Consider the following 60,948-nt stretch of genomic DNA (forward strand, 5'->3'; position numbering starts at 1 on the left):
ATTTCTGGTGGGCGTCTGAAGGGGTAGGCATCTATAAACTCAGGAGTCCAAAGAATCCTGGACCCAACCACCTCATCCTAACCAATGCCATCCAGAGCTCCCTGAGGCTTCTCCACACCCTCAGGCATCTCTCATTCTCCACATCCAGGTCTGGTATTGAACTCTCTGAGCAAGGTACAGCTCTGACTGCTAACAATTCCCCACTCACCAACAAAAGGACAAACCATGGTACCTTAAAGATACAACTGTTAGCCTCTGTCCCCCTTCCACATTCCCTAAGACATGACAGTGAGGATTGCTGCACAGCAGAATGGCTCCAGACACTGATTATGGTTCACTACAAACCCTGCATGCCAGACTTGTGTACAGCCATGAGCAGGGGGGTCCTAAAGAGAAGGGCTGCCCCAGGTTTCTTCTGCATTCTTAATGCTGCAGACGGATGGTACTCACAGTGACCTGAGACCTGTTTGCACAGGGTCACCAGTTCTCAACCCTGGAAATATGGGACCAGGGCCAAGTAGGGGCTTATGATTGACATTCATGTATTTCTCTCCTGCTTCTGGCACAGTTTTCTGGACTGTAAAATCACATTGTGCTTCCTGTCTGTCCAGGGGAAGAAGCTGGAAATCCAGCTAGAAGGGCTGTTGGCAACACAGAAGCTGCTGTTCTACACAGGCCATACCTGGCACTCCCGTTTCCTGCTGCAACTGCCCTGCTTCGCCCTACCCATTGGCTTCACCTCAGCTTGGAGCCTGTGCTGCAGTGGCTACAAAAGCTGGAGGAGGCAGAAAGTGTGCATTAGATCCACTTGGGACTGCGCACCCAGCTGATGGCTGCACACACCCTCTCTAGGGTCTGAGGAAATAGCATATCATCTCCTGGAGACCACTCAAGGAGTTGTCTGACTGTGTTGAAAGGGGAATCTGTTGAAAATCATCATTGCTGATGGTCATCAGTCCTATTCCTCCTTTTATGGGTTAGTATGAAATGTGGCAGTGATCTTTCCTTCACTCCAAGATGCCTATGATTCCTCAGTGTAATTTTCCTTACATCCTTAGCCTTGCAAAGAGCCAGAGATGTAGCCTGGAAGTGGGAGAGCCTTGGTGTTGCCTAAAGACCCACTGTTCTCTCCACTTTTCTCTTCTCTCCTCTTTTCTTTTCTCTTCTCTTCTCTTCTCTTCTCTTCTCTTCTCTTCTCTTCTCTTCTCTTCTCTTCTCTTCTTTCTTTCTTTTTTTTGGGGGGGAGTAGGGGGCTTTAAGACAGGGTTTCTCTGTTTAGCCCTGGCTGTTCAGGAACTCACTTTGTAGACCAGGCTGGCCTCAAACTCAGAAATCTGTGTTCCTCTGCCTCCTGAGTCCTGGGTTACAGGTGTGTGCCACCATGCCCGGCTTCCCTCCACTTTTCAAAGTCTCCACTGAGAGAGGACTTGACTTGCTGCACACTGAAGCCACAGTGCACTGGCAGAAGTGTATGCCTCTGTGCATGTATGTGTGTACATGCATATGTGTGTGTGTGTGTGTGTGCATATGTGGGTGTGGGCACATGTGTGCATGCCTGTGGCTATGCATGCATGTGTGTGCATGTGTCTTTGTGCACATAGTACTTGTATGTGTGTGTGCACTACCAGTGTGCTTTGTGTGTTCATGAATGTGTTTGTGTGTGTGTGTGTGTGTGTGTGAGAAAGACAGAGAGACAGACAGATGACCAGAGAGGGAAAGAGAGGGAGAGAGAAAGGGGGTACCCTCAGAAGAAACTGATAGGCTCTGCTTTTTACCTGCTCCTACCTGCATGACAGACCACCAGGGCTGCTGAGGATGGCTCTGTAGCTAACAGAAAAAGGGTCACAGCCAGAAGAGCCATAACAAGGGGATGCTAGGAGCCTGCTGGGGAGTAAGTGTATTCATGGTTGCCTAGCTGTCATGGGAATGCAGAGCTCATTCTCCAAGGATGCAGCTTTGCTCTATGCACCTAGGCTCCAATGTATCTCAAGGGTGGCAGGACACTGATCACCACTGGCTCCCGGAACGCAGGGGTACTTCATGTTCCTCCAACACTAGCTCTTGTGCTGCTTTTCACACAGAGAAGAAGAGGTATCAGGAATCCTATACAGTGACCTGCTGGAGCTAAACCTGGACCTGGAAGCAAGCAGCAGGAACTCCTTGGGTGATGAGGATAATAAGAACAGCACACAGCATCTCCTCCACTGCCTCTCATTCTGCTCCAAAAGCTATGGCAGCTCCCACACAGCAGGCATCAAGCCTAACTCCCAGCAGGGATAATGTGAGAAGTCTGTGATTGAACCCACAGGGACCTCAAGGTTCTGTGGGAGGACATCTAGTGTTTCCTGGAGCAGCTGCACCAGCCAGGACACATGGAACTACAGTGGAGGTGAGCTATAGGACTAGGTAGCAAATAGCCTGACCTGGCCAGTGCTAATCTGAATCCCTAGGCTCAGGCTGGAACGACCACTCAGGGCTACACTGAAGGCCACTCAGGGGCACGCAGTGTGTCACTAACACTGTGGGTGGCCTCCTAATCAGAGTCTTGTCCAGACAAAATCAGCTGGCCTTGGCCACTGAAGTTGAATCCAGACTCTGTGGGTGACAGTATAGTATATCTGCCAGAGTATGAAATCACATGAGTGTGGCCACTGGGTGCTCCCTGGACTCACTATAGATGGGCACAGAGAAGGCACCATTTCTGTGTCTGCAGGGGTAGGGAGAGCTCAGCTTTCAAGAGCAGGCAAACTCTGCCTCTCCTAACCTTGTCTCTGGGGAGGAAATGGCCTCACTAGGGAGATAGGCTCATCTGGGACCCTGCACACTGGTGTATGTCACAGACAGCTCATGTCTTTCTGGCTGACAATTCAGACCCCCAGCTGTCCTCATCTCAGACAGTTCTATGAGGAGGGATATTTGTTTCTAATTCAGAGTTATGGCAGGAGAGGGCCCAGGACAGGATGTGCCCACAGCAGTGTGTATGGGCAGTGATGCTGTCTTGGCCCTGCTTACTTGTCTCCACTTCATCCTCTACATTCTCCTCCCTTTTTTAGCAGCCACCCAGAGACTTTCGCAGAATTGTGGTTCATGCTAATCAGAATGACGGGACAGAGGTTACATCCCATGTAAGGATTCCATTCAGTCCTTTTGGCTCCCACCCTGCTCACTTAAGATTTCCAAATTGGGTCCTCAGCGTCCTGGAGAATCCTTTACAGGCAGTCCTGCAGGGACAGCCAGGTTCTTGGGAACACTGGGTTTAGCAGTACTTCTCTGCTTCAGGTTCAGAGCCTTAGTGAGTGGACTTGTTGAGTGGCTCACCAGGTGCATAGCAGTGTTGCACCCTCCAGTGGTGGACATGCAAATCGGCAGGATATTATTTCCACCTTTCTTTTACCTCTTATTATAAAGGGCTGCTACCAGACCCCTCAGAACCTATGAAACTTGAGTTCCCACCATCATAGGGTACCAAAGAAACTACACTAGAGGCCCTGTGAAACCCAGGTAGAGAACAATGTGGGTGACTCTACTACCTGTAGTACGTGTAGGGTCTTCAGAGGAGAACCTAAAGCCTGTAATGGCTAAGTCTGTCATGGCCGAAAAGCATAAGTTTGCCCATCAATGTGGAACAACTGTCATCTGATGGAACCCAGACAGTCAGTGGAGAAGTTTAAGTGAAAGGTGGCCCTCCTTAAATTCTCAGATGCTTCCAGGGTAGTGTATGGTGATCACATCCAGAGCCATTTCAGAAAGATATAAGTGCAAATAGATGACATTGGGGAGAGAATTCTTAATTCTTTGGGTCTAGTGGGGACCCAAAGAGGTCATATACCAAGGCATGAAGGCTGCATAGAACATCTAGGATGTTTCAGAGGTACTCAAGAGCCCTTGGACCAACCTGGAAAAAACCCTAAAATATCAGGGATTATCAGAAATTCTAAGGTAGGGTGGGATATGGAGCTGATGAATGCTGGGATAGTTGAAGGAAACAGCATGAGGTAAACTTGAGGGAAGTGTGTTGTGAGACCTAAAACAGGGCAAACTAACAGGATGGACTATCAGGCCCAGGATAGATAGCCTATGCAAGAATTAGAAATGTCTGGGTAGAGCTGGCTTCTGTGGCTGTAGGAACACTGAAAGCACATATGCAGGAGGACTACCAGCACACTCTTATATCTCTCTGCAGGTTGGGGAGGCAGAGGACAACCACATCGGTGACCAGTATGTCTGCCTAGTCATCCAGACAGCTCATGACTAGCTCACACAGCAACCCCTGAGGCTGCACACTGGTGGAGCTGCTGGTTTTCAAGAAGTTAACTCCTCTCGATGGAATGAAGTTCCTAGCTTCCTTTCCCTGTACTGGCCAAGTGAAGACCCACCCCTGCAGGTCATTGTGGTGTAGAGAAGATCTGTACAGCTGTCCTCTCTGTGTCAGCCAGCTTTGAAGGTGGCTTGCTAGCATTCTAGCACCACCAGCCTTTGTCCATGTCTGGGCAAGGCAGTTCTTGGCCCTCAACCCATCTTCCCACCATATCATTCTGTTATGTCTGCCCACTGGTAGGAGATGAGGAACCAGCTCTGACACTAGTCTGGGCATGGGGAAGGTCCAATTCTTCCTTTCCGGGCTCCCAGCTCCTGGGGTTTTAAGGAGCAAAACAGAATCAAGAGTCAATGTTAGTCCTGAAGTCACTTGGACTCCTGTCTTATTTTCTAGAGAATGTGTCATGGTGGTTCTTGGGCATTAGAGGGAGCCCTATGACTGCAAAGCCATCCTAGGCTCCACAGATCCAGAGCAGGCTACTGCAGGATCTCCAAATCACAAGTCTCTAGTTCGTCTTCCCATGTCTAGCTTATAAGTACTGTAAACAACACAGAGGTCTCCCTAGCAGCATGGCTCAGTTCCATAGGAGATACTGCCACTGGCTATGCAAACAAGACCACATTGGATGTAATGGGAAAGAACACTTAGCCCACTCCTCAGGCTTGTAGAGGCTGCCTCCACCTGGCAGGACAGTGTTGCTGGTGCAGAGGATAGGGCTGTTTGGGGTCTCCTCTCCTCACCATAGTCAAGAAGGTCCAGGAGTCATTAAGCAGGTACAGATCATGAGCTCTGGGAAGGTATAGGATCGGTTATCTTTCCATGGAGCCCTCAGGATTCCTTACTGCCTAAAATACAAAGAAGTACTTGATGTCAGTTAACTTGGACACGAGGAGGCTTGCATGCCACTGCTTGTCACAGATTCTTGGTAGTTGTGACAAACTTGTACCCATTGGTAGGAGGGCCACAGCTGGACACCCTTTAACATTTGTGAGAGTGGAGCTCAAGACTGGCTGGCTGGGTGTGGAAGCACCTTCTCATCTAGGGCTTCTGTGTTATACTCATTTCAATCAGAACAGGTGGTTTTGGGATTGTCAGCCAGGATTTCAGCTAGTGCAAGGATTCACATGGGGGTGCTGGTTGAGTTGAGGGTTCTTTTCCCCAGACAGTGTGATACAGAACAGACTGGGAACTGTAGGAAGGCTAAGGCACCAACCCCCCAATGCCTGGCTCAACCTGCAATCCCAAAAGATCAGTGTTCCTCATTGGTACAAAATGATGTTAACCTGCCCTGACCAAGAGGTATAATATATTCCATTAGAAAACCTTTGTAAAAAAAAAAAAAACCCTGGTGTTAAGTGTGGTCTGTACCAATTGTGGTGGACCTGCATGTGTCAGGACTGGTGCCAGGACATGTCCCACCCACACAGGCAAACATGCTGTTGCATATACAGACAACCCGCACACCCACCTACACTAAAACACACACAATCACACTCACACACACAAACACTCACACCACATTCATACACAAATGTAGACATACACTGATTAGTATGTTGGAAGGTTACCATGTGTCCAGCATGCCTACCCTTACCACATATGTTCCTGAAGAGTGTGAGCCAGGGCTAGTCCCTCCCTTCACTGGGACCCCTATCCCACAATCTCAGGTAAGGTCACTCTGCTCCTCCTTATCCTTGTCTGGCCTCAAGCATGTCACCTGGCCCTGGGTTTCACAGGTGATCCCAAGGAATAAAGTCATCCATGTCCCCAGTTTTCCATGGCTGCACATAGTGCTGACACCCAGCAGGAGTCAAGTGTGGACAGGTACTTGGCAAGGGTCTAGGTCCTTGGCTTTGTCAGTGTCTTCACCACCACAGAGCTCCTTTGGGACCAAAGCACTCCAGACAGAACTGGGTAAGTGCTGGGTATAATAGCTAAGTATGCCTGTGAGGAACAGATAGGCCCAACAAGCCACAGAACATCCTTCTCTTGTCCTGGAAATGCCTGTCTGCCCTTGCTACCAGAGCATGGCTGGCTGTTACAGCTGCTCTTCACTTTCTTTGGGAATAGAGCAGTAAGAACCCAGCTGGTGCCTCTGGTCTTCAGGGAGCAGGCAGGGGTCTTGTACTTAATTGTTCCGAACTAGATCCAGGAACTGCCTAGAATTATGGTTTTCAACACTCTCCGGAGCACAGAGGCCAGCTCAGGTCATCCTTAGTGTGTGTGCATCAGCTAAGGCTGCATGGAGGTCAGGACCTGTGTCCTGTGTCTTCACAGACTAGAAGGAACCAAGACCATTGGCTGACCCTGAGAAGTCATGTGGGTCCTCCAAAAATTCCTATTTCTGTCCTTCCTCTGGGCCTGTGGAGAGGCATGGGAACTATGCCAAGTTTCTCTGGCCGTGAGACTTTGGAGAGCTGCAGACTGTGGTCATGATCCTTAGGGAATGTAGAGGAATATTAGAGATCAGGCTCTCCTCAAGCCTCTTCTCAAGAGGGTGAAATGGGGGCACGGTGTGGGCATAAGATGGGCACAGGCAGAATCCCAGAGTCTCCTTACTATATTTGTCTATGAAACAGGTGAGAGAAAGCCACCACTCACAGGCCCTCTGTTCCCTGAACAGAGGCTTGAACTCTGTTAATATGTCTCTCATACAGACTGGCCTGCTGGTCCTATGATAAAATCAGGCTGAAGGTACAGTTAGGTGTCCAGCAAAGAGACACCGCCTGGGAGCACAATTGTCCAGCTACAGCCATGGAGTATTTCTGCAGGATTCACAGGGTCTGGAGCCCCAAAGCCTGCTGTTAGGCCCTGGCACCCACTGGGTAAGGGGGATGAGAAACTCTGAATGGGGTGTGCAGGCAATGGTAGCTGTTTTTGTGATATAGTCATCAGAGAAGAGTGACTACACAGAAGAGATGACCCCTCCCCCCCATTAGTCAGTGGAAGCCAGAACCCTGCTCCACTTTACACTTCTTATGGGAGTTCCTTTGCCTTATGTATGTCTCTGACCTGAGGTTTCAGAGAGGTGGCCACCCAAAAGCCATGAGGCTGGGGACAGGCAGGACAACTATTCCAGCACCAATGGAGATGAAGGTTTGGGGTTCCAATAGTGCATTGACATGGTTGCAGTTTTGAAAACATGCTGACGAAGATTTTTGCCATGTGTCATTGAGATCTTCTCCCCTTTCACTTTATAGCATCACATATCTGGAGATCAGTGGCACTATGGGACCGCCACAGATAGGATCCATCCCAGAACCTGTAATGGAGATGTCTTTAGCTCAGGGATATGAGAGATTGTCATCAGCTGGATGTGTTCTGGCTCAGTGACAGCAGCAAGCTTGCTGGAACTTGGCACCTTGGCTCATTCCACTCTGGAATGGATAGACGAGTGTAGACCTAATGTCATGATGGCAATGTGTCAACTGCCCCTAAGCCAGAACATAGGGTATTGGGGCCATATAGGGTCTGGACACAAAAGAACCAGCCTCCAAATCAACAAGATTTGGGGAAAAGGAAACTTTTAAAACTTTCTAGAAAGAAACTACATTGGCCACACCAGGAGGAAACTAGGACCAGAAGGCAGCACAGAAATGATCAATAAATTAAGTGCTTGCTTATGATCTGCTGACCATCATAAGGGTGCTGTCAGGCTTGGCAAGTAGCTCAGTGACACTACTTGCTCAGTACAGGTATGGTCCAGCATTTGATCCCCAGCACCATGAAACAGAAGACATGGTCACTCTGAGTCTGGTGCCGGTTTACCCACATTTTAGAGGCTGGGGCTTGGTGGTGTTTAATCTTGGCCTTCATTTATCTTCAAAAAGACAGCATTTGTCCTATTAATTCTTTCTTGCAAAAAGAGCACTACCCTGGGACTATCTGTGAAGGGTTCAGGCCTCAAAATCAGGTTGAAGATGAGCACTAATCTTGGAGCCTCAAGTGCTATGTGGAGAAGCTGACTTTCAGGGACATGTGACCAAGTCCCCTGAATCATTTGTCTGCACAAAGCCCCAACCAGCATATAGAAAAAGATTAGAGCTACCAGGTACAAGGCTGTGGGCTATTGGCTCTTCTTTGATCCTCACCTGCTCACCCTCCATGTGGCTCTCTGCAACATTCTTGGCCTTGGCTCCAAGTCTCTGTCCTGACCTACTCTTGTGTCTATACCTATGGAACCCTAGGTATAGTGTCCTGTGTAGCTGGGTTTAGTTGCATCCCATTGGTCCCTTTCTGGAGTCAGCAGCAGACACTCGGGTAGGGTTGGACAATGGTTCAGGCCTCTAAGCAGAACCCAGAAGTCAAGGTTCCAGAGTACTGAAGGCCTGCTCAACAGACTTTGTTCCAATGTAATTCCCTGAGGCGGGGACCTTTGTTTTTTAGGCATCTGGGCTTTCAAGTCCCAGCCTGTGGGCAGGGTGGGGGGCTGTGAACAGGGCCTAAGGCAGTAACCGTAAGGTAGGAGAAGGAAGACACCCCTTTTGTAGCATGTGAATGTCAGTGGGCAGTGGGGCCAGCTGCTCGCCAGCTAAACCTCTACATCTTTTCCAAGAGGATCAAGCCTGGGGGCCACTGAAGGCAACATGACTCCTCTGATACAGCTGTGTCTTGGGAAAGGCCCTGGAGGGTCGTGGGAAGGGGATGGGAGGGCAGGAGAGGTGTGCAAATTTAAGGCCACTCAGCTTGGGATTGGAAGTTTAGGGCCTAGGGCATGCTGGTCATCCTGTTCAGGGAGGTGTGGACAATTCCAGAGTGGCACACCTACAATCCACCTCTCCTCTCAGTCTACTCTGGCTGTTGAGCACCTGCCCTGTGGGTGTGAGGGCTGTGGGTGTAAGGGCTGTGTCTGAGTGTGGTGGGTGTGAGGAATGTGTGTGTGGGTGTGGTAGGTGTGGTGGGTATGAGTGCTGTGTGTGAGTGTGGTGGGTGTGATGGCACACTGATGCAGAAGACCTCACAGAATGAGCACAAAGTGTCTGTTTTATATTTTTTTTATCTGTTGATTGACTATTGAAACTATAATGTTTTGATATATGAGTTTGGATCAGATCCACTTATTGATCAGCCTATTAGCTGTGTAAGAACAATAATGTAGAAACTACAGAACCAATGGGCTGTCATCTGTTATCTGTCTATGATCCAGCTGCTTATTATAACTTACCAACTGACTTATTGGTTGTTTATCTCTCCATATCTACCATCTGCTATTTTGACTCTGCCTCCTGCAGACACCAGGGAGGGGTAGAGATCCCATGTCACACACCTCCCTTCATCCACACACAGGAGACAGACTTGAATTAATTCCTAGAAAACATACCTCCCCTCTCTGGAACAGGTTAGGGAACCAGAAGCATTTACCCAAGATTCAAACCAAGTATTCCCTAAAGCTAGCATCTGGGACTCCTCTCAGAAAACTGCTCCTCTCAATTTCCCAAACTCTCTCCTTTCCTCAATCCCTCAATTCCCTTTTCCTGTGACCTAACTTTGAAGTTCAGGAAAGACACAGCAATGAAAGCAAGGAGCAGTCTGGCCTTGCTCTAGCCTGAGGGCATTGTAACTTGCCATTACCCAGCACATCCATGCATGCAGACTCATTGATAGGTTTGCGATTAGGGTTTAGGCCCTGTCTGGTTTAGAGCCCAATAGGGCCAGTTGCTAGTTATCTAAGCTTCTGCCACCTAGCCAAGGATCTTCCTCCAGTCACAGGAACATGTACCACTCTGTTCTCAGACCACCACTTGAATGCTGCTTGCTTTCCTGGTGATGTGGAAGAATACAGCTGTGTCACACATTGGGAGTAGAACTGGGAGACAAAGTCATAATGTAGTGTGCTTTGCTGTTCAGGACACTGTGGCTCTGCTCTGGACATAAGGCACCATGGCAGAGACCCAAGCTCTACCTTACTGCCCTGTGGTCAGTGTCTGATGAAGGAAGGCTAAATTAACACATGGATCTTTTCACAGATCCAGTCCCTGGGGGCTTCATCTTGGCCATGGTCAGGGCCCATCAGGAAAAGAGACAATAAAGGAGCAGGGAGCCACCCTGTCTCTAGTCTTACCTTCCTCTTACCACTTCTCCTGCATCCCACTGATGTGTTGTTAAGCCACTACCACTGGTCAGACACAGGGGTCAGCATCTGGTGATGTCCACCGGTACCCTGGTTCCATCCATGAGAGTACTTGGGGTCCTAAGCAAAATCTCTCGGCCTGATCGTTTAATAGCTCCTAATGTCCCTGCCAGGGAAGGTATTCATGATCATGTGGGAGACTTCCTGAAAGTTCTGGTTGTCCTACCATTTCTCATTCAGGTCGTCCCACTCCAGATTCCCCTTTTGTCTCAGGCTCAATGCTGCTGGTTTGCATCTCTTTGAAATCATCCTGAGTGATAGGATACAGGGAAATTCAAACCCTCAGCTAATGATAGGCAGCCAGGTCACTGCTGTCCCCACGGGTCTGGAGGATGTGTTTCTGGGCTTCTGTGCCAGCTTGGTAAAGCTAAGGTACAACCTAGACCATCTGAGAACCAGAATTGGAGTTAGGATGCCAAAACTGTTTCCTGTCAATGTGGTCTCTTCAAATATACACAATACCAACAGCAGGAAGATCTAGTGGACCTCTTCCAGGCCTGTCACAATGAAGCTGGCCTTAATGGCCCTGGCATCCATGTTGAAAATGCACACAGGCTGGACTCTGAGACAGGTGAAATAGATTGCCTTCTTTATTGTCTAGGCTCACTTAGCTGTAACAGCTACTTGTAGTTCTACAGAGAGGAGTCTGAGGGCTGGCTACCCTTTCTCTGGGATATGAGGGTTCTTGTCACTTAAGCACAGCTTGGAACACCTGCTTCCTAAAGAGGATTAGTACTATAAACACATCTTTTGTCCTGTGGGCCTGGCACCATGCTGACTCTTGCAAGCCACTCATGGACCTGTGTTAACCCTATGGCCTCTATCCCCATCACAGTTGGAAGAATGGGAATGGAGCTTTAACCTGACTGGGACATAGAGCTGGGAACAGACAGGGCTTATGTATGGCTCTGCAATAGATGTGCAGATCCTGGACCTCACTATGTCTCCTGAGGTGACAAGTTCAGCCTTGTTCTCCCTGTTCTGTGACCAACAGTCCAGCTATTCTTCCAGGAGTGGGCTCAGTCAAGCTCCTGATCCAGGAGGAGTCTTCCGACCAGGCAACTGCCTCCCCTATCAGCTTAGATTCAAGATATCTGGGGAAAAGCTGTGCTAAGGCCCCATCCAGGCTCACCACCAACCTCAGAGAGCAAAAAGCTTACTCAGGGAGAAAGAAACCTGGTTATGTCTGTAGTGTTGCTGAGCACACACATACACACACACACACACACACACACACACACACACACACACATTAAAGCAATGACAATAAGCATATTTCACTGAAGATCCAGTTCCCATACCAGGCCCATCCCTGGCTTCCCAATCTGAGAGCTGAGGTTGCTTTTTAGATGATCTTCTCTCAAGTTGCAGAGCTCTTGATCAAATTTTAGGCCTCATAGGCATGTGTGAGCCCAGGGGATACATACAGAGTAATTAGGAACTTTGCATCACTGGCATTTAAAAGAAAAATAAAAAATGCAGGTATAAAGCATGAAAATGACATTTGTGAGAGCCAGACAGCTGTTGGCATGGAGAGAGTCTGCCCACACTCCAAGATGGGACTACAGGGATGGAGAGTGTCTGCTTACACTTTGAGCAGATACTACATGCTACCAAACAAGTGGCATAGGTCCTGGATTCTAAAAAGGACTCAAAGCCACTAATTCCTCAGTGGGTTCCCCTCTCCAATAGCTTAGAGACTCATCCACAGACTGTGCCTGCCCGAATGAAGACATCCATGACAGTCTCCCCAAAAGAACTTCATAGTGTGGCTGGAAAGGCTAAAGGAAAGCCCACCATATGCACCAACCTGCAGCACCGTTAATACATAGTGTAAGCTGCACTGACTCACACTGACCCTGTGGACAGAACATGACAGGGGCCTGGCAGAGCTCTAGCTTTGACAAATTTGTATGGTCTGGGCAAGAGGACAAACTTGGTTGTGATAGCTCCCTAAAGTCTGGCTGTCTGTCCCCTCTGCTTGGGGTCTCCTAGGGAGACAAACTGATGCAATCCTGGAGCAGGTGAGTAAGCTTGTTGTTCCTGTATGGGATGTGGTCCCAGTGCTCTAACAATGTCCTGAGACTTCTGCTAGTGCAGCCACAGTAACTTCATAAATATACACAGCATTCATAAGTATAGAAATGTCCACTTAGCACTAATATTTTGAGTTTTCTTATTAAAAAATATCAAAAATACCAAAGTCTTCCACAGTGTTTATTTGGAGACTAAGATATTAAGCTTAATATATAACTATTAAGATTAAATACAATATTATGCCTTTTGTTTATATTTCATTTCTTCATAACTAATCCTCCATGATCAAGGAAAAATCCAGACCCAATGTGTGAGCCAATATGAGTTTGCTATCTGGACAGCATTTCCTGTCACATTATATGCATTTCTGCTTCATCAAAAGCACTTCCTCTGTATTAATGACATTCTGGGCTATCAGATAGATACATACTCCCTTGGCCTGTTTGTCCCTCAAAAGCTTGTCTGAGCTGTGTCCTCTCACCACATATGAATATGTCACAGTGCTCCCTGGGCAACATCCATTTTTCACAGGAATGAGCTTCTCCATGGGGTGATACACATGGAAAGATGTTTCCAAAGACTCCAGGGGCTCTTTTACATTGTCAGAACACAGTTAGGCCTCCCTCACAGCTACACATCTGTCTTGTACTTAGTCAGAACACTGTTAAGCCTCCCTCAAGGCTACACTGCTGTCTTGATCTTTGTGCAGGAAGTGCCTGCTCAGGCATAACACTTTGAGTCTCCAAAGTGAAGAAGGGTTGAATCAAGAGCTGTCTTAAGTACCTCCAGCCTAATTAGAGTATTAGTCCTCAGAGAAAGGATTCAGATGTGTGTTGAACCTCTTAGTCGTTCTGCCTTGTTGGGGCCCCTGTTTTAGGATTTGAGCTTAGAATTTAAATTTCCTTAACAAAACTGTTATGAAGAATTACCGTGTGCTGTTGTTCCTTTTTTTTAACATGTCCTTTGGCACCTTTAGAGGGATCATTGTTTTCTAATGAGCTCTGATGCTACACATAGAGCTTTTTCCTTAGACAGGAATAGCTGGTCCTTTGCAGATCTAGGCTCTAAACCCAGGTCTTAGAGTACTAGAAGACTGACTGCAAACAGTTCAAAACATCTCCCTTAATAATCTAATGCTTTCAAGGCTTTTATACCTTTGTCTTAAAATTGGGATTGTATTGTAGAACGAAATACCTATATTGGAAAACTATTTTGAAAAATCCTGTAGACTCTAGCAGAGTTCAGATGTCAAAAAGTAAAGGCTGTCGTGATTTTGTTTTGCATGGCTGATAATTTAATAACAATAGCATCCTTCGTATGCTTTTGTGAAGCTACATACACACAAATCTCAACCTGCAGTACTTGTTTGACCTGAAAGCACCTTTGAGAAATACAGACTAGTACAGAGTCTGCCAGGCTTTTCTGCTGGCCTTGATTAGATGACAGATGTCAGATACTCAGTTTCACTGCATTAGGCAGCTTGTCACTGCACTACAGAACAGTGAGACTGATGTCAAGGTTGACAACCACTTCACCAGCTAGGAGAATGTAGGACCATGTTTTTGAGAGAAAATATGTCTTGCCGTATTTGTGAGCATGCACTTAAAATTTGAGTTCTGTGATTGAACTTGTTAGCTAAATCATTGTGCAGTGCTTCTCCTGTTGGGTAACAGGAGGAGCTCAGTTGTGGAGAAGGGCAAGTGTAGCTTTGGTTTTGCTCCCACATTGCTGCCTTGGTCAGTGTTTCTCTTCCTGCACAAACATCAAGACCAAGAAGCAAGTTGGGGTGGAATGGGTTTATTCAGCTAACACTTCCATGTTGCTGTTCATCACCAAAGGAAGTCAGGACTGGAACTCAAGCAGGTCAGGAAGCAGGACCTGATGCAGAATCCATAGAAGGGTGTTCCTTACTGGCTTGCTTCCCCTGCCTTGCTTAGCTTGCTCTCTTACAGAATCCAAGACTACCAGCCCAGGGATGGCACCACCCACAATGGGCCCTCCCTGCTTGATCACCAGTTGAGCAAATGCCTTACAGCTGGATCTCATGAAGGCATTTTCTCACCTGAAGCTCCTTTCTCTGTCATAACTCCAGCCTGTGTCATGTTGACAAAAGCAGCCAATATAGTTGACTTCTCTGAATATTTGATGGTCCCTGGGCTGTTGGATTTTGTTGCTCTTGTGGGGTTTTGTTTCTCCCAGTTTTTCCTAACCACCAAACTCTTTTGTTTTGACATTGGCTCCTCTGGGGTGTGCAAAGTTTGCTGTAGCCCCCTCATTGAAGTTCTCAGTGAAGACCTTGGTTTTCCTGTCTCTTTGAACCTTGGTTTGTCATAACCAGTGTCTATGCCTGCTATAAAATCCACTCGAAATCCCAACTTTTCTTTGGACTTGCACCTACTTTTTTTTTTTTTTTAAAGTTAACTTCATTTGTGTTTTTGAGAAGACAATATTTTTCTGGGATGTTTTATTATTTGCTGACACCAATAACCCCAAAATCACAGGCTAATTTATTCTTCTCTACTTGATAAAGTAGAGTTTCTAATTTTTTATTTTATTTGTTGGAAAATTTTGCCAGCATATATGACTGTTCCTGTTGTCCCCTGCGGCTGGAAGAGGGCATCAGATCCCCTTAGACTGGAGTTAAAGTTGATCTCGAGTTCTGTGAGAATCAACCTTGGACCCTTTAGAAGAGCAGCCAAGGCTCTTAACTGCTGAGCTAGCGTTTTATTCCATTGAAAATAAGGAATAAAATTTTAGATTTAGTGTGTGTGATTTTTTTTTAATGCATACACATACAATCTAAGTTCAGAATTTTAATAGTTTTTCTATAAACACTGTGTAGGAAAACTGGTGATTTTATGGAACTTGAACTGTATCTCACAAGAATCTCTTTATTATAAAGAGTTTCTATAGTAGCTAGACTTTAGCAGTATAATTTCAGGATTCAAATTATGGAGAGTTTGAGTCAGTCCTCACGGTGACATATGAGAGTGCTGGTGTTTTTCTGCCCAGAACAGCCCTAGTGCAGCATTTCAGAGTCACCACAGTCTGGGACAAAACCAAAGACATATCTGCAGGCCAGCATGGATAAAGGGGAGTCTTTATCCTACCCTCAACTCATGATGCTGAGGAATATGGTCAGAAGGTTCAAGGAGTCACAACAAACAAGGAGAAGCATGTCACTGGCAGTTGAAGGTGGCTGGTAGTGTTGGGCACTGGAAAGGGAAGGTGTTGGATCTTTTGTTGTTTCAGAAAGGTAGAACTTAATGATCAGAAATAGACAAGCATCAACTGATGGATTTGGGACCTGCATATAAACTTTTAAACCAGCTGTCACATACAGCAGTGTGTCCTGTGTAGGGGAGTTAGCAGTGGTCCCCATGTGTGATAATCAGAAATGGGCCATAATGAGTCCCAACTCTAAACTGCAAGTCTGAGGTCATGTCCGGCTAGAAAGAGATTCCCTGAGTCCACTGACATATTGAGGGAACAAAATTGCTAAAAGAGGAGGAGCCTCAGACTTTTAAACCACTCCCAAGTAAAAGTAGGCTGTTTATAACAGCTCCCAACTGAGACTGGACTCAGGATAGGCAGATGTGCAAGTCCCACCCACATCTGGGGAGAAAGTGGAATTTCTTAACATTTTGGGTGGTTATCATATTACATAATTGTTAAAGTGGAACCTATTGGTGATTTGTAGGAAGTGGCTAACAAAATTATTTTAGCAAAAGAATCTTTCTCTATTAATGCATGAATGTATGAAATAACTTGTTTCTTTGAGTCATGATTAATGGAAGAATAACATTGGGACTGTGGAGACAAAGCTTTTAGGTGACTGACATGGACATGGTAAGAGCTAATTAATACATGAACTTTACCACCCTACAACAGTGATAAAGCCTGATGTGTTCTACTTGACTTTCTGTGTCTGTGTGTCTGTGTCTGCTTGTCTCAGGTTGTGTTTTTTGTGTCTGTGTTGGTGGGGTTGACTGGGTGAAAAATAAATTCTTTTTATTGCTAGTTGCAGAATGAGGAACACTGGTGCCCATAATAGTTGGACAAGATTCACAAACTAAAAGCAGAGGATGGAGGAAGATAAGAGGAAAATGGATGCCATCAGGAGGAGGAGCAATTAAAGAGAGGTGCTGAAGAAAAGTTTATGATTCTCTAAATAAAGTCACCATGGTTATTCCATTGTACTGGCTCTTGGTGTAACTGAGCAAGTTTCGTTTGGTTTCTCCCTAAAGTGTTATATAAGCAATTGTCCTTCATGTAATTTTAACATTCTTGATAGTGCCACTGAAAATCCACCCATGTCATTGTAGTTTAATTACCCAACCTAAGATGGTGCTGATTTTCAGGAGAATTAATGAGGAGGAGGACTGCGGGTCAGGATAAGTACTGATATTGCATAGTTAAGAAGAAACAAATTCTTTCCTTTAGGATTTTACAACATAAAAGAAGTAAAGCAGAAATTGGAGCCAGTGTAATAAGCAGGGCAGCCTTTAGTCTTACCCTTTTTCTCTCAGAATATGAAGCAGGGAGCACTGTGTGTTCACTGGGTGTGCTTGTGTGTAGCTCTAGAGGGGTCATGGAAGGAATGTGGTATAGTAGAGACCTAGAACTACAAGCCAGCATGGCCACTGGCGTTATTTCCCTATGGATGGATGAATTCAATCCTGGAGGCTCTTGAATGTTTGCTTCAGTCAAGAGAGATTGTCATGCTTGCTATTTCATCCCTTTTCATATTTACTTCCTTCTTGTGCTCTAAAACTCTTGTCAATCATTAACAAAACTGTGTTGTTGCCTTTTTAAATGTAAAGAAGACACTGTCAACTGTAGTTTGCCTGAATGAAAATGTACAGTGTGTGTCAGAATATATCTGCTAAGACTATTAATGCTTGCCTCCCATTTTCTGTTCCTTAGAGAGTTTATTAAGATTTGAAACATACATTATGTGTGGAAAGCATACTTGTTAGAGGTTGTGAAAATTAGTGATATTTGTCATTGTTTTATGGTTTGTTCTTGAAACACAGCAGAAAAAGGTAAGTCAATACCCTATCCTAACAGAAGACGAGAGAAAAAGTTCTAGGAAAAGGGGAGGACTAAGAAATTAGGGAAACAACACCCTTCTCAATAGTCACAAATAATATAAAATACCTTAGTGTGACTCTAACTAAGCAAGTGATCTGTATGATAAGAACTAAAAGTCTCTGAAGAAAGAAATCGGAAAAGGTCTCAGTGGATGGAAAGATCTTCCATGCTCATGGATTGGCGGGATTAATATAGTAAAAATGGCTATCTTGCTGAAAGCAATCTACAGATTCAATTCAATCCCCATCAAAATTCCAACTCAATTCTTCATAGAGTTAGAAAGGGCAATTTGCAAATTCATCTGGAATAACATAAAACCTAGGACAGCAAAAACTATTCTCAATAATAAAAGCACCACTGGTGGAATCACCATGCCTGACCTCAAGTTGTATTACAGAGCAATATTGATGACAACTGCGTGGTACCTGTACAAGGACAGAAAGGTAGATCAACGGAATAGAATTGAAGACTAAAAAATGAACCCACACACCTATGTTCACTTGCTCTTTGACAAAGGAGCTAAAACCATCCAGTGGAAAAAAGTATTTTCAACAAATGGTGCGTGCTCAACTTGCAGCTATCATGTAGAAGAATGCAAATTGATCCATTCTTATCTCCTTGTACAAAGCTCAAGTCTAAGTTGATAAAAGACCTCCACGTAAAACCAGAGACACTGAAAGTTATAGAGGAGAAAGTGGGGAAGAGCCTCAGAGATATGGGAACTGGAAAAATTCGTGAACAGAACACCAATGGCTTGTACTGTAAGATCAAGAATTGACAAATGGGACCTCATAAAACTGCAAAGATTCTGTAAGATAAAGGTCACTCTCAATAAGACAAAACAGCCACCAACAGATTGAGAAAAGATCTTTACCAATCCTAAATCTGATAGGGGACTAATATCCAATATATACAAAGAACTCAAGAAGCTGGACTCTAGAATACCAAATAGCCTTAATAAAAAAGCAAGTAGAGGGCTAAACAAAGAATTCTTAACTGGGGAATACTGAATAGCTGTGAAGCACCTAAAAAAACTGTTCAATATCTTTAATCATCAGAGAAATGCAAATCAAAACAATTCTGGCATTCCACCTCATACCAGTGAGAATGGCTAAGATGAAAAATTCAGGTGACAGAAGATGCTGTTGAGGACATGGAGAAAGAGAAACACTCCTCCATTGCTGGTGGGATTGCAAGCTGGTAAAAACACTCTGGAAATCAGTCTGGCGGTTACTCACAAAATTGGACACAATACTACCGGATGATCCAGCAATACCTCTCCTGGGCATATACCCAGAAGATGTTCCAAATTGTAATAAGGACACATGTTCCACTATGTTCAAGCAGGCTTATTTATAATAGCCACAATCTAGAAAGGACCAAGATTTCCCTTAACAGAGGAATGAATTAATGAAACTCAAGAAAGAAGACGAAATCGTGGAAACTTCTGCCTTTCTTAGAATGGGGAACAAAATAACCATGGAAGGAGTTACAGAGACAAAGTTTGGGGCAGAGTCTGAAGGAATGACCACACAGAGACTGTCCCACATGGGGATCCATCCCATAAACAACTACCAACACTGGACACTATTGTGTGTGGATACCAACAAGAGCTTGTTGACAGGAGCCTGACATAGCTGTCTCTGAAGAGGCTTTGCCAGTGCCTGACAAATACAGAAGTGGATGCTCACAGTCATCCATTGGATGGAGCACAGGGTCCCCAATGAAGGAGCTAGAGAAAGTACCTAGAGAGCTGAAGGGGTTTGCAGCCCTATAAGAGGAACAACAATATGAACTAACCAGCAACCCAGAGCTCCCTGGGACTTAAGCCACCAATCAAAGAAAACTCAAGGTGGGACTCGTGTCTCTAGGTGCATATGTAGCAGAGGATGGCCTAGGTAGCCAACAAAAGGAGGAGTGGCCCTTGGTCTTGTGAAGATTCTATGCCCCAGTATAGGGGAAAGCCAGGTCCAGGGAGCTGGACTCGGTGGGTTGGGGAGCAGGAGGAGTGGAGAGGGGATAGAGGATAGGGAATTTTCAGAGAAGAAACTAGGAAAGGGAATAATATTTGAAATGTAAATAAAGAAAATATCTAATTAAAAAAAGAAGAGAAAACAAAGGAGCACCAAAATCCTTGGAAAATGAAAAAATATAAAAAGTCCAAACATGTGACTTATCCCATGCTTCTGAGCAGTTCCTGTCAGAATGGGCACTGTGTTGTTCTCAAAAGTCCTGAGACAAGAGGCTCTCAGGATTGGACTGTCTCTTCTCTTGCAGTAATTGTAGCACTGAAACATGTGCTGTGGACATGTCCTTTTAGTGATGCATAGTGACAGTCAGGGTACCCTTCATTCTCTGTGAACACACAAAGAGTCCACTGATACCCCCTGCTTCTTGATCTTTTGCACTCTGGTCTATACCCGCATGCAGAGGTCACCAGTAGGAGGACAATACAGTCTCCTAGAAACTGAGAGGCACAGACAGCAGAAAGAGGAAGCATGCAGGTTGCTGAAGTCCAAAGAGCCTGGGATGAGCAGCCCTTCACTTCCACTGGACTACGAGCCCCAATTCCTGTCCTCAGCACTCAATGCTGCTCCTCCCCTACCTCAGAGAAATGCCTCCTACCTCAAAATACAGGTCCTCTCCCCAGACTCTCACAGCTCACTGCCAAGTTGCTTGCACATGATGATATTGAGGAGGACGACTACAGCAGGTCAGGATAAGTAACCCAGCACAAGGGAGTCTCATTAGGATCTTCCTCTTTCCCTCTGCAGCCACAGCAGGCCACCCTGCCAGCCATGCCCAGTCTCAGATGGCATCTCTCTCTGCAACTCCTTTCTGCAACCCTTGCCCAAAGACGACAGTACTGCTTACAAAGCAGGCCAGTCCCTGCCCCTGCCAGGCAAACCAACCCTGTACCATCCTGGCCACTGGAAGGGTTGAGGTAAATGAGGGATTGGTGAATCAGCCCTTCCTGTCCTTGATGACTGAGCCTGGAATCTCTGTACTCCTGCCACTTGTGAAGGTGCCTGGAGACCATGCCTGACTTGGGGCTGAGGGTTGTTTTGTTTTGTGTTGTTTTGAGACAGGGTTTCTCTATATAGGCCTGGCTGTCCTGGAACTCACTTTGTAGACCAGGCTGGCCTAGAACTCAGAAATCAGCCTGCCTCTGCCGAGCGCCAGGCTAGGGCTGAGTTTTCTGATCACTCTCAGCATGTGACTTCCCTCTGCCTCAGATGGTGGTGTTTGTGCTAATCTTCTCTTAAGTTAGCCTTTCTTTTTAAAATTTCATTTATACTTAAAGGTATTCATTCCATCTCATTCATCCATTGACAACAGTCAGTCCTCCACTGTCACCAAATTATTTTAAGTACTGTCAGTCTTGGAGTTTTTTCTGTACCTGAAAAAGTAATTCTTTGGTCAAACAAGTGTCTTCTCAAACATGATCTTTAAAGGCAGAGTGTCAGGTCCCAGATGCATTTTAAATTTATATAATTTCATGTGAGTAGGACATGTGGTTCTGCTCCTGAGGCTTCTGCAGTGACTCAAACCTATAATAGAAGCTTGGTTGCATAATGGAGCAAACACTGAAGTGTTCAGTGTTCAGTGAAGTAAGGCTTCACTGCAAGCCCCCTACAAAGATCCTCTTCATGAAGTTCTCCCTCTGTCACACTCACTTAGTCCTGTCCATATTATTAGTCTTGTCTTGGACTCATAGGGCAAAATGAAGGGCAGTAGGCCAAGTCATTACCTTTCTGTTCTTTCTCCAAGTTCCATTTGGTTACCAGACAGTGACAGCTGAGCAGGTTAGAGCACTACTGTGTCATAGTGGACCCTGACTGCAGGTGACAGGCTTCTCAGCCCAGGGCAGATGCTGCCTTTATCTTCTGAAATTGGCATGAGGCCAATCCCTGAATTTTGTACTGTCATTCCTCAGCTGAGTTGTGGGAGGCAGACCTCAGTTTGCTTATTTCATGTGAAAGCTGACTTTATGATTTCAAGCACACTTTCTATATGAGAAACCCTGAATGTGTGTCCAGATGATCTTTCTGTACCATTCTATCTATTCTCTTACAAATGTATGCATCAGGAAAGTGTGCATACTTTCAAATAGAACAGAGGTGTTTTCAACCCCAAAGAACCACTTTTAATAAGAGCTGTATGATAAATTGTTGAAATAAAAGCACAGCTATTTTTTATGTTAATCCAGTATTTTATCTGAAAGTGTCCCTGTAACCGGGCATGGTGGCACACACATTTAATCTCAGCACTTGGGAGGCAGAGGCAGGGGGATTTCTGAGTTCAAGGCCAGCCTGGTCTACAGAGTGAGTTCCAGGAAGCCAGGGCTATACATAGAAACCCTGTCTCCAAAAACCAAAAATAAATAAATAAATAAATAAATAAAATAAAAAAGAAAAAGTGTCTCTTTGCTGTTTCCCCTGTAAGAGAATAGAATGGCCATGAGAGTTTATAAAGGATTTGCAAACTTATCTTACCTAGGAGTGCAATCCCCTTGTGACTGGAGCACACTGGCAGCCTTGGGCTGTCATAATCATACATCTTAAAGAAGGGCAGGTACCTGCTGTCACTAGTGCATGGGAAGACAGATGCACAGAAGAGCCAGCTAGCACCGGAAAGTGCTGCATGTGTGTTTGTGAGACCAGGGACTTGACTGTCAGATGGGAATACACGTTGTAAGAGCAGGTTGAACAGTGTGCATTACTGTGGGGAAACACCCAAACTGCTGTTCTTTTCCATTTTACTATATTTCAGTTGCAGCCTATTTTATATCAAGTTTATATCCATTAAGTGTATTTGCTATTGTTTTCAAAGTGCTGACAAAGGTTACATCGGTAAAGCCAGTATTCCTCTTCCCCATTTCCATCGGTCACTCCATGAAATGACTGAGTTGTTTCTTTCTTCTTCCCTTTCTTGTTTTTCTGTCTTTGGGAAAGTGCTCTTTGATGACACAACCAGCTGAAGACCAGGCTGGCATTTTTACAAGAGTCCCATGTAGACAGAGCTCGGTTACCTCTATCTACATGTCTATCACTTATGCATTCATCATCCCAAATGAGCACTGCAACCATGTCTCTTTTCACTACCCCATCCTAGTCCCTGGACTCCCTGAACATACTCACAGATAAGCTCATTGCCTAAACAGTCTCCTGGTCATACATGGTCAAGTGTATGAACTCACTCAAGATTGCTGGAATGAAGGTATGTTTTATTGTCATGGAACAAGGTACACTGACCAGCTGGTACTGGTCAGTGGGCTGGTGTGTGCTCTCACTCTCATGCCTACTGTGCTTTAGCAAGGAGACAAAGCAACGTCCAAATCTCAGGGTGTGGGTGAAATGGAATGAGGAGTTGGGGAGTCGCTAGTTAAAGAATATAAAGTTTCAATGAACAGGGAATGACTCTGAGTACTGTGCCTTGGTAAGGTAGGACGCTCAGCAGTGTCCTGTAAAAATGCCAAGGAACTTTAAGGGTAGGAAGGCATGTTTGAGTGTCAAAGGATCATGTGGGAAACTTTTTGGAAATGTAAAATTTATATATTGGAATTAGTGTTTCTGTTTCTATATTTTAATTTGCTTTGGTTTTTAGCTCTGTAGAGACATCCCTTAGAACCATAAGATTTGGTGCTGATTCAGGACCATCTCTTCCTTTGCACTCCTCCGTATTAGGGAGATTATGGTTCTGGCCTATTGTGTCCCCTAGTCTCTGTACTGTGAGGAGCAGGTGTGGCAGCAGTCCCAAGATGGTGCCCCGGACTGCAGCCAAGTCTCATGACTTGCACCTGACTTCCTCATACACCCTGATTAAGCCACGTCCACTGCGTGAACTGCACAGGTGCACCATGATGCAAGATCAGACGAATGAGGAGTGATGATTCTGGCCAATTGACTGCTGTTATGTGGACTGGGCTGATGGGGCAAGGTAGAGGGGTTATATAAGGGATTGGGAATGGGGGCGAGAGAGATTTTTCCTGCATGCATGTTGACAGGTTCCTGAATAAACTGCTTTGAGAAGAACGCTGTGTTGTTGCTCTATTCTGCTGGTCGGAGACAGAAGCGACACTGTACCACTTCATTTTCTGCCAAACCCTATCTAAGCCTCCCTCTGTGCATTCTCAGGTAATAAAGTGATTTCAGACACACATATACCTATGAATTTATGATAAGCAGGATGAGGGGATGACTTGGCAAAAGAAAATTTATACTCCCAAAGTTTCATGTGATTGTGTTCCTATATAAAGTATTTCTACCTGTTTACTCACAAAACTGGGAACAAAATGACAGTCTTCAGATTGCCATAACGTTTAAGCAGTATACAGCTTACTGCCCCCACACACCCTGTGATCCCAGGAAATCACATACAGGGCAGGTTGGGGAACAGAAAGTCAGAAGCAGCCTGTGGTTGCTTATAACCATTAACAGTGTAAGAATTGAACACAGGAGCTGTGGGGGTTGATTGAAGCACCCTACAAGACATTATTAGTAGGCTCTCTTGAGATGGTAGAGGGGAAGGGTCTCCATCTTGGGGAGGCTCAGGAGGCAGGATCCTGACTGGGATAGGGAAAGGGAATCCTCCAGGTGAGCTGAGTATTCAAGGCCACAGCAAGGAGATTTGTGTTCAACAAGCACTAAGGGGACGCTGTTTTTCTTGAGAAGGCAGGAGCAAAGTCTAAAGTTCTGGAAGCCAGTAAGCTAGCCTGGCAAAAGCTGCTGTTGGTAGGAATACTGCATGGGTATGATTGGCCAGTGAAAGTTACCCCCACAAGAATTAGCCACGCCCTTCATGAGTTAAAGCAGACATTTTCGAACCAAGGATGTGGCTGCTTCAGCATCAAGTGTTGGTGAGTGTGAAGAAAGCCAAGGGGGTTTGAAACCGCCACTTTCTGCTCTGAGGGATGTGGGAACCCAAGAGACCCGGGGTTGGCTTGGTGCACTGTGTTGTCTCATCTTGAACACTGTTGGGATGGAGACCAAATTGGTCTGCTTTGTCTTCATGATCCCCCTTCGACCAGTTTTCTCCCAACTGCCCTTAAGGTTTCTTCCTCCAACTCCCACTTGATGCATCTCTGACCTCTCATCTGCTGCTTCTGCCCTTCAGGGTCTCCTGATTGGCACCTTGTGGCATCTGCTCTCGACCAGCAAGAACAACAGGACCACCAGTTCTTCTAACAGCAGTTTATTCAGCAAGCTTCAGTCTTCATCTCTCTAGCTTCATCTTTTTCTCTCCTGAACCCTGGGCCTCTCACTCTTATATACTCTCAGCCCCCATCCACTCAAGGCAGGCTACATCACCTCACCAGGCACACAGCTTCAGCCAATCAGGGAGGCAGAGGCGCATCTCCACCAAATATGGACTTGTTTACACCGCCAGCATCATGGTGCAGCTGCGCAGCTCTCAGGATGGTCATGGCTATTTTCAGGTGTATGAGGAAGTCAGGTGCAAGTCATAAGACTTAGCTGCAGTCCCGGGCGCCATCTTGGGACTGCTGCCACACCCGCTCCTCACAGCACCTTCCTCTGCATACTGCATACTGAGCACTCTTAGTACAACTGTTAACAAGCAGTAATTACATAATCCTCCTCATTGCCCTCTTAGAGCACACAGTAGAACAAGTAGGTAAAGTAAACAAAATTATAAATACCATGAATTGTAATGGTGCCAAGCAGATATATTCTGAACATTACAAGATCTAATATCAGCCCTCCACAAAAGTTAGAGTATACATGCCTAGATTGCAGGGCCAGGAAGGTCCTGTTGAACAGGGGAGACTGAGGGCTTAGAAGACAGAAGTCTCTGTGGAAAGTGATGTGTGACCAGCCAGGGCTTTATGGTAAACTGGAAACAACATAGAGGCTGAGGGAATGTGAGCTTAGGCCACACAGGCTAATGGCCAACACCTGAAGTCTTTGCTTACCAGTTCGGAGGATGCTACACAAGGGATCTTAACCATAGAGAAGATGATCTCATGTGCCTCTTAAAAATGAGTTTAGAGCAGGGAGTGGTTCCTGGCCAGAGAGATCAGATGACTGCATGAGCAACCCCTTATAGGACAAGGCTTGGCTTCCTGGTATAACAAAAGGAGCTCTGTGGGCATTCTTCCAGGAAAACTGGTGACAGCCACAGGAAGAATTTTGGATCTTCACAAATTTGCCCAATGGTACTTTGAAGGAAGAACCATTTGTTCTGGCTACAGGTTCTAAGTTCCTTGAGGACAGCACAGCTCTTCCTGCTTCAAGCCCCAGCTTAGCTGTACAGAAGCTACAGCCTTGGACTGTGCCTTAGCACCCAACTCAGGACCACTTTATCTCACCTTGAGAGACAAATCTTAGTACTTCTCACCTAGTCCCACCCACCCCAAGATAGTGCCTGGCTTACAGTAGTGAGTTGCAGACTCAAGGGCAAACCAAGATGACACACTGTAATCTTTCTGGGTTGACCCCAGGACAGAGCCAGGGGTATCTGCGTGCTTGAGACTGGAAGCCTTGGGCCCAAGACTTGGTCCCAGGTCCCCTTAGTTTGTAGGTAGCTGCTTCCCCAAGGTGTTCTGTGGTCTCTCTGTGCACCTTTCAAGTGTCTGTGTCTCCAGGGTTCCCTTCAGAAGGACACCAGTGACATAACAAGAGAACCCACCCTTAAGGCTTCATTGAATTGATCACCTTAAAGGCTCTGTCTTCACGTGTCACCTGCTGAGAGAATAGGAGTTAATATTTCCCATATGAATTGGGTTATCCCATGACCAATCTAAGGCACTGAAGAAAGACTTCTAGGTTCAGATGAAACCTGGTTGAACTTTCTCACCATGCTCCATTCTAATTGGACCAGACTCCGGAAATGCTTGCAATCCAGGTCTTTTTGGCACTGCTGTGCAGCATTGGTCTAATTGTATAGCCCAGTCAGTTGGAGTAGAAAACTGAATCCATGTCATCGCATCAGAAAGAAAGAACAATGCAGTCTACTTGTAGTTGGAACCATATTATAAATAGAAAATACCCTAAAGAATCTGCTAAATCCTTTGCAACCAATAGTGGGTTATACAAGACCAATGAATACATGCTCTGTCAACAGAAAGAAAGCATTTTTGTCTCCTAGTAATAAAGAAAAGTAAAAGTAGGGAGAAAGTTCCATGTAGACCACAATCTCTAAAACAAAATAAAAAATAATTTGAAATAAATTTGACCAAACCAATACTACACGTATTACTAGAGTTGCTGTTATTGTTTCAAATGTAGGAATTAAGTAAATTTTATCAAAATAGTACAGAGATTTTCATAATTGAACTGAAGGAATTTAGCAATTAACAGTTTATAATTCCTAGGTATTGGGTTACCATTACCAGTCAGAGTTTAAGTGCAGAAAAATGCTGTCTCCAGGTGATAAGAGATTCTCTGTGTGAATATTAGGAGAGTTAATTCCCTAGAAGGAGGGGCTGCATCCCTATCTGGAGACAGAATTCCCTTCAAGAGGGTCTGAGTCTCCTGCATGAATGACTAGACCCAAAAAAGGAAAGGCAGAATCTACTGCAGGAGAGAATGATGGGATCCCTAGAAGGAGGGACTTAATTTCTTGTCTGAAGAGACAGGAGCACCAGCGGGATGTTGAATCTTTAGTTTGACATTGTATTTTCAGCACAATGGTCTGAATTCCCTGAATCCACAGCTGGAACCCTGAGCCACCAGCAGGAACACTGTTCCTGTCCCAGTTGTCTATGGGAGTTAAATATACAGTTCACTTCTTTGGCTCATAAAATCCCACCATGCTCTATCTTCCTTCCTACATCCAACAACCATTCCCCAATATCTCATCTTCATATAAAATCCTTTCTCTCCTTAACTTTCAAGACTACTGATGTCTTATGACAATCTATACACACTCAAGGGCAAACATACATGCACACACACAAAACACACACCTGGCTTTGTATGGGTCTGATTTTTTTTTTTTTAAGCTGTACTGTTTCTATGGACCTCTCTAAAAACTCTCTGCTTCCCAGCTAGGCTGACTGACATCTTACTAACCAAAGGATAAACAGTCTGGATTGTAAGACTTGCACCCCTTGTAGTCCTTGGGGCTGATGCTGACAGGGGCTTAGAGCCATGGGATGTGGGTGTATAGCACACCAGGCCTTGCTAAGGCCAGCTTGTCTTGTCTCTGTAGTATGTGAAGGAGACTGAGCAACCTGACAGTTGACAGTTGACAGTTGACCTTCTCCTTGCTGAGAGGGTTCCTATCCCTTCTTGCACTCTGTTCATTCATGGTATTTCAGTATGTGCAGGTAGGTGCTGCATTGATGGATTTTTCCTTTTGGATCCTTGGTTGTAGGTTAAAGAAGAAAGGATAGTTGAACTGGAACCAGAAAATAATAATCTACACCTGAGATTGTCAGAGGTAATGTTTTGCTCTGTCCTGTAGACTGATTGACCAGCTAGCCACATGTGAGTGTTTGCATTGAGTCAGCTACTGCATTTGCAAAAGATGTAAAGGATGGCGGGTTTCCTTTGATTTTTTCCCATCCAATGAGGTGGACACTTTTTTTTTTCTTCTCAAGACAGTGTTTCTCTGTATAGCCCTGGCTGTCCTGGAACTCACTTTTTAGACCGGGCTGTCCTCGAACTCAGAAATCCACTTGCCTCTGACTCAGGAGTGCTGGGATTCAAGGCGTGGGCCACCTCGCCCACTGGGGTAGACACTTACTATGCCATCCTATACTGGAACAGAAATGAATTCTACATGATAATTGTGCTCGCAAGTACTTAAGAAATAATTCCTTAATGACACTCCCATCTGCTGCTTCTTGAAAGTTGTGTTATACAACTTATGCATTATGTATTCATCCACATTTAGTCTAATAAATCTATAGATATAAAACCTTTAGGGTCATCGCATGTTGTTATAACCAAAAGCATGAGACTCTATAATTTTTTTTTAATTAGGTATTTTCCTCAATTACATTTCCAATGCTATCCAAAAAGTCCCCAATACACTACCCCCCCCCAGTCCCTCACCCACCCACCCCCACCCCTTGGCCCTGGCATTCCCCTGTACTGGGGCATATAAAGTTGGCTAGTGCAATGGGCCTCTCTTTCCAGCGATGGCCGACTAGGCCATCTTTTGATACAAATGCTCTAGAGTCAAAAGCTCTGGGGTACTGGTTAGTTCATAATAATGATCCACCTATGGGCTTGCAGTTCCCTTTAGCTCCTTGGGTACTTTCTCTAGCTCCTCCATTGGGGGCCCTGTGATCCATCCAATGGCTGACTGTGAGCATCCACTTCTGTGTTTGCTAGGCCCCGGCATTGTTTCACAAGAGACAGCTACATCAGGGTCCTTTCAGCAAAATCTTGCTAGTGTATGCAATGGTGTCAGCGTTTGGAAGCTGATTATGGGATGGATCCCTCGATATGGCAGTCTTTAGATGGTCCATCCTTTCTTCACAGCTCCAAACTTTATCTCTGTAACTCTTTCCATGGGTGTTTTGTTCCCAATTCCAAGAAGGGGCACAGTGTCCACACTTTGGTCTTCGTTCTTCTTGAGTTTCATGCGTTTAACAAATTGTATCTTATATCTTGGGTATCCTAAGTTTTTGGGCTAATATCCACTTATCAGTGAGTACATACTGTGTGAGTTCCTTTGTGAATATGTTACCTCACTCAGGATGATGCCCTCCAGATCCATCCATTTGCCTAGGAATTTCATAAATTCATTCCTTTTAATAGCTGAGTAGTACTCCATTGTGTAAATGTACCACATTTTCTGTATCCATTCCTCTGTTGAGGGGCATCTGGGTTCTTTCCAGCTTCTGGCTATTATAATTAAGGCTGCTATGAACATAGTGGAGCATGTGTCCTTCTTACCGGTTGGAACATCTTCTGGATATATGCCCAGGAGAGGTATTGCTGGATCCTCTGGTAGTATTATGTCCAATTTTCTGAAGAACCGCCAAACTGATTTCCAGAGTGGTTGTACCAGCTTGCAATCCCACCAACAATGAAGGAGTGTTCCTCTTTCTCCACATCCTCGCCAGCATCTGCTGTCACCTGAATTTTTGATCTTAGCCATTCTGACTGGTGTGAGGTGGAATCTCAGGGTTGTTTTGAGTTGCATTTCCCTGATGATTAAGGATGTTGAACATTTTTTCAGGTGCTTCTCAGCCATTCGGTATTCCTCAGGTGAGAATTCTTTGTTTAGCTGTGAGCCCCATTTTTAATGGGGTTATTTGATTTTCTGGAGTCCACCCTCTTGAGTTCATTATATATATTGGATATTAGTCCCCTATCTGATTTAGGATAGGTAAAGATCCTTTCCCAATCTGTTGGTGTTCTTTTTGTCTTATTGACGGTGTCTTTTGCCTTGCAGAAGCTTTGCAACTTTATGAGGTCCCATTTATCGATTCTCGATCTTACAGCGCAAGCCTTTGCTGTTCTATTCAGGAATTTTTCCCCTGTACCCATGTCTTCGAGGCTTTTCCCTACTTTCTCCTCTATAAGTTTCAGTGTCTTGGTTTTATGTGGAGTTCCTTAATCCACTTAGATTTGACCTTGGTACAAGGAGATAGGAATGGATCAATTCGCATTCTTCTACATGATAACCGCCAGTTGTGCCAGCACTATTTGTTGAAAATGCTGTCTTTTTTCCACTGGATGGTTTTTGCTCCCTTGTCAAAGATCAAGTGACCATAGGTATGTGTGTTGATCTCAGGGTCTTCAATTCTGTTCCATTGGTCTACTTGTCTGTCGTTATACCAGTACCATGCAGTTTTTATCACAATTGCTCTGTAGTACAGCTTTAGGTCAGGCATGGTGATTCCACCAGAGGTGCTTTTATCCTTGAGGAGAGTTTTTGCTATCCTAGGTTTTTTGTTGTTCCAGATGAATTTGCAGATTGCCCTTTCTAATTCGTTGAAGAATTGAGTTGGAATTTTGATGGGGATTGCATTGAATCTGTAGATTGCTTTTGGTAAGATAGCCATTTTTACAATGTTGATCCTGCCAATCCATGAGCATGGGAGGTTTTTCCATCTTCTGAGATCTTCTTTAATTTCTTTCTTCAGGGACTTGAAGTTCTTGTCATACAGATCTTTCACTTCCTTAGTTAGAGTCATGCCAAGGTATTTTATATTGTTTGTGACTATTGAGAAGGGTGTTGTTTCCCTAATTTCCTTCTCTGCCTGTTTATCCTTTGTGTACAGAAAGGCCATTGACTTGCTTGAGTTAATTTTATATCCAGCTACTTCACCGAAGCTATTTATCAGGCTTAGGAGTTCTCTGGTGGAATTTTTAGGGTCACTGATGTATTACTATCATATCATCTGCAAAAAGCGATATTTTGACTTCTTCTTTTCTGATTTGTATCCCCTTGATCTCCTTTTGTTGTCTAATTGCTCTGGCTAGGTCTTCAAGTACAATGTTGAATAGGTAGGGAGAGAGTGGGCAGCCTTGTCTAGTCCCTGATTTTAGTGGGATTGCTTCCAGCTTCTCACCATTTACTTTGATGTTGGCTACTGGTTTGCTGTATATTGCTTTTATCATGGTTAGGTATGGGCCTTGAATTCCTGATCTTTCCAAGACTTTTATCATGAATGGGTGGTGGATTTTGTCAAATGCTTTTTCAGCATCTAACGAGATGATCATGTGGTTTTTGTCTTTGAGTTTGTTTATATAATGGATTACATTGATGGATTTTCGTATATTAAACCATCCTTGCATCCCTGGGATGAAACCTACTTGGTCAGGATGGATGATTGTTTTGATGTGTTCTTGAATTCGGTTAGCAAGAACTTTATTGAGGATTTTTGCATCAATATTCATAAGGGAAATTGGTCTGAAGTTCTCTATTTTTGTTGGGTCTTTATGTGGTTTAGGTATCAGAGTAATTGTGGCTTCATAGAATGAGTTGGGTAGAGTACCTTCTGATTCTATTTTGTGGAATAGTTTGTGAAGAACTGGGATTAGTTCTTCTTTGAAGGTTTGATAGAACTCTGCACTAAACCCATCTGGTCCTGGGCTTTTCTTGGTTGGGAGACTATTAATGACTGCTTCTATTTCTTTAGGGGATATGGGACTGTTTAGATCATTAACCTGATCTTGATTTAACTTTGGTACCTGGTATCTGTCTAGAAACTTGTCCATTTCATCCAGGTTCTCCAGTTTTGTTGAGTATAGCCTTTTGTAGAAGGATCTGATGTTGTTTTGGATTTCTTCAGGGTCTGTTGTTATGTCTCCCTTTTCATTTCTGATTTTGTTAATTAGAATATTTTCCCTATGCCCTCTAGTGAGTCTGGCTAAGGGTTTATCTATCTTGTTGATTTTCTCAAAGAACCAGCTCCTCGATTGGTTGATTCTTTGAATTGTTCTTCTTGTTTCCACTTGGTTGATTTCACCCCTGAGTTTGATTATTTCTTGCCGTCTACTCCTCTTGGGTGAATTTGCTTCCTTTCGTTCTAGAGCTTTTAGGTGTGTTGTCAATCTGCTAATGTGTGCTCTCTCTAGTTTCTTTTTGGAGGCACTCAGAGCTATGAGTTTTCCTCTTAGAAATGCTTTCAGTATGTCCCATAAGTTTGGGTATGTTGTGTCTTCATTTTCATTAAACTCCAGAAAGTCCTTAATTTCTTTCTTTATTCCTTCCTTGACCAAGGTATCATTGAGAAGAGTGTTGTTTAGTTTCCACGTGTGTGTTGGCTTTCTATTATTTATTTTGTTATTGAAGATCAGTCTTAGTCCATGGTGATCTGATAGGGTGCATGGGACAATTTCAATATTTTTGTATATGTTGAGGCTTGTTTTGTGACCAATTATGTGGTCAATTTTGGAGAAGGTACCGTGAGGTGCTGAGAAGAAGGTATATCCTTTTGTTTTAGGATAAAATGTTCTGTAGATATCTGTCAGATCCATTTGTTTCATAACCTCTGTTAGTTTCACTGTGTCCCTGTTTAGTTTCTGTTTCCATGATCTGTCCATTGGTGAAAGTGGTGTGTTGAAGTCTCCCACTATTATTGTGTGAGGTGCAATGTGTGCTTTGAGCTTTACTAAAGTATCTTTAATGAATGAGGCTGCCTTTTTATTTGGCGCATAGATATTCAGAATTGATAGTTCCTCTTGGAGGATTTTACCTTTGATGAGAATGAAGTGCCCTTCCTTGTCTTTTTTGATGACTTTGGGTTGGAAGTCAATCTTATCAGATATTATAATGGCTACTCCAGCTTGTTTCTTCCTACCATTTGCTTGGAAAATTGTTTTCCAGCCTTTCATTCTGAGGTAGTGTCTATGTTTTTCTCTGAGATGAGTTTCCTGTAAGCAGCAAAATGTTGGGTCCTGTTTCTGTAGCCAGCCTGTTTGTCTATGTCTTTTTATTGGGGATTTGAGTCCATTGATATTAAGAGATATTAGGGAGAAGTAATTGTTGCTTCCTTTTATTTTTGTTGTTAAAGTTGGTGTTCTGTTTTTGTGGCTGTCTTCTTTTAGGTTTGTTGAGGGATTACCTTCTTGCTTTTTCTAGGACGTGATTTCCGTCCTTGTATTGTTTTTTTTTCTGTTATTATCCTTTGAAGTGCTGGATTCGTGGAAAGATAATGTGTGAATTTGGTTTTATCGTGGAATACTTTGGTTTCTCCATCTATGGTAATTGAGAGTTTGGCTGGTTATAGTAGCCTGGGCTGGAAATTGTGTTCTCTTAGTTTCTGTATAACATCTGTCCAGGCCCTTCTGGCTTTCATAGTCTCTGGTGAAAAATCCGGTGTAATTCTGATAGGCTTGCCTTTATATGTTACTTGACCTTTTTCCCTTACTGCTTTTAGTATTCTATCTTTATTTAGTGCATTTGTTGTTCTGATTATTATGTGTCGTGAGGAATTTCTTTTCTGGTCCAGTCTATTTGAAGTTCTGTAAGCTTCTTGTATGTTCATGGGCATCTCTTTCTTTAGGTTTGGGAAGTTTTCTTCTATAATTTTGTTGAAGATATTTGCTGGTCCTTTGAGTTGAAAATCTTCATTCTCATCTACTCCTATTATCCGTAGGTTTGGTCTTCTCATTTTGTCCTGGATTTCCTGGATGTTTTGAGTTAGGATCTTTTTGGATTTTGTATTTTCTTTGATTGTCGTGCCGATGTTCTCTATGGAGTCTTCTGCACCTAAGATTCTCTCTTCCATCTCTTGTATTCTGTTGCTGATGCTCGCATCTATGGTTCCAGATTTCTTTCCTAGTGTTTCTATCTCCAGTGTTGCCTCAATTTGGGTTTTCTTCCTTGTCTCTACTTCCCTTTTTAGGTCTTGGATGTTTTTATTCAATTCCATCACCTGTTTGGTCTGGTTTTCCTGTAATTCTTTAATGGATTTTTGTGATTCCTCTTTAATGTCTTCTACCTGTTTAGCAGTGTTCTCCTGCAATTCTTTAAGGGATTTTTGTGCTTCCTCTTTAATGTCTTCTACCTGTTTAGCAGTGTTCTCCTGCAATTCTTTAAGGGATTTTTGTGCTTCCTCTTTAATGTCTTCTACCTGTTTAGCAGTGTTCTCCTGTATTTCTTTAAGTTTGTTATTAAAGTCCTTCTTGATGTCCTCTACCATCATCATGAGATATGCTTTTAGATCCGGGTCTAGCTTTTCGGGTGTGTTGGGATGCCCTGGACTGGGCGAAGTGGGAGTGCTGGGTTCTGATGATGGTGAGTGGTGTTGGTTTCTGTTAGTAAGATTCTTACATTTACCTTTCGCCATCTGGTAATCTCTGGGGTTAGTTGTTATTGTTGTCACTGTTTAAAGATTGGAGCAGACTCTGTGTCCCACTCACGAGAAGTCTCAAAATCCTGTGGCGGGTGTCGTGGGTAGCTGGCGGGTGTCAGCAGACCCTGCGCTCTAGCTACCCCAGTGCTGTTCAGACCGGAAGAGGCTGGTGGCCCTACTCAGGCCGGATTTCTGCCTCCCCAACCAAAGCAGTCTCAGTTCCCGCGTGATTGGACTGCAGCAGAAGCTGTGTTCCACTCACCAGAAGTCTCAAGATCCTGTGGCGGGTGTCGTGGGTAGCTGGTGGGTGTCAGCCGACCCTGCGCCCTAGCTACCTGGGTGTTGGTCTGACTGGAAGAGGCTTGTGGCCCTACTCAGGCCAGATTTCTGCCTCCCCAACCAAAGCAGTCTCAGGTCCCGTGCGACTGGACTGGAGCAGAAGCTGTGTTCCACTCACCAGAAGTCTCAAAATCCTGTGGTGGGTGTCGTGGGTAGCTGGCGGGTGTCAGCCGACTCTGCGCTCTAGCTACCCCAGTGCTGGTCATACCTGAAGAGCGAGACTCTATAATTTACAAAGAGCAATTGTTTCTTTCAGTTTGGGAGTCCAACATCAAGGCACTGCAGGTTTGTTATCTATGGCTGGCTCATTTCTCTAATTGGTACTGGCTAGATATCCCATCCTGGTGAAATTGATGAGCAAATAAGCTCTCTAGGGTTGTCTACTCACGAGGGTAGATTCCTCAGTGACTGTATCACCCCCCAGAGGCTTGCCTTAATGACATCTAAAAGGACATTGTCAGTGTGAATCACACAGGGGCACTCAACTCTGCAGTAAATCTAACCAAGCTTGGAAGCTTATCCCCAAAGCCCCTTGAGCCCTTTTCAGTTTCCCTTTGAGCCTTTTGACTTCCAAGCAGCTCCTCATTGAGCTGGCACACAGTCTGATCCAGCCACAGCTCTTTACATGGCTACTTCTGTATCAAGTTGACCTATCTACAACAAGATTCTTAGCATCCTCAGCACCTTCTTCCAGCATTTATGATAGAGCTTTTCTGCTCTCAGGATCAAGCAGGGACTAACCCTGAAACTAGCTTTCTGTCTTGGGCAATGTCCTCCTGTAGAAGCTCAGATGCTGTCTGCCTTGTAGGAGCACATCAGAGACCAGGGTCCAGCTTCCTTCTCTATCCTGAAAAGTAAGAGTACATCTGCTTGACAACTGAGCAGTGATGTGCTATTGCACATACTTGGAAGCTCTATTGTCAAAGAAAGGAACTGTATTGCCTTTTTCAAGTGAATAAACAAATACTGAGTCCAATTGGGAGCTCTTCAACTTGACCTTAGACCATAGTGAGGTTGCTTAGAGATGTGTGGCTGGAATCTCTGGGAGGCTTGGCCTGACAGCATCCTCTGTAAAGACAGAATAAGGATAGGTGACCCCTCCCCTCAAGAGCAACACACAGGGAAGCAGTGAAGTGATCAAACTTCATGGTCCTTTGTCCATGGCTGCAGCTGGAGAGAGCAGTGTTGCAGAAGACTTAGTAGTTGTGAGCAGCAGTGACGCTCCTCATGGGCCTGTGCTCTTCACAGGCTTGCTTCTGTTACACTGTTAGTCCATTCCCATGTGCAGGGCACAGCAGTCACCTCCCACCTCCAAATACTTGGTCTAAGTAAGTGCAAGCCGAGGTGATCTGAAATGGCTTTTCAGACACCCCTACAGCATGCCACACTCCAGGGAGCTGATGCTGAACAGTCCAGATGCAGACATTTCCAGGTTGGCTGGGTGGTCACGATGCTGTTCATCTCCATCACAGGCTCCTCTGTGGTGGTAGAATCTCCACTGACACTCTCCTTTATTTTCCTTTGATTTTTTTGTTTTAAAGCATAGTGCTCCTTATTCAGGTTCCCAATTCTTGCAGGCATTGGAGACCCTGAAGGTACACAGTCACTTGTGTCCTTAAACTAGGGTATGTAGGTGGAGAGCCATGTATTTCATGAAGCATAGCCGACTCACTCAGAACACAAGGAAGATGTGGGAACATGAAATAAAAATAAAGATGAAAAAGCAGGGTGCAAGGCAGAGGCTTGAGAGCAGAGCATCAGAGAAGGAAAAATCCAGAGTCCAGCGAAGTAGAGTGTGGAAATACAGCAGCAGGCATAAAGGAGTTTCCAGTGCTCAGGGTCTGGGTGTGTGAGGAGCTCAGGAAGAAGTTGAATGGGGTGATGCTTTCAGGATTAACGACTGTTTTATCTCTTCTGTACCATTCCTGGAGAAGTGAGCCAAACTGTTAATGATGTAAATAGTCTCTAGTGCCTTAGTCAAATCAAAGACATAGTCACTGCCAGATGCCAGTGTGCTGGTGACCCTTACACCTGGAAGTGCTCAGTGGTGGAAAGCATAGGCATTGGTTTTTTTTTGTCTGTGTGGTTTTTTTTTTTTTTTGTTTGTTTTTGGCATACTTACCCTGAGTGAGGCTATATGTGTCTCCCACTTCTGCTGGAACAACAGAGAGTAAACATTGGTGATAATCCAGATACACCTGTCTGTATGAAGGAGTCACTTCACCAGCTATAGTCTCTGTCTCAATAGATCCAATCTCACAAGTGCTAAGATTTCAATCATTAAAGAAATATGAAAGCAGTTACATGAATTACAGATTTCACATTTCTGAATTTGAAAAAGGCTTGAGCCTGACTCTGTGCTTTCTTCAGCTCCTCAGATATCTTAGTTTTTTCTATGGACAGGCCTAGTGGCAGTGCTGGGACCCAATAGCTAACTTTGACTGGGCCTATATCATGTTCATGGGTTTGGGAAGTCCTAGACGACTATTCTGAGGCCTTTGAGGCCCTTGTATCTATGTAGTAACTGAAGTTCCTCAAACTATAACCATGACTCAGGATGTAGAACCCATTTCAAGAGATGCTCAGTTGAAAACATGGCATTCAAGAGAGATTTGAAGACAGCTGACATGGAAAGAGATGCTAATCTTTCTAAGCTCCTCCCCATTTCACCAAATATCTACAATTTAGACAGCCTCAGCCCATGCTGAGAAGTGTACAGAGAAAGATCTTCCCATCTAGGGGTCCCCTTCCTATAAGAAATAGATTTCAGGACAGTAAATAATTTTTGAGGGGAAGTTTTTTTTTTCTTAAACATGACACTTTTCCTCTTGTATTCAATTTTACGTAATTGTTTATTTTAATTTCACATGCATTTGCGTTTTTTCCTGCATGTACATATGTGTGTGGGGATGTGGGGGACATGAGATACCCTAGGGAGTTTGTTGTTCATGGGCAGTTCCATTTAAAACACTCAGAATAACAGATGAAATGCAACATCACCAATATTCATTTGGGCCCTTTCATTATTCTCTGTGGATGTAGCTGCCCTTGGGGCTGACAGTGTCATCTTTGAGAATGGCTGCCATAGAGAGAGCTAGAACTGTGATGGCTCATGTCCTATGGCTACCAGAAGACATGCATCCAGTCATATCTCCAGGCAAGCATGCTGAGGAAGAAACAATCAGCCACATCTAAACAGTGTGGGATGTGTCATTACACAAAGGATATGATTTCTCTAGCAAATGGACATTCTATAGAAAAGGATAGAGTGAAGAAGAAAGATGCAATAGACTAGGATTCCATTACACATTGGTTTCCATGTGGCTTTGTCAGACATGACTGGGTAGGGTCTTGGTGACATCTGCAAACTTGGAGAAACATAACCCAAGACGGACCTCTCTTCAATGAGAAGACTAGCCTTATCTGTGGCTTCCTTCTCTAGATCTCAGGAGGAAAGGGATGTCAAGTGTCCTTGTGTCTGCTATTCTCCAGTGCTTTTAACAAGGGAGGATCCTCCTTCAAGATAGCATGCTTGAGGGTCGTAAGATCTGTCACTGTTGTGGTTTGATTATGAACATCCCCCAAGGAGCTTGTGCTGTAAACTTATGTTTGAACTCTTAGGACCACCCAAGTGTGAATGTGTGTGCCCGTAATCCCAGCACTAGGGAGAGTGGCAAATCAGCATATTCCTGTAGCTTACAAGATTCTCAGCCTAGCTGAGATGACAGAATTTTGTTTCAGTGAGTGACCTGACTTGCGGTCATAAGGGAGAGAGCAATGAAAAAAGTATCTAATCTTTTCATTTCATCTCTTCATGCTGATACACAGAAGCACAAACATACACACAAACACATATACATGTACACACTCACATGACACACACAGGCATATTCATACATACAAGCACATACTTACCCATACATGTACATAAGCAAACACCTGCATACATATATGGAACACACTCACACATACACCATACTACACATATGCAAATACACATATACACACAGAGAACACAAATAAACACAAACAAACAGTCACACAACATAGATGTACACACACATACATTTGTACCAACAATACATGTCAGGCCATACCACACAGGCACACACACAATTACACACATGGAACACACACACACACAAGCACATACACACATACACAGATGCAAACACATTCACCCCACACCATACAACACACACCATCTACACAAACACACATACACACAGAGATGGTGCCTACTGCAGGATGATTGGGCCATATACAGCTGGATCCTGTCTAGCAAAAACTGGTTTCCATGAAAAGAGCCAAACTGTTCCCAAATACCTCTCACTTCTCATCCTGCCATGGGAATCTTTCTTTTCTGCACACAATCCAACTAAGATGTCACATAGGACGATGACAAAGGCTGACCATTGAGGTCACCCGAGCTTTCTATATCAAAACTGACCCAAACTAACCTCTTCATGCATAAGCCAGCTTCAGTCATTTTGTTCTTGCAGAAGAAAGTGGACTTTCTCAGCCACCCTGAGAACAACCTCATTTCACAAGGTGTGGCTGCTGTCATGTGATCATGTATTAAGAGTGCTTGTGAGAGGAGGAGGCAGACTGCAGCTTTAGAGGTGGAATGAGATGGCCTAGTTCAATTGTGAATGTTCCAGAAGAAAGAAGTTGGCTTGTACACGAATATCTTCAGATTGGGCAGGCTTATTGTTTGGTACCAGGTTACAGTACTAACCCTATCACTTCTCTGTTGGTGTACATGTCAGAATGTCTCCAGGAATGAATTTATGTTGGGTCAGGTTGGGATTATATTTTGCTTTTATTTATTGAAGGCACCACAAAATGAATTTTTGAGAAAACCACTGACTGCTAATATTTGCAGTTTTGAATTTAATATAAATTCTCAGGACACCTGTTTTGGTGTGGCCATTCTCTTAGGTCATAAGGATTAGTAGGTCTACTCTCTCTTGTCATGAGGGTTAGTTGATATAGGTGCTCTCCCAAGTCATAAGAGCAAAGGTGGCCACTGTCTCAAGTCACAAGTGTCAGTGTGGCCACTTGGGTAGCATGAATCAGTTTGTCTGCTCTGAAGGATTTTTTTTTAGATGTATGTTTTTTAATTGTGTGTATGCTTGGTTTTCCTACATGTGTATGTGTGCTGTGTGTATATGCACAATGCCCAGAATGTTCACGTGAGAGTCAGGTACCCTAGAACTGGCGTTGGAGATGTCTGTGTGTTGACTTTTGGGTGCTGGGATACTCTCCCAGATCCTTTGCAAGGGCAGCCAGTGCTTTCCTGCTCTGAAGTCTTTTTGATGTGATGTTTATTACTGTCTGTTCCACAAGACTGGTTCACAGGAATCAGCCTTATGATTGTGGAGGATAACCACACTGAAAATATTTTAATCCATGATTTGATGTTCTTACTGAATATTACAAAGGGTAAAATTTGACTATATTTGTTTCTGAATATTAACAGTGTCTTTGGAACTAAGCTCAGATCATCAGTGTGTTCCTTTCCATTCTGATCCATCTGGATAACCCCCAAGGTTTATTCTTTTCTGTCCTCAGTGCTTGCTGTATTGCCTCAAAACCAACATCACTAAGAAAAGCTAAAGGAGACTTTAAAAATCTTCACAGTTAGAGATTTAAAGACACTTGTAGATGGTTTACACACCATATATCCCAACACTTGGAGAAAGAGTCTCTCTGTGTCTTCCAAACCCTTGGTGAACATGGTCTTCAGGACAGCCAGAACTTTAATGGTGAGAGTCTGTCTTTAAAAAAAAAAAAACTAAGAAAACACCACACACACACACACACACACACACACACACCACTCTGCAGTTGCTACCCATCTCATTCCTCAAGTGAGCTCTTAGAGCAACAGTTCTTCAAGTCTGCAGACTTCTGATCAACCCTCAGGATCTTTCCACTGACATCAGGCAGGTTGCTGCTAGCTTTTGATAAGTTGTTTTGTGTTGTTTTGTCATTTGTACTCCCTTAGCTGACTTCCCCAAGTCCTGCCAGATCCCACTCACCACCTTCAGAGGTATTTAGTGTTTTCAAGTCATGCTGAAAAAATAAGATACTATTTGTTTTGATTGTAGCATTTAGGATTGTGTTGAAGAGGTAATTGCAGAATGTAAGCTGTTTAACGAGTAGGTCTATGAGTTATGACTAGGTGTAATCTCATCTGCTGAGTGAGTGTTTGATTAATGGCCTTCTCCCTATTGGCTCCTGTGGTATTTTTACCCTGAAGCCTGAAGGGTTTGAATTTGGGTTGGGTCCTCTTGTAATTTTCCTGACCAGCACATCTGGAGTTACCTTGTAGGTATAAAGAGGTTCAAAGCTTTCTTGCCCTGGAGATGCCTGTTTACCTTTTTTACCTAATCCACATCTTATTGAAATTCGATGGAGAGCAGCTTGCTGGCTTTTCAGCAACACCTATTGACACACATTGAAGGTTCTCTCTGCTACTGATGTGAATTTCTGAATTCCTATGTCATTTTGAATAAGCTCTACTCCATGGTCTTGAACATTTGAGTACTCAGTTCTCAGTAGGTGACTATGTTTGGGTAGATGTAGGAGGCGTGCCTTGCTGAAGAATGTCACTGGGGCTGGGGTTTGAGGTTTTAGATATTTGTATCACCCCCAGTGCACTCTGCTTTGTAATTTGAGCCTAGATGTGAGCCTTCAGCTTTCTTCTTCTTCCACCATGCCTTATAGCTATTGAACTTAGCCTCTGGTTACAGGTGATGTCCTGACCATGAGTTCCACTAGCCTCATTGTTTTATAGTTTGCTCTGCTCATGGCATTTCTGTCCAAAGATACAAAGGTAACTAATGTAGAAGTTGATGCAATGGAGTGGACTCTTAATGTGACACTTGATCATACCAAGTTGTGCTTATGTGGGTTTTGTTTTGAGCAACATGGAAGACTTTGGAATTTTGAACTAGAAGTGTTTTAATGCTCTAAAAAGAGCTTGATCGGCTAGACATCACTCATCTAACCATCTAATCTGTCATAGGGAGTGACGTAGTTCTGATTTTACTGCTGTGAACGGATACCACAACCAAAGCAACTCTTGTATAGACATTTAATTGGTTTTGGCTTATGGGTTCAGAGGATTAGTTCATTATCATCAAAGTGGGAGCTTGCAGATTCCAGGCAGACATGGTGCAGGAGGAGCTAAGAGTTATTTATCTTCATCTGAAGGCTGTTAGGAGAAAACTGGCTTTCAGGCAGCTACCACAAGGATCTTATAGGTCACACCCACAGTGATACACTTCCTCCATTAAGGCCAAACATACTCCAACAAGGCTACATATCCAAATAGTGCCATTCCCTGGGCCAAGCATTTTCAAACTTCCACGGGGAGCTTAAGGCATCTTGGTTCCTGGAATCCCCTGTGATCAGAAGCATCATCCAGTGTACTCTCATCAGTCACTAGATGTAAAGCAGCTAAGCAAAGGGCTGAGACAACTGAGAAATACTAGTATGGAAGGTGTGTCAGTTTTCATCTGTATAGAGAGACACTATGGTTGTGACCTGACCTCAGCTGTCCAGGTTTCACCAGTGTGACCCATGGACTATGTCCATTCTCCTGTAGGCAAGTGTAATTTGGCACTGGTCTTAGGTAGGGTTTTACTGCTGTGAACAGACACCATGACCAAGGCAAGACTTATACAAAACAACATTTAATTGGGGATGGCTTACAGGTTCAGAGAGGTTCAGTCAATTATCATCAAGGTGTGAGCATGGCAGTAACCAGGCAGGCATGGTACAGGCAGAGTTGAGCTGAGAGTTCTATATCTTCATCCAAATGCTGGGAACTAGGCTGAGGATCTTATGCCCACACCCACAGTGACACACCTACTCCAACCAGGTCACACCTATTCCAGGGTCACACTTCCAAATGGTGCCACTCCTTGTTACATTAATATACAAACCATCACATTCCACTCCCTGGCTTCCATAGAAGCCAGCTACTTGTTTCACTGTCTGGGATTCCAGTTGATGTTTTGTACTCCTCCTAAGGGATGGCATCACTTCTCCAGCTCTGCCCTCTGTAGCACTCTAAGCTCAGGTTGATCCACTCCACTACGGCTGTTGTTCTTAGTGATCATCCCGTGATACTGACATCTCCAAAACACTGGGGTGTTCCACTCCAACTAGGCTTCACCAATAGCCTCTCATAGGCTCTCTTCATGGTGCCAAGCCTCAAATCCTTTGCATGACCCCTTCCGTCCTGAGCCATCAACTACAGCTGAGGCTATACCTTTTCCAATGGCCTTCCATGACCTCTCACAGTGCCAAGCCTCAGCTGTTCTTCATGACACTTTCATGCCGTCATAACCAGTACCACCTAAGTGTTTCTTACACATTACCAAGTCCAGATACAGCACAAGGTACAATCTTGATATCTTTGGAACACAGCCTCTGTGCTCTCAGAAAACACTACCCAGCGGAAGTCCCCTCAATGGTGCTGGTCTCTTCTTAATCACCGCAAATTGCTTAGCTCCAGCTAATCAGCATCAATAGTCCCAGTAATGCAAAGTTTATACTTTAGTACTACTGGTATCTTGTTAATCACAGCTGATTCTTCAACCCCAGCTAGCCAGAACCACAGAATCTTCACAATCAAACTAGCAATGGCCCTGAAAATGTCTTTAATTATCTCTCTGAAATTTCACAAGCCAGGCCTCCATTTTCTGCACTGTTATCAACATTATCTTCAACCCTTCTTCACTTTGGAGACCCAAAGTCTTATGCCTGAGCAAGCATTGCCTATACAAAGGTCAAGATATCAGTGTACCCTTGAGGGAGGCCTAACAGTGTTCTAAGTACAAGACAGAAGTGTAGCTATGCGGGAGGCTTAACAGTGTTCTGATGATGTACAAGAGATCCTGGAGTCTTTGGAAACATTTTTCCATGTGTATCACCCCATGGCGAAGCTCATTCCTGTGAAAATGTATGTTGCCCAGGGAATACTGTTACACATTCATATGTGGTGAGAAGACACATCTCAGACAAGCTTTTGAGGGACAAACAGGCCAAGGGAGTATCTATCTATCTGATGGCCCAGAATGTCATTAATACACTTGAAGTGCTTTTGATGAAGCAGAAATGCATATAATGTGACAGGAAATGCTGTCCAGAAAGCAAACTCATGTTGGCTCACACATTGGGTCTCGATTTTCCCCTGATAATGGAAGATTTGTTATGAAGAAATGAAATATAAATCAGAGGCCTAAATATTTTATTTAATTTTAATAGTTACATATTGAGCTTAATATCTTAGTCTCCAAATAAACACTATGGAAAACTTTGGTATTTTTAATGTTCTTTTTAATAAGAAAACTCAAAATATTAGTGCCATGTGGACATTTCTATATTTATGAATGCTGTGTATACTTATGAAGTTACCGTGGCTGCACTAGCAGAAGTCCTCAGGATATTGTTAGAGCACTGGGACCACATCCCACACAGGAACAGCAAGCTTACTCACCTGCTCCAGGATTGCATCAGTTTGTCTCTCTAGGAGACCCCAAGCAGAGGGGACAGAGAACGGGAATTTAGGGTGCTATCACAACCATGTTTGTCCTCTTGCCCAGACCATACAAATTTGGCAAAGCTAGAGCTCTACCAGGCCCCTGTCATGTTCTGTCCACAGGGTCAGTGTGAGTCAGTGCAGCTTACACTATGTATTAAAGGTGCTGCAGGTTGGTGCATATGGTGGGCTTTCCTTTAGCCTTTCTGCCCAGACTATGAAGTTCTTTTGGGGACACTGTCATGGCTGTCTTCATTCTGTCAGGCACAGTCTGTGGATGAGTCTCTAAGCTATTGTAGAGGGGATCCCACTGAGGAATTAGAGACTTGGAGTCATTTTTAGACCCAGGGCCTATGCCACTTGTTCGGTAGCATGTAGTATCTGCTCAAAGTGTAAGCAGACACTCTCCATCCCTGTAGTCCCATCTTGGAGTGTGGGCAGACTCTCTCCATGCCAACAGCTGTCTGGCACTCACAAATGTCATTTCATGCTTTACACATGGCATTTTCAATTTTTCTTTTAAAAGGCAGTGATGCAAAGTTAGTAATTACTCTGTATGCATCCCCTGGCCTGAAGCACATGGCTGAGACTCTATGAGGCATAAATTTGAGCTAGAGCTCTGCAATTTGAGAGAAGATCATCTAAAAAGAGACCTCAGTTCTCAGATGGGGAAGCCAGGAATGGGCCTGGTATGGGAACTGGATCTTCAGTGAAATATGCTTATTGTCATTGCTTTATTGTGTGCGTGTGCATGTGAGTGTGTGTGTGTGTGTATGTGTGTGTGCTCACCAACACTTCATACATAACCAGGTTTCTCTTCTCTCTGAGTAGGCTGTTTGCTCTCTGAGGATGGTAGTTAGCCTGGATGGGGCCTTAGCACAGCTTTTCCCCAGATCCCTTGAACCTAAGCTGATAGGGGAGGAGGCTGCCTGGTGGAGAGAATCCTCCTGGATCAGGATTTGGACTGGGCCCACTCCTGGAAGAGTAGCTGGATTGTTGGTCACTAGGAGAGTGAGGACAAAGTTGAACTTGTCACCTCAGGAGGCATAGTGAGGTCCAGGATCTGCACCTATATTGCAGAGCCATACATAAGCCTTGTCTGTTCCCAGCTCTATGTACAAGTCAGGTTAAAGCTCCATTCCCATTCTTTCAACTGTGATGGGGATGGAGGCCATAGGGTTAACAGAGGTCATGAGTGGCTTGCAAGAGTCAGCATGGTGCCAGGCCCACAGGACAAAAGATGTGTTTATAGTACTAATCCTCTTTAGGAAGCAGGTGTTCAAAGCTGGGCATAAGTGACAAGAAGCCTCATATCCCAGAGAAAGGATGGCCAGCCCCCAGACTCCTCTCTGTAGAACTATGAGTAGCTGTTACAGATAAGTGGGCCTAGACAATAAAGAGGGCAATCTATTTCACCTGTCTCAGAGTCCAAACTGTGTGCATTTTCAACATGGATGCCAGGGCCATTAAGGCCAGCTTCATTGTGACAGACCTGGAAGAGGTCCAATAGATCTACCTGCTGTTGGTATTGTGTATATTTGAAGAGACCACATTGACAGGAAACAGTTTTGGCATCATAACTCCAATTCTGGTTCTCAGATGGTCTGGGTTGTACCTTAGCTTTACCAAGCTGACACAGAAGCCCAGATACACATCCTCCAGACCCGTGGGGACAGCAGTGACCTGGCTGCCTATCATTATCTGAGGGTTTGATCTTTCCTGTATCCTATCACTCAGGATGATTTCAACAGAATGTGAACCAGCAGCATTGAGCCTGAGAAAAAATGGGAATTTGGAGTGGGACGACCTGAATGAGAGATGGTAGGACAACCAGAACATTCAGGAATTCTCCAACGTGATCATGAATATCTTCCCTGGCAGGGACAATAGAAGCTATTAAAGGATCAGGCTTGGAGATTTGGCTTAGGACTCCAAGTACCCTCATGGATAGAACCAGATTACAGCTGGACATCACCAGACGCTGACACCTGTGTCTGACCAGTGGTACTGGCTTAACAACAAACACATCAGAGGGATGTAGGAGAAGGGGTAAGAGGAAGATAAGACTAGAGACAGGGTGGATCCCTGCTCCTTAATTGTCTCTTTCCCTGATGGGCCCTGACCATGGCCTAGATGAAGCCCCGAGGGACTAGATCTGTGAAAAGATCCATGTGTTAATTTAGCCTTCCTTCATTAGACACTGACCACAGGGCAGGTAAGGCAGAGCTTGGGTCTCTGCCATTGTGCCTTATGTCCAGAGCATAGTCAGAGTGCCCAGAGCAACAAAGCACGCTAGATTATGACTGTGCCTCCCAGTTCTGCTCCCAATGTGTGGCACAGCTGTGTTCCTCCACATCACCAGGAAAGCAAGCAGCATTCAAGTGGTGATCTACGAACAGAGTGGTGCATGTTCCTGTGACTGGAGGATGATCCTTGGCTAGGTGGCAGAAGCTTAGATAGCTAGCAACCGGCCCCAATGGGCTCTAAACCAGACAGGGCCTAAACCCTAAATAGCAAGCCTATCAATGAGTCTGCATGCATGGATGTGCAGGGTAATGGCACTTTACAATGCCCTCTGGCTAGAGCAAGGCCAGCCTGCTCCTTGCTTTCATTGCTGTGTCTTTCCTGAACTTCAGAGTTAGGTCACAGGAAAAGGGAATTGAGGTATTGAGGAAAGGAGAGAGTTTGGGAAATTGAGAGGAGCAGTTTTCTGAGAGGAGTCACATCTGCTGTCTTTAGGGAACATTTGGTTTGAATCTCAGGAAAATGCTCACACATAGCACTCACACCCACCACACCTACCACACCCACAGCCCTCACACCCACAGGGCAGGTGCTCAACAGCCAGAGTAGACTGAGAGGAGAGGTGGATTGTAGGTATGCCACTCTGGAACTGTCCACACCTACCTGACCAGGATGACCAGCATGCCCTAGGCCCTAAACTTCCAATCCCAGACTGAGTGGCCTTAAATTTGCTCAACTCTCCTGCCCTCCTGGCCCCTTCCCACGACTCTCCATGGCCTTTCCCAAGACACAGCTGTATCAGAGGAGTCATGTTGCCTTCAGTGGCCCCTAGGCTTGATCCTCATGGAAAAGATGTTGAGGTTTAGTTGGTGAGCAGCTGGCCCCACTGCCCACTGACATTCACATCCTACAAAAGGGGTGTCTTCTTCCTCCCTTAGTGTTACTGCCTTAGGTCCTATGATCTTGTAACATTGAATTGCATTAATCAGTGCTGGTCTGACTCTCAGTATGAGACTGGGGAAGGTTTGTGGAATTGCTCTATCTACATTTAAACTACCCTCACAATTAAACTTGCTTAGCTGGCAAGAGTTGCCTGCTTACTGAAACTGAACTCACTGGCTTTGTTATTTTCTTTCTCCATTTTTAGTGTGGGGATGTAACATCAGACATACAAACACATCATGTATGTTCATGCATGTGGAGGCCTTAGATTGATAGAAATTATCCTCAATTTACTCTACCAACTCATTGAAAGAGGGTCTCTCTATGGCTGTGCAGGCTGCCATGTCTTCCCAGTATTGATGTGATCTCTGGTTCACCACTGAGCAATCTCTGGTTCCCTTATTCATTTTTGAAAGTCACTGTCAAGAGAATATTTTGCCACTTTCTACATGGAATTATTTGTTGGTTTATTACTTTCATGATTCTTTTTCTTTGTGTTTTAATCATGAATGTTTGGCCCAGGTGGTTAAGGGCCTAAGGCGCGGTCCTCTCCCTTTTCTTTGAACTTGCCTTTAGTTGTAAGAGTACCAACTGGCTTTTAATGTTCTGTTCAGATCATAGTGTAGGTATAGTTTTCTCAGCCACAATACATAAAATTACTTCAGTAATGTGCAACAATGAATAAGTGTCACTGAAATGTTACAATTTTTATGAAAGTTTACTTAGGCTGGTCACTTGTATTTTGATGCATTATCTTTGTGTTTTCCTCTTGTCCAGCCAAGATGCAGACTTACCTGGCAGTTCTGGAGCCCCTGAAAATCTGACATTTAAAGAGAGTCAGTGCCTCTTTTCACAAGGGCAGGATGTGTCTGACAAAGTGAAAGCTTCTCCTAAATTAACAGAGCTCGAGAATGAACTGAACACAAAGTGAGAAGAGAGGACACCTTTACTCAAGTAGGTCTGCCCTTGGCAGGGCCTTTGTGGGGGGCGAGCCTGAAGAGGAAGGAACAGTGCTACTTCTAAGTGATGTTTATTTTCTGTACCTGAAATGGTTGCAATTTAGAGATGTTTCAATTCCAAGAAACTGTGTTTTACTTTACCAAGAAAAATCCTGTCTAGTTCTTTGTGATCTTGACTCACATGAAGTTACCTGTTTCTATTAGATTTTGGGGAGACTCTTGGACTCATAGGGCAGAATGAAGATGAGGGGGTATTTCTTCTCCCCTATCTTCTTTCATTGTCATTCCAAGGGCAGTAGGCCAAGAAATTATCTTTCTGTTTTTTTCCTTTAAACTCCATTTGGTTACCAGACAGTGACAGCTGAGCAGGTCTGAGTTCTACTGTGTCACAGTGGACCCTGTCTGCAGGAGTCAGGCCTCTCAGCCCAGGGCAAATGCTTCCTTTACCTTCTATCATTTGTATGAGGTGGCTAGATGGAGTTTCTTATGTAAGGTGCACATCACATTCTTGACAAATGTGAGCCTCCTGACCAATTTAAATGTTTGAGATTGAATATCTAATTAATAATTCAAATTTGAAATTTCTCAAAAAAAATTTGAGGATTTAAGCCTAGGGATTTTATTTTTATAAATACCAAATTATCACTAGACTAATCACTGGTGGAAATTAAAGACAGCAGTTATGTTAGAAAGTTACCTAATATTTCAAAGGCTGCAAAGGATCTAGAGCTCTCTAGTAACACAGCATTCATGTAGGAATGAGCAGAGACATCTGAGAAGAGTGGGAGCTCATGGGTGGCAGTAAAAGTTAGGTGTCTCAGAACGTATACATTTAATAAAGTGATGTAGATCCAATGTCAGGAAAGGAAGGAGTGTGTTGCTATGCCTCCTCTGACTCACATGCTTTCTCAGCATAATAGACTTATTTAATTTTAATTCCTAAACTTTGCACTGTCATTCCTCAGCTGAGTTGTGTGAGGCAGACCTCAGTTTGCTTGTTTTGTGTGAAAGCTGATTTTATGATTTCAAGCACACTTTCTATAGGAGAAACCCCTAATGTGGGTCCAGATGATCTTTCTGTACCATAGTATTCTCTTACAAACCTGTACATCAGGAAAATATGCACACTCTCAAATAGAACAGAGGTATTTGCAACCTGAAAAACCACTTTTAATAAGAGCTGTAAGATAAATTGTTGAAATGCAAGTGTAAATATTTTTATGTTAATCCAGTATCCTATTTGAAAGCGTGTCTTTGCTGTTTCCTCTGTAAGAGAATAGAATGGCCCTGAGAGTTTATGAAGGATTTACATACTCATCTTGCCTAGGAAGTGCAATTTCATTGTGACTGGAGCATACTGGAAGCCATCGGGTGTCATAATCATACATCCCAGAGAAGAGCAGTCACCTGCTGCCACTAGTACATGGGAAGGCAGATGCTCAGAAGAGCCAGCTACCACCTGAAAACTCTGCATGTGTGTTTGTAAGACCTGTAGTGAAGTAGACTTGGCCTTCCCTGGACAGTGAGGTCAGATGTGAATACATAGTATAAGAGCCCGTTGAATAGTGTGCATTACTGTGGGGAAACTCTTAAACTGCTATTGTTTTTCATTTCAACTGTTTTTCAGTTGCAGCCTAATTTTAATAAACTTTGAATTTATTTAAGTGTATTTGCTATTGTTTTCAAAGTGCTGACAAGGTTTATATTTGTAATGCCAGCATTCCTCTTCCCCATTTCCATCTGTCACTCCTTCATTAAACTGCTGAGTCATTCCTTCCTTTGTCCCTTGATTGTTTTTCTGTTTGTGGGAAAGTGTTCTTTGATGACACAACCAGCTGAAGACTAGGGTAGCATTTTCACAAGAGTCCCTTGTGAGAGCTTGGTCACCTCTATCTACATGTCTACCCTTTATGCCTTCAGCATCCCAAAGGAGCACTGGGACCATGTCTCCTTTCACAGCCCCATCCTGGTCCCTGGACTCCCTGAACATACTCACGGAAAAGCTCATTGCCTAAACAGTCTCCTGGTCGTAGATGGTCAAGTATATGGACCACTCAAGATTGCTGGAATGAAGGTGTGTTTTATTGTCATGGCACAAGGTACACTGACCAGCTGGAACTGGTCAGTGGGCTGGTGTGTGCCCTCACCCTCATGCCTACTGTGCTTTAGCAAGGAGGCAAAGCAACGTCCAAATCTCAGGGTGTGGGTGAAATGGAATGAGGAGTTGGGGAGTCGCTAGTCAAAGAATATAAAGTTGGAATGAACAGGGAATAACTTTGAGTACTGTTACTTGGTAAAGTATGACGCTCAGCAGTGTCCTGTAAAAATGCAAAGGAACTTTAAGGATGACTAGGCATGTTTGAGTGTCAAAAAAAATGAATAAAACATGTGGGAAACTTTTTGGAAAAGTAAAATTTATATACTGGGATTAGTGTTTCTGTTTCTGTATTTTAATTTGCTGTGGTATTTAGCTCTGTACAGACATCCCTTAGAAACTAAGAATTGGTGCTGACCCAAGACCATCTCTTCCTATACATAATCTCCCTATTAGGGATATTATGGCTCTGGCTTCTTGTGTCCTCTGGTCTCTGTACCACCTCATTTTCTGCCAAACCGTACCTAAGACTTCCTCTGTGCATTCTCAGGTAATAAAGTGATTTCAGACACACATATACCTATGAATTTATGATACAATTAAGCAAAATGTGGATTGGCAGAAGAAATACTCCTAGTTTCAAGTGATTGTGTTCCTATACAAAGTATTTCTACCTTTTTATTCACAGAACTGGGAACTAAATGACAGTCTTCAGATTGCCATAACTTTTTAAGCAGTATACAGCTTACTGCCCCCACTCACCCTGTGATCCCAGGAAATCGCATACAGGGCAGGTTGGAGAACAGAAAGTCAGAAGTAGCCCACGGTTGCTCATAACCATTAATGGTGTGAGAAATTAACACAGGAGTTGTGAAGGTTGATTGAAGCACCCTACAAGACATTATTGGTACAGTAGGCTCTCTAGAGGTGGTTGAGGTGTAGGGGAAGGTTCTCCATCATGGGGAAGATCAGGAGGCAGGATCCTGACTGAGATAGGGAAAGAGAATCCTCCAGATGAGCTGAGTGAGTATTCAATGCCACAGTAAGGTGATTTGTGTTCTACAAGCACTAAGGGGACGCCGTTTTTCTTGAGAAGGCAGGAGCAAAGTCTACAGTTCTGTGAGCCAGTGAGCTAGCCTGGCAAAAGCAGCTGTTGGTGGGCATAGCAAATGCGTATGAGCCTGTGAAAGATGTCTTCCAGGACTTAGCCATATCCTTTAGTCATTGGGAGAAGGCAAGGAAATGCCAGGGAACCTTAGGCGACTCAAGGGCTTTTCAGAACAGGTTATGGCAGCTTCAGCATCAAATGCTGATGAGGGTGACGAGAGCCAAAGGAGATTGAAACCACCCCTCTCTGCTCTGAGGAATGTGGGAACCTAGGAGACCTGGGGTTGGCTTGTTGGCACTGTGTTTTGTCTTAGCTTGAGCTCCCTCAGGATGGAGACCAAATCGGTCTGCTTTGTTTTTAGGATCTTAGGGCAGTTGACCTGTTTTCTCCTAACTGCCCTTATGGCTCCTTCCTCCCCCTTCTGCTTGGTGTATCTCTGACCTCTCATCTGCTCCTTCCACATATCAGGGTCTCCTGACTTGGCACCTCTCTCAGCTCTGCTGAACATCTGCATACTGCATACGGAGCATATTTAGTACAGCTGTTAATACCCAGTGTTTACATAATCCTTGTTGTTTCCTTCTTAGACTACACTGCACAACAAATAGATCAATAAAGTGAACAAAAATATAAATACCATGAATGGCAGTGGCTGCTGAGCAGAGATTCTCAACCTTACATGATCTAAAATCAGGCTCCCCTCCACTACCACAAGATAGAATGTACATGCTTGGACTGCAGTAGTAAGAAGGTCCTGTTGAACAGGGGAGAGCAAGGGCTTAGAAGACACAGGTCTCTCTGGAAACTGATATGTGACCAGCCAGGGCTTGGTGGCAAACTGGAAGCAACATAGACACTGAGGGAATGTGAGCTTAGGCCACACAGGCTAATGGCCAACACCTGAAGTCTACTGTAACAGTTATGGGGACACTACAGAAGTCATCTTTTTTTATTATTGTATATTTTCTTCATTTACATTTAAAATGTTAACCCCTATCCAGGTTTCCCTACCCACTGGAAACACTGTTATCACACCCTCCTTTCCCCTGTTTCTATGAGGCTGTTCCTCTACCTTCCCTGCTACATCCACCGCAATAGTGACTGGCAGGACAGGACTAGAAACCTGGATGCAGTCCTGAGCCGAAAAGTTCTTGGAAACTTATTCTCCTGGAACTGTGGCATCCCATATAACGAATGCTCCAAACTGGTCCTTGCAAATGGATCTATATGCTTTCTTTCAGTATTGTTTTATTTGGCAATGACTTGCCAAATACCTAGGCAAAATTGAACTTTGCTTCCTGGCCTTCACCAATGCCCTAGGTAGTCCTTGAGCCAACCCTGGGCTTGGAATTCAGTAGGAATGTTGCCTATTAGCTGGGCGGTGGGATGCAGAGGCAGGTGGATTTCTGAGTTCAAGGCCAGCCTGGTCTACATGTTCCAAGACAGCCAGGGTTATACAGAGAAACCCTGACTCAAAAAAACCAAACCAAACAGGAGAAAGAATGTTGCCTCTTCAATGACCTTCAGAATTGCCTCTAGTATTGTAAGAGAGATAGTGAAAGAAATCGGGAATTACTATCTACTATATAGAGTTAGAAAGCTCAGGGCAAGCTTAGCAAAGTAAGTTTAGAATTCTTATTATTGTTATGATGGCAGACTACATTACTTATTAGTAGAAAGTCCCCCTACACTACCACTTAGAATAAAAACCAAGTTGCTCCCATATACAGAAATTTACAATGGTTTAGGAAATAGATCGGGCAGTGGTTTTAGTGTATTGCATTATTAATGAGAAGGTTAGTTAGAGCACAACTCCCTAATAAGAACCATTATTTGGGCTTGAAAGCCCTTGCCCAGGGAGTGTAAAGACCTCACACCTGGCTTCTAAGAATGTGGCTGTCCTTAGATAGAGCTGACTTCTTCTCAGTTGTTTTATTGCCCAGTTCCTGCCAGTCTTTGTGTTTGCATTCCTCTGTTTTGTGTTAGAGTCATTAAGCATCCGTTAATCTCATTGTACCTTGCCCATGTGTCATTTAACTTCCCAAGTTTCTTCTGTATAAAAGGTTTGATGCTCGATTGGACAAATTACATTCAGATACACTACACTCTCTTGTGTCCCAAATTTGTTTGTCATTTCTTGCCAACTCTTTGCCCACCTGTCCGGAATCCCGAGTTGTCTCAAAGATTGAGTAGGGCCCAACTGAAGCTGGTGGTACTACCCACCCACTCCCACCTCCCCTCCTTTGATTCCCGTACACTGGGGCATCTATCAAGCCTTCATAGGACCAAGGACCTCTCCTCCCATTGATACCTGTCAAGGCCATCCTCTGCTACATATGCAGCTGGAACTATGCGTACTCCTTTGTTGATGGCTTAGTCCCTGGGAGTTCAGGGTGCAGGGGTGATCTGGTTGGTTCATATTGTTGTTTTTGCTATGGGGTTGTAAACCCCTTCAACTCCTTCAGTCCCTTCTCCATTTCCTTCATCAGCGACACCAGAGCTCAGTTCAATGGTTGGCTGCGAGCTTCCTCCTCTGTATTTGTAAGGCTCTGGCAGGGCCTCTCAGAAGATAGCCATATCAGGCTCATTTCAGCATACTCTTCTTGGCATCCACAATAGTGTCTGGGGTTGGTAACTGTATATGGGATGAATCCCCAGGTGGGACAGTCTCTGGGTGGCCTTTCCTTCAATCTTTGCTCAACACTTTATCTCCATATTTGCTCCTGTGAGTATTTTGTTCTCCTTCTAAGAAGGACTGAAACACCCACACTTTGGTCTTCCTTCTTTTTGAGCTTCATGTGATCTGTGAATTGTATCCTACTTAATTGAAAGTTTTGGGCTAATATCCACTTATGAATGAGTGCATACCATGGGTGTTCTTTTGCGATTTGTTTACCTCACTCAGGATGATTTTTAGTTCTATCCAGTTACCTAAGAATTTCATTAATTCATCGTTTTTAATAACTGAGAAGTACTTCATTTTCCGTATCCAGTCCTAAGTTGAAGGACATCTGGGTTCTTTCTGGCTCCTGACTTTATAAATAAGGCTGCTATGAACATAGCAGAACATGTGTCCTTATTACATGTTGGAGCATCTTTTGGGTATAGCTGGATTCTCAGGTATTACTATGTCCAGTTTTCTGAGGAAACACCAGACTGATTTCTAGAGTGGTTGTACCAGCTTGCAATCCCACTAGCAATGGAAGAATGTTTCTCTTTCTCCTCTTCCTCGCCAGGACCTGCTCTCACCTGTTTTTGATTTTAGCCATTCTGACTGGTGTGAGGTGGAATTTCAGGGCTGTTTTGATTTGCATTTCGATGACTAAGGATGTTGAACATTTCTTTTCTTTTTTGTTTAACCATACAAACAACTTTAATCATGTAGTTACAGTCAATAACCACTCCTAATCAGCACATTTCTGCATAAAAAAAAACTGTGATACACTTATAAAAACAGCAGATGTAACAAAATAGCTGGTGTTTTCATAGCCATAAACTCATAAAAAATAAAGACACCTTTATACAGAAAACTTTATAAGGATGTCGCTTTAAAATTGATTGTAACCCAAAGGAAGACACATTGCAAACATCAATTATTTTCACATTAATTGCATAATTTTCTAAGGTGATCTAGTAGTTTTATTTACCTACGCTTATTTGCATGATAGTAAAAATTGCATACAACAATGAGACCGAAGCTTCTAGAGTGAATTGCTTGGATAATATAGACTTTGTATAGGCAACTGTGTAAAGCACATTTTCTCTATTTAAAACTTTTAGGACACGTTGTTTTACTGCCCATCAAAATACAGTTATAAATTGAAAGGAAATCAGGATGGGAAAGCAAAATTACATTTAACAGAAATCTCCAAAAAACTTAATTATGACATGATGCTGCAGGAGCTACAAATAAATAACAAGGACTAAATTGTGTTTCACATTTTCTTTCCTTAAAAAAATATCATGTAACAATGAGGATGAAAAAAATTACAGTGAACTTTTATTTCCAAAATAAAAAACAAATTTTAATTACGGCAGTGCCATACAATACAAGGCATTTGTTGGCATATCTCATCTTTAAACTGCATTCCACAGTCTATACTTCCTTCTTAACATACAATCGAGTAACTCTCTCTCTCTCTCTCTTTCTCTCTCTCTCTTCCTTTTTCTCTTTAAAATAAGGGCCAGTTTCCAAGACTAGTGTGGAGTGTTACAGAAGAATCATTAAAGAAAAGGCAATCATAATCACAGAAGTTATAATGCTTATTTGAGGCTCCAGAATAATAATAATCAAAAGGAAAACTGATTTCTGGTATCATGGTGACAGGGTACAGCACCTGGGTGCAGTCCTTGAACACAAATTCTACCAAACAATCCTTGATGCTTCACCTGGCACTGCCAAGCAGTTTTGTAAAACACAGTAAAATCTTGAGTGCTGGCTGTCCTGTCCTTCCAACTTCCTTCCTGTTTGTGCAAGTTTCCGAAGATTCATTGGCCAAACAATAAACAATGAAGGTTTGTGTGAGTGAACACAAGGTGGACTTCTCATGTTGTTAGGAAATACCAGTGGTGCGGCTGAAAATAATACTGTTCTCTCAGTCTTTCAAGTAGGCATTAATGTTTGTGCTCCCTTCCACCAACAGCTCTTCCTCTAGTTACACTGAGAAAAGAGCATTGGCATTTTTTTTTTTTTATCCTGGACGCTCTCTTCAAAATCCTTAAGCAACTCCTCATCTTTGTACTGGGCTACATCCACCTCCAAGCCGGAGTTGTCCTTCAGCTTGCCTTGGTGCTTAATGTAGTACTGCTGTTTCTTAAAGAACTTGATGATGGTGTACTTCGGGAGGTCCAGCTGTGCAGACAGAGTCTGGATGGCCTCTTCATCTGGATACCGGCCCACATCTTGGATGAAACTCTGAAGGATCCTCAGGGCTTCCACGGAAATTTTGGTTCGTGGCCTTGTCTTCTGCTCGTTTTCCTCATCGTACTGTGCGGAGGAGGCCACGTTGGGCTGCTGTGGGGGGAGCCTGGGGCCTGCCTGGGGCTGTGGCTGTGGCTGTGGATGAGGTGGCTGCTGCTGCTGCTGCTGCTGCTGCTGCTGCTGCTGCTGCTGCTGCTGCTGCTGAATCTGTTCTGCTGGAACATGGATGATGTGCGGAGGTCTGTCGCCATGGTGATGCATAGCATTGCTCTCCTGCTCATAGATGGCTTCGCGCTCAGGCTGGGGCAGACTGAGGAATCTTCGGATCATTTACAGGTTCTCCCACAGGGTCCTGTTTTCTGGAGAAGGGTCTTCTCTCCAGTGCAACAGCTCACACAGCCATCCCTGGCTTTTTGTGGCGGCAACCTTTGCACACAGTGCTTGGAACACTTTAGCATGCTTCATTTCCTGCTGAATCTCGTCATAAATGGACACATTAATGTTCATAGTATTGTTCTCTGGCTTCCCATTTCTCTCAGTGGCAAAGGTAGCTGTTTTCAACTGGGGAGGGCGGCTGGGTGGTGTGCACAGCAGCGTGGAAATACCCATGGCTGAGGCTGCGTTCAAGCTCCGTTCCCTCTCATCCTGGTATATCCAGTCTCTTTCGCCTTCCAGAAATTCTGCATAGCCCGAAGTTTTACCATCAGAGACTGGGATGCAGTCTTGGGGTCCTCTTCCTTTCAGAGGATTTCAGAAAGCAATCCCTGAGTTCGATTAAAAGCCACGTGTGCAAATACTGCCTGTGAGATTCCCGCTCATTTCAGTTCATCCCGCACCCACTGGTAGATTCCAGAAGAGACCTCTGTGTTCATGGAAACTTGCTGCTCCAAAGGCTTGTTTATAGACCTACTGACAGGGGCAGGGTGTTTAAAGTACTGCTGGATTAAGGACTGACTGCTGGGCTAAGAGTCTGTTCACTGCACACAGCTGATGCAGCAACTGAGCCATCACCAGCTGTTGGTTGACCAGCTGAGGACTGATCAGTATTGACACAAGCCCAGGGTACAGATCCAGAAGAGGGGTCCAGACAGAGGACTGAGTGCCGTGGGAGAGCTGCGCAGAGAATGGAGCCTGCTCAGCTGTGTTTCCCAGGACAGGCTGCTGGCCAAAATTGACGTGGTTGGCACCTTTCTGGGATAGATCCATCTCAGCCATCATATCCTTTGTCTTCTTGAAATGTTTGTCCCACCTTCCAAATGCTTGACATTTTGCTGCTGAGACATTTGCATAGTACGTGCTGTTCACCATGGAGATCATGCTCTGTCAAAGGGGGCACTCCTTGGCCAACGCACTCTGGTTCATAGCTTTCAGTAAGTCCTTTAGAGCATTCTCTACTGTGGTGTGCGACCATTGTTCAGGAGGCAAGTCTTCTAGTTTAGGGCAACTGTGTACCTGGATTTTGAGGGTGACCACATGATATACATCTTGAAGCAAGTCTGCCACCAGGGGCATCAGGGGTATCTGTCACATATGACACTGGAACTGGATTCCACTTCCCAGCCTGAATGAGCCCTTTGGCTTGGGCAGCAGAGCTGTGTGAGTAGCCTAGAGACAGACAGCAAGGCCATCTCTATCAGCTGGTTGAAAAGCATATCCTTTCTCACCAACACAAATTCTGCGTGCTCCTCCTTGCAATCATACTCAATGGTGTTTTCATAATGTTGCAGCATGCAGAAAACTGGGAACCTGGTTCCTTTCGTAAGGTTGGTTTTCATGAGATGGCCCAAGTGTTTTAAAGGCACTCCCTGCATCTTTCCACCTGTGCTTCCAAGCCTTCCTCTTCCTAGTGGGCTCTGGTTCTGCTCCAGGCGGGCAATCTTGGTGGGTGGACCCTTCGGATCACTCCCATTGTCAGACATTTCTGAATGTTCTTTCCCCTGAGTTGCCTCTCTCAAATGATCCATACTCAGTCATTGTCTTACAGCTCACCTGCCAGAATCAGGCATGGAAGCGGGCCAGTGCAGGCAGCAGTGCAGGCCTAGGCCAGATCAGCTCCCTGAATGGGCTCGCTGGGCTACAGACTTCCCTGGAGGTGGCTGCAGCTGCTGCCACCTCCCTGCCTCTAAGAAGCTAAGTGCTTCTTAGCCATTCAGTTTTCATCAGTTGAAAAGTCTTTGTTTAGCTCTGTACCCAATTTTAATAGGGTTATTTGGTGCTCTGCAGTCTAACTTCTTGAGTTCTTTGTATATATTGGATATTAGCCCTCTATCAGATGTAGGATTGGTAAAGATCTTTTCCCAATCTATTGGTTGCCTTTTTATCCTATTGAGAGTGTCATTTGCAGACACTCTGCAATTTTATGAGGTCCCATTTGTCGATTCTTGATTCTATAGCATAAGCCGTCGGTGTTCTCATCAGGAATTTCTCCCCTGTGTCCATGTGTTCCAGGTTCTTCCCCACTTTGTCCTCTATAAGTTTCAGTGTATCTGGTTTTATGTGGAGGTCCACTTGGACTTTAGAAGGAAATAAGAATGGGTCCATTTGCATTTTTCTACATGCTGACCACCAGTTGAATGAGCACCATTTGTTAAAAATGCAGTCTTTTTCCACTGGATGATTTTAGCTCCTTTGTCAAAGATCAAGTGACTTTAGATCTGTGGATTCATTTCTGGGTCTTCAGTTCTCTTCCATTGATCTACCTGCCTGTCACTGTACCAGTACCATGCCATTATTTTCACTATTGCTCTGTAGTACAACTTCACGTGTCTTATGTCTCCAGGGTTCCCTTCAGAAGGACACCAATGACATTAAAAGAGAACCCACACTTAAGTCTTCCTTGAATTGATCACCTTGAGGGCACTGTCTTCAAGTGTCACCTGCTGAGAGGCCTGAACTTAATACTTCACCATATGAATCAGGTTACACCATAGCCAAGCGTAGGCACTGGAAAGAGACTTTTAGAGTCAGAGCAAACAGGACAGACAGAACTTTCTCACAGAGCCACATTCTAATTGTACCAGACTTCGGACATGCTTGCAACCCAGGTCTTTCCTGCACTGCTGTACAGCATTGTTCTAGTGGTATAGCCCAGTTATTTTGGGAAGAAAATTGAACAATGCCGTCTACTTGAAGTTGGAACCATATTATAAGTAGAAAGGACCCTAAAGAATCTGCTAAAATCTTTGCACGATAGAGTGAGTTATACAAGACCAATGAATACAAGCTCTGTCAGCAGAAATAAAGCCTTTCTGTATCCTAACAATAAACAAAGATAAAATTAGGGGGGAAATTCCAGGTAGACCACCATCTTTCAAAAAGGATGAAAATTATTTTGTAATTTGACAAAACACATCCTACACTTATAATAAAACTGCTATTATTGTTTAAAACCTAGAAATTAAGTAAATTTCATTAAAATATTACAGAGATTTTCATAATGAACTAAATACATTTAGCAATTAGCTCTTTGTAACTCCTAGGTGTTGGGTTACCATTATTTATTATTATTATTATTATTATTATTATTATTATTTTACTAGACAATTAAGCAAACTTTTATTGATTTTATTATTATTTTACTAGACAATTAAGCAAACATTGTCGCACAGAAATACATTTCAGCTGATTAAAAGTCCAACACCAACAAAGAGAAATTATGGCACCAAAACTTCCCTACCTGTAATTAGAAGAGATCAATAGTTTACCTACAGTTGTTCTAGGCTTTGTTCCACACAAACCTATGCAATTCTCAACATTAGGATTCTTAATTTAAAATGGGGAAATCAGACCTCAAGCCAAAATCTACTGGGTTACGAAATCCAGTTAAATAAGCACTGGCCCTCCAAATAGCAATTCAAAATAGGTGCTGTGCTCATTACAGAATTGGACAGATTAAGCTGACCGAAAGCTTCCATATAGACGCCTTCAATCAACACTGTGTAGAAAGAGTCCAGACAGCCGGGCGTGGTGGCGCACGCCTTTAATCCCAGCACTCGGGAGGCAGAGGCAGGCGGATTTCTGAGTTCGAGGCCAGCCTGGTCTACAAAGTGAGTGCCAGGACAGCCAGGGCTACACAGAGAAACCCTGTCTCGAAAAAAACAAAAAAAAAAAAAAAAACAAAAAAAGAGTCCAGACAGTATTCCAACCACTTGATCTCAAACCAAGTAGATTCTGTTTTGAAACGATAAAAAAGTGTTTTGTTATATATACAGAAGGAACAAAACATCACTGTGTCAGTACAGAAACTACCAGGAAAACAGGAGGGCAATAAATAGGGAGTTTAGTCCAGTTTGCTCTTTTCTGTTTAAGTCCCACCAACATGCCAACTCTTCAATGGCCATTATTTCTAGTGCCATTAAATAGATTCAGAATATTGTGCCCTTCCATCCATTCATACATTCACTATCTGGCTGAGTAACCTGGAGAGGCCTCCTCCCTCTGGTCAGTCATTCATCTGATCATCTGAAGGCCATGGTGAAA

The 60,948-nt window shown here is 44.0% G+C and overlaps 1 long non-coding RNA gene and 2 pseudogenes across 1 annotated transcript; 2 read left to right on the forward strand and 1 right to left on the reverse strand.

Annotated features, from left to right (window-relative positions):
- Positions 1-4,657, forward strand: part of LOC147000526 (FERM domain-containing protein 1-like) — a 6,093-nt pseudogene extending 1,436 nt beyond the window's left edge.
- A 23,197-nt stretch (positions 4,658-27,854) lies between these two features.
- LOC147000527 (uncharacterized) lies at positions 27,855-50,103 on the forward strand. Its single transcript, XR_015045917.1, has 3 exons — positions 27,855-27,870; positions 48,164-48,340; positions 49,673-50,103. It is a non-coding gene; the product is annotated as an uncharacterized LOC147000527 (long non-coding RNA).
- A 6,040-nt stretch (positions 50,104-56,143) lies between these two features.
- LOC147000528 (DNA-binding protein SATB1 pseudogene) lies at positions 56,144-58,433 on the reverse strand (annotated as a pseudogene).
- Between the last annotated feature and the right edge of the window lie 2,515 nt (positions 58,434-60,948).

Source organism: Mus caroli, unplaced genomic scaffold (assembly GCF_978045245.1).
Source record: "Mus caroli unplaced genomic scaffold, Mus_caroli_1 scaffold_18, whole genome shotgun sequence".
NCBI lineage: Eukaryota > Metazoa > Chordata > Mammalia > Rodentia > Muridae > Mus > Mus caroli.